The 60,948-nt window shown below is 48.1% G+C and overlaps 1 protein-coding gene across 5 annotated transcripts; it reads right to left on the reverse strand.

Moving 5' to 3' along the window:
• Window positions 1-7,764: 7,764 nt before the first annotated feature.
• plekhn1 (pleckstrin homology domain containing, family N member 1) lies at window positions 7,765-60,479 on the reverse strand. Of its 5 annotated transcripts, none has more exons than XM_038773272.1 (18): window positions 60,259-60,478; window positions 56,082-56,184; window positions 49,461-49,607; window positions 47,057-47,137; window positions 45,065-45,152; window positions 41,325-41,464; window positions 37,134-37,283; window positions 34,754-34,834; window positions 33,994-34,072; window positions 32,940-33,094; window positions 31,435-31,662; window positions 29,628-29,822; window positions 27,777-27,995; window positions 25,997-26,236; window positions 21,150-21,377; window positions 18,094-18,142; window positions 13,083-13,136; window positions 7,765-8,199 (listed from the first exon to the last, which is right to left on the reverse strand). In XM_038773272.1, the coding sequence occupies exons 1-18, from the start codon at window positions 60,333-60,335 to the stop codon at window positions 7,973-7,975; spliced, it is 2,541 nt and encodes an 846-aa protein (XP_038629200.1). In that variant the 5' UTR covers window positions 60,336-60,478; the 3' UTR covers window positions 7,765-7,972. The 5 variants fall into 5 exon arrangements, with proteins under 5 accessions (XP_038629200.1, XP_038629201.1, XP_038629203.1 ...); XM_038773273.1 differs by having other exon boundaries at window positions 37,134-37,280; window positions 60,259-60,476; XM_038773275.1 differs by lacking the exon at window positions 21,150-21,377 and having other exon boundaries at window positions 60,259-60,479.
• Window positions 60,480-60,948: the final 469 nt, after the last annotated feature.

Consider the following 60,948-nt stretch of genomic DNA (forward strand, 5'->3'; position numbering starts at 1 on the left):
TTAGTGTCCACAGATGTGCAGGTTAGGTGGGGTTATGGGGATAGGGTGGGGGAGTGGGCCTAGGTAGAATGCTCTTCCAAAGGGTCGGTGCAGACTCGATGGGCTGAATGGCCTCCTTCTGAACTGTAGGGATTCTATGTAAATCACTGGAAATCATCAGGAATTGAATATCCCAGGGCAGCACAGTGGCGCAGTGGATAGCACTGCTGCCTCATGGCGCCGAGGTCCCAGGTTCGATCCCGGCTCTGGGTCACAGTCCATGTGGAGTTTGCACATTCTCCATGTGTCTAAATTTTAAAAATAAAAAATTTAAAAAGGAATTAAATATTCCAATGCTTCTCCACTCGAAATCTCTGTGATTTTAGGGGTCAAATTCACCATTGTTATTTGGTGGAATAAATGCAGCAAGCATTGGACAGATATCTTTTTTTTTACAATGATTTCGGGAAATGCACATAAGGACTTTTGTAGAATTTGAAATCTTTGCTGCCTCACGGCACTGAGGACCCGGATTTGATCCTGGCCCCCAGAATTTTAAACCTTATACAACAGAAGGAGACCATCATGCCTCTGGCAATTCTTTGAAGGAGCTATAGATAGACGCACTCTTTCAACATTGGCCCTCTGCATTTTTTTTTGTCTATGCTTCCCATTTGTTTTAAATAATTTATTCTTTCATAGAATAGGGACATTGGTGTTATGCCAGCAATTGTCACCAATCCCTGATTGTCTTTAAGAAGCAGGTATTCTCCCACGTTCCTGAACTACTGAAGTTCAAGAGGTGTAGGTACACCTACAGTGCTCTTAGGAAGGGAGTTTGGTGGACCAGTACGGGCTGCGGGCTACATACCCGCACTTGGACAATGTCACCATCTGCGGCCATGACCAGCAGGACCACGATGCCAACCTTAAGAAGTTCCTCCAAACCGCCCAATCCCTCAACCTCACAAAACGTAGGGAGAAGTGTGTTTTCCGCACAACCTGGCTGGCCATACTCGGCTATATCATGGAAAACGGAATCCTGGGGCCCAAACCCGATCACATGCGCCCCCTCATGGAACTTCCCCTTCCCCACAGCCTCAAGGCCCTCAAATGGTCCCTGGGGCTTTTCTCATACTACGCCCAGTGGGTCCCCAACTACGCGGACAGAGCCTACCACTTATGAAGACCACTACGTTTCCCCTGACGGCTGAGGCCCGCTTGCCCTTCAGCCGCATCAAGGCCGATATCACAAAGGCCGCCATGCATGCGCTGGACGGGTTTATCCCTTTTCAGGTAGAGAGCGATGTGTCAGACGTCGCCCTGGCTGCTACCCTCAACCAGGCGGGCAGGCCCGAAGCCTTCGTTCACTTGTTCATCTGGTCTCGCTGTGAATTGATGGTATATCAATTTATTGCACAAAGAACTCGCCTGCCAGTGACTTCTGTACAAATGAGCGCCACCCACTGGGTGCAGGACTATATACCGTCCCGGGGGGGGGCGGGGGGGGGGGGGGGGGGGGGAGCCAGAGGCGGAGCCCACGGGGGTTCCAGCTCAATCCTTAAAGGTTAAAGTTTACACCGGCACCACATCTCCTGGTGAACACATTTACCAGAGGTCTGGAATTTTGACCCAGTGACAGTGAAGGAATGGCCGATATATTTTTACGACAGCGCAGCACCACAGTGGTTAGCACAGTTGCTTCACAGCTCCAGGGTTCCAGGTTCGATTTCCGCCTTGGGTCACCGTCTGTGTGGAGTTTGCACATTCTCACCGTGAATTGGCCATGCTAAATTGCCCCTTAGTGTCCAAAAAGGGGTGGGGTTACTGGGTTCGGGGATAGGGTGGAGGTGTCAGCTTAGGTAGGGTGCTCATTCCAGGGGCCAGTGCAGACTCAATGGGCCGAATGGCCTCCTTCTGCACTGTTGATTCTATGATCCCATTATTCTAAGTCAGGATTGTGTGTGGCTTGGAATGGAATTTGCAGGCGGTGGTGTTCCCATACATCTGCTGCCGTTGTGCTTCTAAATGATAGAGGTCACAGGTTTGGAAAGTGCTGTCAAAAGAGACTTAGTGAGTTGCTGCAGTGCATCTTGTAGATGGTACATGGCTGCCACTGTGTGTCGGTGGTGGAGAAGGTGATGGCATAAGTTTTTTTTTAAATTTTAGAGTACCCAATTCATTTTTCCAATTAAGGGGCAATTTAGCGTGGCCAATCCACCTAACCAGCACATCTTTGGGTTGTGGGGGTGAAACCCACGCAGACACGGGGAGAATGTGCAAACTCCACACGGACAGTGACCCAGGGTCGGGATTCGAACGCGGATCCTCAGCGCCGTAGGCAGCAATGCTAACCACTGTGCCACCGTGCTGCCCTGTGATGGCATAAGTTGATGGATAATGTGCCAATCGAGCCCTGGATGGTGTCCTGGATGGTGTCATGCTTTTTGAGTGTTCTTGGAGCTGCATTTATCCGAAGAAATAGCGAGTATTTCATCACACCCTGACTTGTGGTTTGTGGTTGGTGGACAAGTTTTGGGGAACCAGGAACTGAGTTATTTGCTGCAGAATTCCCAGTCTCTGACCTACACTTGGAGCCACAGGATTTATATGGCCAGTCCAGTCCAGTTTCTGATCAATGGTAACTCCCAGGGTGTTGCTGGTGGGAGATCCAGCAATGTTAATGCCATTGAATGCCAAGGGGTGGTGGTTAGATTCTCTCTTGCTGAAGATGGTCATTGCCTGGCACTTGTGTGGAGCAAATTTTACTTCACAATTGTCAGCCCGAGCCTGGATATTGTCGAGGTCTTTCTGCATTTGTACATGGACTGCTTCAGTACCTGAGGAATTACAAATGGTTCTGAACATTTTGCGATCATCAGCGAACATCCCCACTTCTGGCCTTATGATGGAAGGAAGGTCATGAAGCAGCTGAAGATGTTGGACACCACCCTGAAGAACTCCTGCAGTGAGGTCCTGGGACTGAGATCATTGACCTCCAACAACCACACTTTGTGCTGGGTGTAACTCCAACCCGTGGAGAGTTTCTCGCTGATCCCCATTGACTCCAGTTTAGCTAGGGCTCCTTGATGCCATGCTTGGGCCCTGATGCAAGGAGCAGTCATTCTCGCACCACCTCTGGAGTTCAATTCTTTTTTCCATGTTTGAATCAAGGCTGTAATATGGTCAGGAGCTGATGGAACCCAAGGCGAGTGAGCTTGAGCAGATTATTGCTGAGCAAGTGCTGCTTGATAGCACTGCTGATGACCCTATCCATCACTTTGCTAATGATCGAGGGTGGACTGATGGGGTACTGTCTGGCTGAGTTGGATTTGTGGATTTGTCCTTTTATGGACAGGACATACTTGGGCAATTTGCCACATTTCTGGGTAGAAACCAGTGTTGGAGCTGCACTGAAACAGCTTGGCGGAGGGTGCAGCTACTTCTGGAGCACAATCTTCAGAATTATTGCTGGCATGTTGTCAGGCTCCATGCATGAACCCGTGGCTTCACCCATTTCTTGATATCATGCGCAATGAATGGAATTGGAAAAAGACTGCGTGCAGGGAACATCAGGAGGAGATTGAAATGGATCATCCGCTCCACACTTGCTGCTGAAGGTTGTTACAAATGCTTCAGCATTATCTTTTGCCCTGATGTCCTGGGCTGCCCCATCTTTGAGGATGAGAATATTTTTAGAGCTTCCCCCTCCAGTTAGTTATTTAATTGACAACCACCATTCACGACTGGCTGTGGGGCTGTCTATTGGCAAGATGGTGGCTTAGTGTAAATGTCACTGAATTAGCAATCCAGAGGCCCAGGCTAATGTTCGGGGGACCCAGGCCCAAATCCCTCCAAGGCAATTGGTGGAATTTAAAATCAGCTAATAAAATCTGCAATTGAAAACTTGTGGCAGTAATGAAGACAGTAACACCTGGCCTACATGTGGCTCCCGATCCACAGCAATGTCACTGAGCAAAGCAACTCAGTTCAAGGGTATTTAGGGATGGGCAACAAATGCTGACCTTACCAACGACTACAACATCCCATGAAAGAATTAAAGAAAAACAATTGAATGTTGCTTCTGCTGTTTGGCACACAGGTAGTCCTATGATGTAGCTTCACCAGGTTGACACCCCATTTTTAGGTATGTCTGGTGTTGCTCCTGGCAAGCCCTCCCGCATTCTTCATTGAACCAGGGGACATCCAAAGATGTGCAGGTGAGGTGGATTGGCCATTCTAAATTGTCCTGTGGTGTCCAAAGGTTAGGTGGGGTTATAGGCATAGGGTAGGGAGTGGGCCTAGGTAGGGTGCTCTTTAAGAGGGTTGATGTAGACTCGATATGCCGAATGGGCTCCTTCTGCACTGTAGGGATTCTATGATATCCCCTGGCTTGATGACAATGATAGAGTGGGAGATACATCGGACAATGAGGTTACAGATTCTGCTGCTGCTGATGGCCCAGTAAAGTGATGGGAGAGGGTCATCAACGGTACTATCAAGTAGCACTTGTTCAGCAATAGTCTGCCCACGGTTGCTCAGTTTGGGTTCTGCCAGGGCCACTCAGCTTCTGATCCCATTCCAGCCTTTGTTCAAACGTGGACAAAAGAGTTGAATGCCAGAGGTAAGGTGAGAGCGGCTGCCCTTGACATCAAGGCAGCATTTGACCGAGTATGGCATCAAGGAGCCCTTGCTAAACTGGAGTCAGTGGGAGTCAGGAGAAAAACTCTCCACTAGCATACCTAACACAAAGGGAGCTAGTTGTGGTTGTTAGAGGTAAATCATCTCAGCTCCAGGACATCCAGGAGTTCCTCAGGGTAATGTCTGAGGCCCAATCATCATCAGCTGTTTCAGCAATGACCCTCCTTCCAATTAAAAAGAAGCCAGACACCATGCAGGACAAAGCAGCCTGCTTCATCCACCACCTTAAACATTCACCCCCTTCACACTGTGGCAGCAGTGTGTAGCATCTACAAAATGGCCTGCAGCAACTCACCCTGGTTCCTTCGACACCACCTTCCAATTCTGTGATCGCTACCATCTAGAAGGACAAGGGCAACAGACGCATGGGAACACCACCACCTGCGAGTTCCCATTCAAACCACTCATCATCCTGACTTGGAACTATATCACCGTTCCTTCACTATCGCTGGGTCAAAATCCTGGAACTCCCTCCCTAACAGCACTGTGGGTGTACCTACAGTAATGATTTGCAAACTTTTACGATCCGAGCAACCGTCAGGACCCACAGGAGCCAACCTTCACATCACCTATCTTTCATGCAAAAGGAGAACCTGTTTGGTCCTCACAATCTCACTCTTCCGCCAGTTCCTTTGTGCCCTCTTCACCTTTACAAGAACAAAAAAATGCAACATGTAGGTTGTCGTGAAAGGCAACGGCAACAAAATGCTGGTTTTACTCAGCACTGGATATTCCTGGGGGCTGCTACTCCAGAATGCTGACAGCCTCATGGGCTTTTGGTGAGTTGTTAATGTGCGATCACAGGTCAGGTACCACAGCTTAAGATTTTTATTTTGGAGTCAGTTGCAAGTTAATGACTGTAAGTTAATGTCCGACTCTGGGGTCTCAACATCCAAAGGACCTTTTGTCCCACCACTTCTCTTTCAAAATCTGAAACTTCTCCTCTCATTTGCCAGTACTTCCCTGCATGCAACACACATGGGCTTTGCATCCTCATTTGCAATTGACAAAATTATACCTCAACAAATCATCTTTAGACGGTTTGGTTCCTGAGTTAAGTTTCTTCTTTGTAGGCTGTTCACCAGAAGCCCTGGAGCTTTGTACAGAGCTAACACTAGCACTGCTCTGTCCTGCTGTGGACTCTCCTGTGCAGCTCTCCCCACCAGATTCAGGTGTGAGATCCTATCCAGTAGGTTCTCTGTCTATTTGTGTCTCTGGCCGTCTCTTTCTTGTAAGAAAATTTCATAGAATTTACAGTGCAGAAGGAGGCCATTCAGCCCATCGAGTCTGCACCGGCTCTTGGAAAGAGCACCCTACCCAAGGTCAACAACTCCACCCCATCCCCATAACCCAGTAACCCCACCCAACACTAAGGGCAATTTTGGACACTAAGGGTAATTTATCATGGCCAATCCACCTAACCGGCACATCTTTGGACTGTGGGAGGAAACCGGAGCACCCGGAGGAAACCCACGCACACACGGGGAGGATGTGCAGACTTCGGAGCTGTGAAGCGATTGTGCTATCCACAATGCTACCGTGCTGCCCCTCTGTGAGACTTTAAAATGATTCATCTTCACAGTCCTCTTGCCTTGCTTGCCAGCAGCTAGAAAACGGAAGAAGCTCCCCTCTGTGATTTGGTGCCAAAAACACAATAAAAGCTTGACATGCCGGGCGGGTGACCTTCTCACTGCTGCCACCTCTGGCTGGAGGACTGCACCCCCCCACCTTTCCTTCTTAATTAAAAGATGGCAGTGGCCGCCATTCTCAATCAAAATGTCGGTCGCAGCCGTTGTGCGCTTCTCCCGCGACCGGGAACACCGTGGGAATGCCGCGACCGATCGCTGCTCGCCCTTCCCTGACCTACACCACATGGTTGTTAGGTGAATTGAACGTTCTGAATTCTCCCTCAGTGTACCCGCACAGGCGCCGGTGTGTGGCGACCAGGGGATTTTTACAGTCACTTCATTGCAGTGTTAATGTCAGCCTACTTGTGACACTAATAAAGATTATTATTATTGTGGACTGCAGCAGTTCAAGAAGGCGGCTCACCACCACCTTCCTGAAGACAATTAGGGATGAGTAACAAATGCTGGCCCAGCCAGCGACGCCCACACCTCATGAAGCAATAAAAAAAATTGAAGCCTTTACCGAATACAAAGATTTGCAAACAGCACGACACTTTAGACAAGCTGAACGTTTTGGTTAACTATTTAGTTTACAATGTATAACACACCTTAAATGATCAGAGTAATTTCTCCAAGACAAAGTCTCATTAACAATGTCAGGGCCGGGGGTTTGGGACCTGCTTGAAACTCATTTTGTGTTCGAAAACAGAATTCTCCTCTGCAAGGGAAGCACGGTAGCGCAGTGGTTAGCTCTGCAGTCTCACGGGTGCCAGGTTCGATCCCGGCTCTGGGTCACTGTCTGTGTGGAGTTTGCACACTTTCCCCATGTCTGTGTGGGTCTCACCCACACAACCCAAAAAGATGTGCAGGGTAGATGGATTGGCCATGCTAAATTGCCCCTTAATTGGAAAAAAAGAATTGATACTCTAAATTTAAAAAGAAACAATTCTCCCCTGCCAAGGCTTTATGCGCGAAAATGAGAAATGACACAAATAATAACACCACAGGAAGCTTTATTAAAATGGTTCAGCATTATAAAAAAATTGCATAATAATTATACATAATTTGTTACGAACACACAATTTCAGGCAAGTTATTAGAATAAAGTTTAGTCAGGGTTATCACAGTGCCCTTTTACCTGTCGTTACATTTAATGCATTGAACAATATTTTAACAAAGCAAATAGAAATATTATTAAAAATATGAACATTAACAATATTAACACAAGAGAATGACATAAGACCGGCTCACATCATGAATTATTTCACAAATATTGTAATTGTTTTGCGCCTTAATCGAGCCCAGAGTTACAGGCCGCAAAGTAAACACTCTGCCTCAGTGCGCTGGAGGCTGAAGGTGGAACGAATACTCCATCCAGGTGGCCAAAAGCTGTCTCTCCCTCCAGGTCGTGTTTTCTCAACTCTCAAATATCTTTGGGGGGGGGGGGGGGGGGGGGGGGGGGGGCGGGAAGCAAAGAAGACATTTCGAAGGTTCTCTGAATTTCTCTTTCAAGCAGGGCAGCATTGGCATTGACCGGAGAGCTCAACAGAAAGGAGAAACCCAGGCAGGTTCTCGCCCAGGGATACCTGCGTACGTATTGGCGCATTCCACTCCTGGGGCAGTCTTCCAAAAAAAATGGTCAAGCAAGAGTTCCTAGAAGGTGTTCATGACCATCTGTGCACCCTTCCCTGTAGCCGCGAATCATTGATCCCTCGCTGACGTAGCTTCATAAGGGTCGGAGCAGAAAGATGCGGAATGTCTTGTTGTTTGATGTCAAATTCCCAAAACTCATAGTCGGAGTCATCTGGGACACTTTCCAGTTCTGCGTATGTGTGTTCAGACGATGTCATCGAGAACCTGCTATCATCACTGTACCAACTTATGCCCCTTCCTGCAGAGGTAAGGTTCACGGAGTTAACCTTGTGGTTTGCTACACATTCCTTTTCACAGAAACTTTCTCACACTTAATTTAAAATGTCACTTTAGATTTTATTTACATCAATGTGCTCTAATATGGATACTTCATTGCAGTTTTCAAACCAGTTTTGACCTTGTCCAGGAATAAACATTTCTCGCAGGAGACGTCGGTAAAGGTGACTGATGTTTCCAGTATTGGGACCTTCAGAAAGATCCTCTCCCCTCCTCCCAGCACACAGTACTTCCTTTCTGTCTTCTTAAGGAAAATATCTTCTACATTTTTATTCCCTTCTCGCCCGGGGATAACCTGCGTAATTTATATCTTCACCCAGATTAATCATATATGTGTCTTCCAGCAGAGGTCACAAGGTGTAACTCAAGAGTGGGAGTCTTAGGCTGGTTTTTCTTTTGCTTAACTAGGGAAATCAAAAGATGTGCAGACAGGGCAGGAAAGTGGGGTGAATTGAATGAAGGAGGAAGGCTCAAGAGCTGCACAGCCAACTCTTTCTCCTATTTCTTTTAAAAAAAATAAATTTAGAGTACCCAATTCATTTTTTCCAATTAAGGGGCAATGTAGCATGGTCAATCCACCAAGCCTGCACATAGATATCATAGAATTTACAGTGCAGAAGGAGGCCATTCGGCCCATCGAGTCTGCACCGGCTCTTGGAAAGAGCACCCTACCCAAGGTCAACACCTCCACCCTATCCCCATAACCCCACCCAACACTAAGGGCAATTTTGGACACTAAGGGCAATTTATCATGGCCAATCCACCTAACCTGCACATCTTTGGACTGTGGGAGGAAAGCGGAGCACCCGGAGGAAACCGACGCACACATGGGGAGGATGTGCGGACTCCGCACAGACAGTGACCCAAGCCGGAATCGAACCTGGGACCCTGGAGCTGTGAAGCAATTGTGCTATCCACAATGCTGCCGTGCTGCCCGGTACAAAAACATCTTTGGGTTGTGGGGGCGAAACCCACGCAGACACGGGGAGAATGAGCAAACTCCGCACGGACAGATCTTTCTCCTATTTCTTAATCCCCATCTTGATATTCTTATTTCCCATGTCTGACTTCAAACCATCAAGGCCAATGGTCGCTAAGCCCTCAACTGATGTTGTATCTGAGATGAGATAACCCAGCATGGACTGGTAATAAAGAAGGTGCACAGCCATATTTGAAGTCTGGATTGTTGAGTGGAAAATGGGAAGAGATATCGGGGGCAGAATTCTCCGACCCCCCCCCCCCCCGGGCCCCTCGCGGCGGTTCTCCGGCCGCGATGGGCCGAAGCCCCGCCACTGACAGGCCTTTCCCGCCGGTGGGTGTGGTTTAAACCACCTCTGGTGCTGGCGGGACTGGTCGCGTGGGCGGGCCCCTGGGGTCCGGGGGGGGGGGGGGGGGGTGCGGGGCGATCTGACCCCGGGGGGGTGCCCCCACGGTGGCCTGGCCCGCGATCGGGACCCACCGATCAGCGGGCAGGCCTGTGCTGTGGGGACACTCTTTTTCTTGTGAAGGCCATGGCGGGGGTGGAAGTGACCCCCTCCCCTGCACATGCGCCGGTATGACATCAGCAGCCGCTGACGCTCCGGCGCATGCGCGGACTTCCGCACCTTTGGGGAGGCCTGACGCCGGAGTGGTTCACGCCACTCCGGCCCGCCGGGTAGGGGGGAATCCCGGCCCGGATCTTAAATTGACCCGAACAAGTATGGATTCGGCCAAGTCTGTTATTGGTATCTCATTTAGCCAAAATGTGTCAAGTGACTTAATGATAGAAGGAAAACATCCATGAGCTTCAAAACTTTTCTACGTTGCAAAGCTGATATGAACTATGTTGGTTCACATCTATTTGGTTTTATTTGCATTTGCCCACTTTGGGAAAAGTCAAAACATCTACGACCCCACGTCTAGACCTCAATGGGTCCTGCCCTTACTCATTCTTCCTAAATACAATGAGTGCAGTGACATAAACCCCACAAGACTCACTATATAACCCAGTGCACCATTGCGAAAAAAAATGAAGGCCCTATAATTACACGCTGCAACTATTAATGTACAGATGCTTGGCATATTCAGACAGGGTGTGAACTGGTTTCAAATCACTCATGTTGAAAGGAATTCTGGAGTAACTCCTCGCCTCTTTGTATGTTAATATATTTACACAGCAAAATCCCCAGGCCTGAGACTGTTCTTGGGCCCACAGAGGTCAGCTCATTTCCTCACCGAGTTATATTGGTCAGCACTAGTACAGGTTAAACTAGCCTGTTAAAGTGCATGGATTATTGTACTCTGCTGGCAAGAATCTTCATTTTGTCTATGATAAAGTCTCAGTGCTGTTTTGTTCTGTTCCAGAAGATATAGCTACTAAGAACATAGGACCTAGGAGCAGGAGGAGGCCATTCAGCCCTTCATGACTGATCTGATTGTGAGCTCAACTAGGGGCTGGTTTAGCACAGTGGGCTAAGCAGCTGGCTTGTAATGCAGAACAAGGCCAGCAGCGCGGGTTCAATTCCCGTACAGGCCTCCCTGAACAGGTGCCGGAATGTGGCGACTAGGGGCTTTTCACAACTTCATTGAAGCCTACTTGTGACAATAAGCGATTGTTATTATTAACTCCGCTTTCCTGTCTGCCCCGATTTCCCCCGCCCCTCAAAATTCTTGACTGTGCATAGTTTGCACGTTCTCCCCGTGTCTGTGGGTTTCCTCAGGTTCGCCACTTTCTCCCACAGTCCAAAGATGTGCAGGTTAGGTGTACTGGCCTGGCTCCCAATAGTGCCCAAATATGTGCACCTTGGGTGTATTGGCCTTGCTAAACTCCCAATAGTGTGCAAAGATGTGCAGGTCAGGTGGGGTACGGGGATAGGGCAGGGTAGTGGGCATGGGTGGGGTGCTCTTTCAGAGGGCCGGTGTAGACTAGATGGGCCGAGCTATCTCCTTCTGCACTGCAGGACTTCTATGGTTCCATGAATTTTCTAAATATTTCGTGCCTTGTTCAAGTCATTTGGAAATTTTGAAAAGGTGGACTGATATATGGTCTGAAGGTTGCAGCAAGCTGGTTAATCATTGAAAGGAACATAGGACATAATTTTAGCCGTTCAAGTCTGTTCCACCATTCAGGGAGATCATGGCGTAACTGTGATTTAATCTGTCACCTTTGCTCCATTTTGCTTAATACCTTTAGATGACAGAAAACTATTAATCCCAGATTTAAAAGCCACATGTGACACAGCAACGCCTTCCATTTACGGAAGGGAATTCCAAACGTCCAGCACCTTTGTGTGTCGAATGTTTCCTAATTTCACACTCGGGGACAATGTGGCTGATTTTTAGATCCTGCTCCCTAATCCTGAAGTCCCCAACCAGTAGAAATAGTTTCTTGACCTATTCGATCCGTTTCCATCAAGATCTTGAAAACTTTGACCAAATCATCCCTTAACTTTCTTAATCCCAAAGAATACAACCCTAGCTTGTGCAATGAAGATTTGGGTATTGCTGAAAAATAGAGACATGATGCCTAAGGTTCTTGCCGGGACAGATCGGAGGATTACTGCCAGTGAAGGGATCAACAATTTATACTGCATGAGAAGACAGTGCTGATTGGTTGTCAAGTGGACTCTGATTTACAGAGGCATGGCCATGGAGAACGCAGCAGGGAACAGTTAAATGCCAAGTGACTGTTCAAATTGAAACCACGCAGGGTGATTCTGGTCAAGGCATTGCTGTGGGGAATGAACTGGGGAATGGCTGTCTCCCCGATTCTGGTCAAGGCATTGCTGTGGGGAATGAACTGGGGAATGGCTGTCTCCCCGATTCTGGTCAAGGCATTACTGTGGGGAATGAACTGGGGAATGGCTTTTGCTTAGTTGAAAAAGGTGCGATGCATGGACAGGCTCCTTCTGTCCACCAAGTATAGGGCCCTGTGTGTGAATATATGTGGCTTCGAACATGCATAAGTGAGCCACACTGTGAGTCCAACTGATAATAATAATAATAATCTTTATCAGTGTCAGAAGTAGGCTTACATTAACACTGCACTGAAGTTACTGTGAAAAGCCCCCAGTCGCCACACTCCGGCGCCTGTTCGGGTACACAGAGGGAGAATTCAGAATATCTAATTCTCCTAACAGTACGTCTTTCGGGACTTGTGGGAAGAAACCGGAGCACCCGGAGGAAACCCACACAGACACACAATCAGGATTGTTTAGCAAGTGTTCGCCAATCACGGAAACACTTCTAAATGTTGGACTTTTGCCTAATGTCTTGCCCATTTCCTATAGAATATCAGGGAATGTTCTCCACATATCCTCTCCTCATCGTGTAGTTCACTCTGAGGTTCAGCTTCAATCAAGAAGCGACACTTTGTGCTTCAGCATAGGCAGCGAGAATGGGAAGGCTATTTGACATGGTGGGAATCATAGCTTATCCTTATCAAGCCATCAACCGAGAGAAGTGCGTTCATTATTCCCGCCCCCCACCTACCCTACCCTCGAACGCAAAGCCCAGCCGGGTAAACCGTATTCCATAGTAGTACAAGTTGGAAAAAGGCATATGGCATTAGTTCCCCAATTCTCTGGCCCATGCTCCATCAAGCACATCTCCGCACAGCGATTACAGAATCATTCCTAATATTTACCCCTGAACTGGAATCGGGATTGGGGACGCTGAATAGATTTCCCTTCATAAACCTGGGGCTCGGAATCCATTTCCAACACTGGAGCAGAGACCCAATTGAGGCGACCATGGGGTTGAGGGTTAAACATGAGCCTTTTGGTCAATTAAACCTTTGACAACATGACTGAAAGGGACTTTCAAGATAGACATATTAGCTATATGATAATATAGAGAACAAGTCACCTTCTCGATAGCTGTCTAAAAGTTGGATAATTGCATAATATTCAGAGGAGTCATCTGGAGAAAGGAGAGAAAAAACATGCTGAGTGTTTTTTATCCCAAGTTTGAAGCACTAACATCAAAACGTTTCAATTTTAACCACGTATATTCTGATATAATCGCGTCAATTTTTGCACTCTTCCTTGTAACAAGAAGCAGCTGGTATCAATCACTAACTGAAATGTTCTCAGTAAATTGCGCTATCAAGTCTTATCTAACCTGTTGCTCTCAATTTAGGTCGGAGAAATTAAATGACAAAAGGGTTGATGATGCAAAACCAAAGTGAATAGCAATGGGAAAGATAAAGAAACTAAAAGATGGAGGGCGGCACGTGGCACAGTGGTTAGCACTGCAGCCTACAGCGCTGAGGACCCAGGTTCGAATCCCGGCCCTGGGTCACTGTCCGTGTGGAGTTTGCACATTCTCCCCGTGTCTGCGTGGGTCTCACCCCCACAACCCAAAGATGTGTCGGTTAGGTGGATTGGCCACTCTAAATTGCCCCTTAATTGGGAAAAAAAAATAATAATTGCATACTCTGAATTTAAAAAAAAAAGAAACAAAAGATGGGCGGGATTTTCCAGTCCCTGAGATTGGAAATTCCTGCTCGAGGTCAATGACCTTTAAATAGTCCGCAAAATTGTCCGTCCTGTCCTCGATGATTCCCGTGGCAGGCGGGGCAGGAATATATACCTCATGTGTCTCGAGGAAGTGTGAATGGCAGAATCGGGAACATAATCTGCCTTCCCTCCTGCTTTTCTTCCAATCTCAGCCCTTCCCTTTTGCTTTTTCCTCTTCCCATCCTCCTCGTGTCTTTTAACTTGCTTAAAACCTTTTACACCCATAACTATTTCCAGTTCTTTTTAAAAAATTTTTTAGAGTACCCAATTATGTTTTCCAATTAAGGAGCAATTTAGCATGGCCAATTCACCTAGCCTGCACATCTTTTTGGGTTGTGGGGGCGAAACCCACGCAGACACGGGGAGAATGTGCAAACTCCACACGGACAGTGACCCAGGGCCGGGATTCGAACCTGGGACCACTATTTCCAGTTCTGATGGAAGGTCATTGATCTGAAACGTTTATCTCTGTTTCCTTGGGTTCTATCAGCATTTTCCTAATTGATTTCAGGTTTCCAGCTTTAGGAGAACTGCAATATGTTTTAGCTCAGCAGTGGAATAGCTAAACTAAGGTTGTCCAACCTGTGGCTAATTGCAGCTCCTGAACGCTTGGCTCTCGAAGCCCAAAGAAAGCTGCACTGCTGTTGCACCTTGGTTCATCCTGTTGCAGTTCTGCAGGAATGCATGTTCAGGAAGGGCTCTTTCTGGCACTGCTCTCTCTGTTCTGGAGAACTTCGAAACCGGACCCCAAGGGCAGGATTTAGCAGGCCTGTTAGCCGTGGGTGCAAATCCCGTCATGGCCGCTAAATCTTGCAAAGAGGCCAGAACTGGGATCTGCACCACTGAGAGCTCCGATCGCGAACATCTCCAAGGATACGATCGGGTTCACGTCCAAGAAGGGTGCAGACCTGATTTGCACGAAGTTGAATTAATTGTAACAAAACTCAGCGTGTTTTTGTTTTAATAAATTTAGAGTACCGTTTAAATGCAGCTTCATTTAAATGCTCAGATACCCCCGGAAGGGTGAATCAGATGCTTCGCGTTTCAAGCATACCGTTTCTCACGTGGGGAAAATAAATAATTCGAAGTGAAAATTACAGTCCGGATCACTCCACTGGGGTTGGCGGGAATCACACTGATTTCCGCGCCAAAAATTGCAACTGCAATTTTTTCGGAAAATTCCACCCCAAGATGTTGTTGGTATCAACAATTTGCATTGTACGCACATTGATGGCAATGTGGAATAAAACTTTATATGTGGCCTGTTTGCATGTTCTCTCCATGTCTGCGTGGGTTTCCTCCGGGTGCTCCAGTTTCCTCCCACAGTCCAAAGATGTGCAGGTTAGATGGATTGGCCATGATCAATTATAAAAGTCCAAAAGAATGCATAATCTTGTCACCCGTTTGTTGAGGGGGAAAGGTTGCCCGAGGTGAACACTTGGTTCTTCCTTGCGCAGTGGAAAGGATCTTTTGCATTCCCCTGAACAGGTAGTTGGGGTCTCAGTTGAACACCTCACTCATGGGACAGCCTCTGCAAACAGGGCAGCACTCCTTCAGTCAACCTCAGGGAGGCGTAGTGGGATGGTGATGTTACTGGACTAATAACCCAAAGGATGGATAATGCTTCGGAGACATGGGTTCAAATCCCACACTGGCAGCTGGGTAAACTTAAATTAATTTAATAAATCTGGAACAGAATGCTAGTCTCATTAATGATAGAATTCACAGTGCAGGAGGCCATTCGGCCCATCGAGTCTGCACCGGCTCTTGGAAAGAGCACCCTACTTAAGCCCCACACCTCCACCCTATCTCTAACCCAGTAACCCCACCTAACCTTAATGGACACTAAGGGCAATTTATCATGGCCAATCCACCTAACCCGCACATCTTTGGACTGTGGGAGGAAATTGGAGCATCCGGAGGAAACCCACGCACACACAGGGAGGATGTGCAGAATCCGCACAGCCAGTGACCCAAGCTGGGAATCGAACCTGGGACCCTGGAGCTGTGAAGCAACTGTGGTTAGCACAGTTAATAATGATCATAAATCTACCTGACTATCATACAAGCCCACCTGGTTCAGTAATATTCTTTGGGAATATTCTTTCGGGAAGGAAATTTGCCGTCCTTACCTGGTCTGGCCTACATGTGACTCCAGATCTATAACAATATGGTTTACTCTCAACTGTCCCCTCTGCAGTAGCCTCGCGAGACGCTCATTTGTACCAAACTATGACAGGAAAGGGTATGGCGGGGGTCATGGTTCAAGAAGGTGGCTCACCACCAGCTTCCCAAGGGCAATTAGGGATGTGCAATAAATGTTAGCCTCAGCAGTAATGCTCACATCCTGAGCACAAATTTTTAAAAATGGCACATTCCAGAGGGGAAATCTGGCTCGAGTTGTGAGGTGTGGATCTGGGCTAAACGGTCAAGAAGGGGTGTGGGGGAGGGGTCAGAACAGGAGGACAAGGACAAGTACGAATTAAGTTGATTTTCCTGTTCAGGGGCAGTTGTTTTATGCTTTAGAGTTAAGGTCGCCATTCCTGTCTGTTTCTATACAGTTGACATTCTGACCGTGAGTCATGCCACACCTTCAGGATGAGGAAACCACAGCTGGAAATGTGCTGTCACCCTGCTCCACACAGCCATTGTGCCAACATCATTCACTAAATTGGTTGATCTACCTTCAACTATAAATTCCAAAAAACAATAATTGAAGGTGCCTTTTTTTTGTGTATCGATAAGCCACAGCAGCAATGGCAAAAGGCTTTTTTTTCTAAAAAAAATTTAGAGTACCCAATTCATTTTTTTCAATTAAGGGGCAATTTAGCCTGGCCAATCCACCTAGCCTGCACATCTTTGGGTTGTGGGGGCGAAACCCACGCAGACACGGGGAGAATGTGCAAACTCCACACGGACAGTGACCCAGAGCCGGGGTCGAACCTGGGACCTCGGCGCCGTGAGGCAGCCGGGCTAACCCACTGCGCCACCGTGCTGCCCGGCAAAAGACAACTTAACGCCTTTTTGTTGGGTTGACTTGAATCAGGAAGATATTTTACCACGAATTGCCCTGCCAATTCACATCAATTCTTCTAGCCCGACTGTGTCCCTCACAGGAGGACAGCAAGTTGGTTAGCACTAGTGTTCTCTTAGTGTCCAGAGATGATTAAAGGGATAGCGCAGGGTGGGCGAGTGGATCTGGGTGCAGTGCCCTTTCAGAGAGTGGGTGCACACTCGATGGGCCAAATGGCCTCCTTCTACACTGTAGGAATTCTATGATTCCATGAGGCGTTTACATAAACAGCTAAATTAATGCCCCGAAACTGCCACATAGATGAGGTTATGGTCAAACTTGTTTTTTCTTCATTTAAAATATAAGGGAAGGAGACCCTGCAGATAGCTGGTCTTTGCTGCCACTGAGCGCTGGATTCAAATCTTTCAGTAGATGGTTCTTGGGTTATCGCTGCCCATGCTGAATGTGGCCCCCCCCGATCTCATTATCCCTCACTTCTTGCCACATGGTTAATCAGTCTCAAGAGCTTCTAAGTTAACAAAGGCTTTCGGGCCAATGATCTTTTGGCTGGCTGCGTTGACCCTGATCATACAGAAATCCCCGACCTCTTGGAAATTGCAGCTCCAGTTTGTTAATTGTCCCTGGGACGTAGGCATTGCTGGCATTTGTTGCCCTGGCAACTGAATGGCTCCCTCGGCCATTGCGGGGTGGGGGTGGGGGTGGGGGGGCAGTTAAGAGTCAACCACATTGCTGTGGGTCATTTAGGCCAGACGGATAAAGATGGCAGATGTCCTTCCCTAGGGGGCGTCAGTGAGCCAGATCAGTTCTTACAACAATTGATAATAGTTGTAACGGTCGCCATTACTGAGACTAGCTTCCAATTTCACATTAATTGAATTTAAATTCCACCAGTTGCCGTCATCCACGTCCCCAGAGCATTAGCCTGGGCCGATTGATTACTATGTAACATTACTACCATCTCCCAGCCCGGCCTATTAGACATAGGCAGAGCGGGCAACATGGTGGCGCAGTGGGTAGCACTGCTGCCTCACGGCGCCGAGGTCCCAGGTTCGATCCCGGCTCTGGGTCACTGCCCGTGTGGAGTTTGCACATTCTCCCCGTGTTTGTGCAGGTTTCACCCCCACAACCCAAAGATGTGCAGGGTAGGTGGATTGGCCATGCTAAATTGCCCCTTAATTGGAAAAAATGAATTGGGTACTCTAAATTATTAAAAAAATAGGACATAGGCAGAGCACCTAACCACCTGAATACCTCCATCCTATTGGAGCGTCAGCCACCCCCGGGACAAAACTATTCTTTTTTTTAAAAACGGCGTTGTGTGTACCTTTTAAGCATTGGACAGAAAAATCAGTACTTCCTCTCGGCGATCCTTCCTGCAAAAGAGGAAGGACAGTTCAGACCAGCAACACTGCACGGGTTGAAAACAAAGGTACTTTAAGCCATGACGCACGATCAATTACACAAAGACGAGAGTTGAATGCAATCGAGGCTTTATTACACTAAGATGTGTGGCCTCCTACAGCAGCTGGCGAAGTGGCTGCTGTACAGGGAGCACACATATTTATACTCCGCCTACTGGGCGGAGCCAGCAGGCAGGGAACTACCCCCGTACCTGTAGTACAGGGCCTTACCACAAATCACCTAATATATACATCAGTGGTGACTACCACAAGCCATAAACGAGTAGCCCGCCTGACATTGTTAAATAATTAATTAAGGGTCTATCGTGCTTGATACCAAGCCAATTAACCTGGATAATACGCTGCCACAAGCATGTAGCCATGGGCAAACTGCTTAAAAGGCATGCTAGAAGAAGGTGACATCTTTCACAGGGGTGCCCCGTATGTATCAGGGACACCCCAGCAAGCTGATACAGCCCCCCTCTTGCTACTCCCCACCTGACCTCCAAAACCCACTCACTTTGTTCCCCTCCCACCCCACCCACGAACCCCTCTAGGTTGCCAGATCCCTTCCTGTCCTAAAAGCTCAGGGCTTACCTCACTCCGAACACCATGGCTCTTCCTCTTGGGCCTACCCACAGTCCCAGCAGTGCCCACAACTGTTCTGGCTGTGCTGGGACTGCTCGAGCTAAGGGCCAAATTATTGATGGCGGGACATCCTGTCACTAAGGTCCCATTTCCTGCTTGTTTAGCCCATCCGGAGCACATTGCAGCGGGGCCAGCTTCTGCGAAGTGCATCTACTGCTGGCCCACTCTTGCAATGGGTGCGAGAAACCCCCCCCCCCCCCCCCCCCCCCATGATTCTCTCACTTCTGTTCCTATGTTCCTCGCATTGCTTCTTTAAGAGTGAATAATAATGGGAATGAATTTGATCACAAGTCAAAGATTTGTGAAGGAACAATAATTGATAGAATATATTAGACTTTCCTCGACAGAGGCAATATCTGGGCAGAAAACCATTATTTTCACAGTCATGCACTTTATTTTGCCATTGATAAGCTTAAACATAGAACATAGAACAATACAGCACAGAACAGGCCCTTCGGCCCACGATGTTGTGCCAAACTTCTGTCCCAGATAAGAACAAATTAGTCTACACCCCATCATTCTACCGTAATCCATGTACCTATCCAATAGCCGCTTGAAAGTCCCGAATGTTTCTGACTCAACTACTACCACAGGCAGTGCATTCCTTGCCCCTACTACTCTCTGGGTACAGAACCTACCTCTGACATCCCCCCTGTATCTTCCACCATTCACCTTAAATTTATGTCCCCCTGTAATGGTTTGTTCCACCCGGGGAAAAAGTCTCTGACTGTCTACTCTATCTATTCCCCTGATCATCTTATAAAGCTCTATCAAGTCGCCCCTCATCCTTCTCCGTTCTAATGAGAACAGGCCAAGCACCCTGAACCTTTCCTCGTAAGACCTACTCTCCATTCCAGGCAACATCCTGGTAAATCTCCTTTGCACCTTTTCCAAAGCTTCCACATCCTTCCTAAAATGAGGCGACCAGAACTGCACACAGTGCTCCAAATGTGGACTGGTGGTGATTTAACCTGAGGATCACCACACCTCAGACCAGGGTCAAAGGTGAGAAGGGGCCTTCATGAATAACCTCAGCTGGTAGGGGAATTGCACCCACACTGCTGGCCTCGCTCTGCATCACGAACCAATTGTCTAGCCCACTGAACTAAACCAGCCCCCAAGCAAACAATATGACTTAGTATCAGTCTATTTTCAGAAAGGGTATTTTTTTCTATGAACTTTCTATGATGGGTACAGAGTCCAGCTGACATTTTCGATGTCAAATTTAGTCAGGATTCCTTGACATAGAACAACCTCATTAACCAACATGGAGGACAAGCAAAATCCACTTGTACATAAAATCCACCCAGCCTCCTAGCCCTTCGAGAATTCCACCATTTCAAAGCACTATACGACTTTTCTTTTGCGGTTAAGGGGCATTTAAAAAAAAAAATGGTCCCCTGGTTCTGTGAGGCTGGCACGGTGGCACAGTGGTTAGCACTGCTGCCTCGCAGCGGCAGGGACCTGGGCTCAATTCCGGCCTTGGGTCACTGTCTGAAGTTTGCATGTTCTCCCACTGTCTACGTGGGTTTCATAGAATTTCATAGAATTTACAGTGCAGAAGGAGGCCATTCAGCCCATCGAGTCTGCACCGGCTCTTGGAAAGAGCACCCTACCAAAGGTCAACAACTCCACCCTATCCCCATAACCCAGTAACCCCACCCAACACTAAGGGCAACCTCGGGACACCAAGGGCAATTTATCATGGCCAATCCACCTAACCTGCACATCTTTGGACTGTGGGAGGAAACCGGAGCACCCGGAGGAAACCCACACACACACACGAGGAGGACGTGCAGACTCCGCACAGACAGTGACCCAAGCCGGAATCGAACCTGGGACCCTGGATCTGTGAAGCGATTGTGCTATCCACAATGCTACCGTGCTTTCCTCCGGATGCTCCGGATTCCTCCCACAGTCCAAAGATGTGCAGTTTGGGGATAGGGAGGGGTAGTGGGCGTGGGTGGAGTGCTCTTTCAGAGGGTCGGCGCAGACTCGATGGGCCGAATTGCCTTCTTCGGCACTGTAGGGATTCTATAATTTATGAAGAAGTCTTACAACACCAGGTTAAAGTCCAACAGGTTTGTTTCAAATCACTAGCTTTCGGAGCACTGCTCCTTCCTCAGGTGAAAGAGCAGTGCTTCTTCACCTGAGGAAGGAGCAGTGCTCCGAAAGCTAGTGATTTGAAACAAATCTGTTGGGACTTTAACCTGGTGTTGTAAGACTTCTTACTGTGCTCACCCCAGTCCAACGCCGGCATCTCCACATAATTTCTAAAACTCTTGTTCCAGTGATTGCATTAGTAGTTTGTACACTCCAGCACAATGCTTACTTTGGTCATCCAGAAATGGTCAGCGGGGAACATTGACTGAGGAAGATATGGTTCAGCGTATGGTGGGGACAGAGGGTTTGTCAAGGGGTTTTCCTCCAGGTATGAACAGGAGCTGCTGCCTGACAGAGAACTTGATGGCAGAGAAGAACGGGGTAAACGTTCCAGTCCCAATATGTGCATGTTACTCCATTGGTCTTTTACTAATGAACCATTTTGTTTGCTTGCAAGCTGAAAAAAAAATAGAGATAAAGATTTTCATTTGGCTTTTAACAATTTTTTTTCCACAATTCATAATTTTTTTCCGGAGCAGGTCAACGCTAGGGAATGAAATCCTCAATTTCAGACTTCCCTCCCAGAGAAAGATTAGGTGCAGAACTCTTCTACACTGCCTCAACAATGAACAGGATGTGGAGATGCCGGCGTTGGACTGGGGTGGGCACAGCAAGAAGTCTTACAGCACCAGGTTAAAGCCCAACATGTTTGCTTCAAACACGAGCTTTTGGAGCACAGCACATTCACCCGAGGAAGGAGCTGTGCTCCGAAAGCTAGTGTTTGAAGCAAACATGTTGGACATTAACCTGCTGTTGTAAGATTTCTTACTCAACAATGAATCTCAGAGCTAACCTCAGAAGAGCAGCACAGACTGAATGAGGCTGCCATTTTCTGAGGCCCAAGCCAATAATCACTTCCCGATCATCTGGCCATTGCTGTTTGTGGGATCTTGCTGTGTACAAATGGCTGCTATGTTTCCTGCAATGAACATTCGAATGGTATTATTCATTGGCTGTGCAGCTTTTTTTTTGCGGGGCGGGGGGGGGGGGGGGGGGGTGTGGAAAAGAGACCTGTGGTCAGGCGCTATACAAAGGTAAGTTCTTTCTTTCACTCCATAACCTCTCCAGGTGTGATTACTGTCTTTATGATGGATTGAATTTGGAATAGGTCCAATTTGGCAAGGAACTGGGTGACTCTGTGGGGAAAACTCAGAACGGTTAGGCAGGGGGGGATTATCATCAAATCAAATGGAATTGCATTTGAACTCCACACCAGAGCCTATTTTCTAATTTTTACTCAAAGGCTTATGCACAAATGCATCATCAGGTTAATAGTTTGGTGACACATTGTTTGTCATGCCTTTTCCCTCTGAGAGACGGTGAGAGACTTAACTGTTACACTGAAGCACCTGCTAATTGTAGCATGACACTACGGTAGTTTATACTTGTGCTGCGTCAACAACACTTTGCAATGTTTGCACATAATCAAACCACTTCCTGTTGTCCTTTGGTCAAAGGTGTTCACAGTATTACTGAGCTCTTTTCAGGGCTGGGACGGGAATGTTTGCATTCTTTATATTCATCCACAGGATGTGGATGCCGCTGGCAAGGCCCATCCCTAATTGCCCAGCTGAGGCGGCACAGTGGTTAGCACTGCTACCTCACAGCACCGGGGTCCCAGGTTCGATTCCAGCCTCGGGTGACTGTCTGTGTGGACTTTGCACGTTCTCCCCGTGTCTGTGTGGGTTTCCTCCGGGTGCTCCGGTTTCTTCCCACAGTCCAAAGATGTGCAGGTTAGGTGGATTTGGTGATTTTTTGGGGGAAATTGCCCCAAAAAGGTTAGATGAGGTTATGGGGCTAGGAGTGGGGGATTGGGTCTATCTTATAGATAGGTTCTTGATTAATAAGGGGACCAGGAGTTATGGGGAGAAGGCAGGAGAATGGGGATGAGAAAATATCAGCCATGATTGAACAGCGGAGCAGACTCGATGGGCCGAGCCTAGTTCTGCTCTTATGTCTTATGGGCCAATGTAGCGTGCTCTATCAGAGCATGGGCCGTTGCAGACACGATGGGCCGAATGGCTTCTTTCTGCACTGTAGGAATTCTATGAGTGGCTCGCTAGGCCATTTCAGAGTGCATTTAAGAGTCAACCCCAAAGAGTTATCGGACTCGAAACGTTAGCTCTTTTCTCTCCCTACAGATGCTGCCAGACTTGCTGAGATTTTCCAGCATTTTCTCTTTCGTTTCAGATTCCAGCATCCGCAGTAATTTGCTTTTATTAAGAGTCAACCACATTGCTTTGGTCTGGAATCACATGTAGGCCTGGCCAGGAAAGGACAGCAGATTTTCTTTCCCAAATGGCATTAGCGGGCTATTTGTTGTTTTTTATGGCAATCCAGTCATCTCAAAGTGATCATTTTTTTTAAACAGACTGAATTTAGTTGTTGTGGTGGGTTTATAACTCAGGTTTCTGGAAGCACACACTCATTATCTCGCTCCACCCGTGCCGACTCAACCCGTCTCAAAGCATTCCTTTTCACCCAGTTTCATTTAATCTTTCGTACACACTGCTTCCCTTTGTTCAGCCATTAACACGTTCTGATCTCGGTGCCATTATCAGCACCCTTCTTAGCTATTTACATTCCTTTTGTCTTTCTGTCCACAACATCTCTGTCCCCATCGCTCCACAACAGTACAAGTCTGACCCTATTTCCAGTATCTCCAGCTTTGACAAAGAGCCATCCAGACTCGAAACCTTAACTCCCTTCTCTCTCCACAGCTGCCGTCAGATTGTCCAGTTTTGAAAAAAATCAGATTTTGAAAAAATCCGCAGAAATTTGCTTCTCTCGTGTGGATTACGGGCAGGTTGTAACACGCGCACGTTGCGTACGCAGTGTGCGCGCCAGTGGAAAGAAAACAGCAGCATCCATCTGAAGTTAAATTAATTTTAAAATAAATTTAGAGTACCCAATTCTTTTTTTCCCCCCCAATTTAGCGTGGCCAATCCACCTACCCTGCACATCTTTGGGGGAGAATGTGAAAACTTCACACGGACAGCGACCCGGGACCGGGATCGAACCTGGGACCTCAGCGCCGTGAGGCGGCAGGGCCACCGAGCTGCCCTTAAGTTATTTGCTTGTAAATAGACACTGGCCGGAATTCTCCGGCCATGCCTATGTTGGCACTTTGTCCCATTACTCTACTGTTTCCCCCATAGCCCTGAAAACTTTACCCCAAAGTACTTCCTAACCAATCAGCTATTTTGAACTGTGGTCACTGGTTAAGGAAGCACAGCTTTCAATTCGCACTCAGCTGGTACCTGTAATCAGCAATGAGATAAATGATCGGCCAATCTATTTTGGTCCTTCCACAGGCTGGGTGGTGTCGGCCAGGGCACCAGGGGAGCTCCCTGTTCATCAAACAGCTTCATGGGCTTTACGCCCACCTGAACGTGCAGGTGGCCCCTCAGCTTAAAGACTCATCGGGGAGGCGACCCTTTCAGTAATTGAGCGTTCCCCCACTGCTGCACAGGAATTTCAGCCTCGATTGCGTCTTCGAGTGAGGCGGCTTCAACCCACTCAAGGTCACAAGCACTTCATCTGCGCTGACACTTCAGTGCCGTAGCGAGAGATTTAGATCACCAGTGTGGCATTGAGCTCAACCAAGCAGCAAATATTTGTGTTCTGTGTCAACGGATCTCTCTGGCTGCAAAAGGTGGGTGTGCACGCTTGGCTGCGTGTGCGTGTGTGTGTGTGTATGCATGCGTGGTTGTCTGCATATGTGTGCATGTTTGCATGCACTTGTGCACACATCTATTTCTGCGTATGTATGTGTGTTTGTGTATGCACACATGTTTGTCTGTGTATGTGTGCACACATGTTTCTGTGTATGTGTGCGTGCATATGCATGTGTCTGTCTCAGCATCCGGTATCACAGGAGTGAAGGATTGGCCTCCGTATTTTTTAATAAATTTAGAGTACCCAATTTTTTTTTCCAATTAAGGGGCAATTTAGCGTAGCCAATCCACCTAACCTGCACATCTTTAGGTTGTGGGGGCGAAACCCACGCAGACACGGGGAGAATGTGCAAACTCCACACGGACAGTGACCCAGGGCCGGGATTCGAACCCGGGTCCTCAGCACCGTAGGCATCAATGCTAACCACTGCGCCACCGTGCTGCCCGATTGGCCTCCATTTTGATGGTCAGCCTTCACTCTGTGGCCTCACGAGGGCAACGTTTAAAAAAATAAATTTTGAGTACCCAATTCATTTCTTACCAATTAAGGGGCAATTTAGCGTGGCCAATCCACCCACCCTGCACATCTTTGGGTTGTGGGGGCGAAACAAACGCAAACACGGGGGAAGAATGTGCAAACTCCGCGCGGACAGTGACCCAGAGCCGGGATCGAACGTGGGACCTCGGCGCCGTGAGGCTGCAGGGCTAACCCACTGCGCCACCGTGCTGCCCCTCACGAGGGCAAAGTTGCCAACCCTCCAGAACCGACTCAGGGCTTCAGAATTTACCGTGGGGTCAGGGTTCTTTAAATTGTGCATCCTCCTTAGAACACGTCTATGTAATCATTATAAGGATTTCAGAGCTTAGCAGAAAAAAGGCTATTTGGTTGGAGATAGAATATCATGCGACGAAACCTCCAGGAATACACCCAACTAGAATTGGCAACAGCGCACAAGGATGTTGGGGCCCATTCGAGGTGGTGGGAGAGACGATGGAGATGAGAATGAGCAAGATGTACAATAATCTACCCCAGACCAGCTACCCTTGTCAAAATGTGTGCAGGTTGCTGCTGATCTCTGTCCGTCGGCAGGGAGCATTGCAAACAGTTAAAATAAACCACAATAAACGTGGCATCAAAATACTGGAAGTTTGAAATAAAAGCAGAAAATGCTCAGCAGGGCAGGCAGCATCCATGTGGGGAAACAGAATTAATGTTTTATCAGATATTGTAAACTCTGTTTCTCTCTCCCACAGATGCCACCTGACCTACGGAACATTTTCCAGCCTGGTCTGTTTTTAATACAATGAATATATATGTGTGTATTTTAATTGTACTTACGCCTGCAGCAGAGAGACTGACGGTAGGCGGGGCTAGCTGCCTCCTGGCAACTTTAAAGGGCTGAGCGTATAGCGGCGACAACGGGACATCGCGGTGACGGGCCGTGAATGAGTTGAGATCCTTTCCAAAGCCACAATTGGGTTTGGCTGGTGACTGTGGCAAGGCAAGGGTCTCACGGAGTGGTACATTCCGATCCCCCCCTCTGTGTGGTAATGATGAAGAATTGGGTCTGGACATGGACTAAAAGGCAATGAAATTATTTATCCTCCATATCTTATAAGGATTTTGCAAACTGTGCCATAACCGGAACTGAGTTTATTAAAAAAGAAAATCACTTAATACAGCCGGTGTTTAGCACAAAAATCTGATTCATATCTGGTAAAGAATGTTCTGCTATCTAAATAATAATAACATTTATTATTGTCACAAATAGGCTTACATTAACACTGTAATGATATTACTGTGAAAAGCCCCTGGTCACCACACTCCGGCGCCTGTTCGGGTACACCGAGGGAGAATTCAGAATGTCCAATTCACCAAACAAGCACATTTTCCAGGACTTTGTGGGAGGAAACCGGAGCACCCGGAGGAAACCCACACAGACACGGGGAGAACGCGCAGACTCCACACAGACAGTGACCAAAGTCGGGAATCAAACCTGGGACTCTGGCACTGTGAAGCAACAATGCTCACCACTGTGCTGCCGTGCTGCACATGGTATTTTTTCTATCTCCCAATCATGCAACATGGTCAGTTGGCACCATAGCAAAGAGTGATAATTCCATTGATTTCCGCACCCACAAATCTTTGGCATCAATTCATATGTAAACCTTTGCCATGTCAGGATTCTGTTGCTAGTTTTGGTTTTTGCAATTCTCCCTCGTGCTCTTTCCGAAGATGCTGATGCATCTGGTTCCTTGGACGCTAACTCAACCCCTTTACTTAGAGAGGGGGTGGCCTGCAGGCTGTTCAACTGTAGTGAGCATCACAGCTGAGCCTGTGTCCTGGCCTCTCTCGGGGATCCACTGACGTGTCAGCCTGGATTATATGCACAGGAATTTAGAACAGTACAGCACAGAACAGGCCCTTCGGCCCTCGATGTTGTGCCGAGCAATGATCACCCTACTCAAACTCACGTATCCACCCTATACCCGTAACCCAACAACTCCCCCTTAACCTTACTTTTTAGGACACTACGGGCAATTTAGCATGGCCAATCCACCTAACCCGCACATCTTTGGACTGTGGGAGGAAACCGGAGCACCCGGAGGAAACCCACGCACACACGGGGAGGACGTGCAGACTCCGCACAGACAGTGACCCAGCCGGGAACGAAACCTGGGACCCTGGAGCTGTGAAGCATTGATGCTAACCACTATGCTACCGTGCTGCCCATTGAGTGGGCAGAGTGGGACTTGAACCCGCCACCTCTTGACACAACCGGAGCGCTGCCAACTGAACTAACAGTGTCTATTGCCTGGTGGAAGAAATGAGTAATAAATATGTTCACACATTCACAGACGTGCTATAACCACTTAGCTCAAATTAACAGAGGAATTTAATATGAGCAAATTAACATGCTTATGGCTAATATTGTACAATGCTTTTCCAATGTATAATATTACAGCAGAGCTGGTTTCAATATTCTAGCACTTTTCTAATATTAATATATTTAATAACACACTCAAGGTGTCTGATGTCTCCTTGATCCCAGTCGTCAAGTGCCAAGCATTGTATTTCTGACCCAGTTCTGTTCTTGGTCTGGCAAAGTATTGCTTACCTCTCTAAGCCAAACAGGTTTTGCAGGAGGGGCTGGTCGTAACTTAAACGGGACATAAGGCACAGCATACGTTGGAGATAGGAGGTTGTTCAAATTCTTATCAAGAGGTGAACAATAGTTGTTTGTGTTGTTGCAAGGCTGCATTGAAATAGGAGATAATCTGGAGATGTTGGATCCTGATATAGGATGTTTTTTGGATGAATCTTGGCTGTTTACCATCTGAAATAAGTGAAATAAATATTTGTGGCAACTCATCTGACCAACACAGTTACGATATTTCAGTGCAACGCAACTCAGCTCAAGATGCTCAAAAGCCAAACTCAAAACACAGTAACAAAGAGAATTTAGTTGTTTAAAATAACCTTTCCTGAATAAACAGGCTCATATCTTTGTGTTTTTTATAAATGACTTGGATGAGGAAGTGGAAGGGTGGGTTAGTAAGTTTGCCGATGACACGAAGCTTGGGGGTGTTATAGATAGTGTTGAGGGTTGTTGCAGGCAGCGCCGGCCCTAGGGATGCTGGCGCCACGGGCAAGCTGAACTTTGGCGCCCTTGGGGGGGGGGGGGGGGGGGGGCCGAGGAGGGGGGGCCGAGGAGGGGGGGGGGGGGGGGAGAGGAGGGGGGCCAAGGAGGGGCGGACCCGAGGAGGGGGCGCGGGGGGGGGGGCGGACCTGAGGAGGGGGCGGACCCAAGGAGGGGGCGGGGGGGGGGGCGGACCCGAGGAGGGGGCGGACCCGAGGGGGGGGCGGGGGCGGCGGACCGAGCGGGGGGGCTGCCCTGGGGGAGGGCGGCCACCGCGCATGCGCTGGTTGGCACCGGCCCAACTGCGCATGCGCGGGACCAGAGTCTGGCGCCCCCTAGCACATGGCGCCCCGGGCGACTGCCCGAGTTGCCGGTGCCTTGAGCCGGCCCTGGTTGCAGGTTACAACAGGACATTGACAGGATGCAGAGCTGGGCTAAGAAATGGCAGATGGAGTTCAACCTTGATAAATGTGAAGTGATTCATTTTGGAAGATCGAATTTGAATGCTGAATACAGGGTTAAAGGCAGGATTCTTGGAAGTGTGGAGGAACAGAGGGATCTTGGGGTCCACGTACTTAGATCCCTCAAAGTTGTCACCCAAGTTGATAGGGTTGTTAAGAAGGCGTATTTCATTAACAGGGGGATTGAGTTTAAGAGCCACGAGGTTTTGCTGCAGCTTTATAAAATCCTAGTTAGAACACATTTGGAATATTGTGTCCAGTTCTGGTCGCCTCATTATAGGAAGGATGTGGATGCTTTACCAGGATGCTGCCTGGACCGGAGGACATGTCTTATGAAGAAAGGTTGAGGGAGTTGGGGCTTTTCTCACTGGAGCGAAGAAGGGAGAGAGGTGACTTGATAGAGGTGCACAAGGTAATGAGAGGCATGGATAGAGTGGATCGCCAAAGACTTTTCCCCAGGGCGGAAATGGCTGTCACAAGGGGACATAATTTTATGGTGATTGGAGGAAGGTATAGGGGAGATGTCAGGGGTAGGTTCTTTACACAGAGAGTGGTGGGTGTGTGGAATGCTCTGCCAGCAGAGGTGGTGGAGTCAGAGTCATTAGGGACATTTAAGCGACTCTTGGACAGGCACATGGACATCAGTAAATTGAAGAGGTGTAGGTTAGGTTGATCTTAGATTAGTATAAATGGTCGGCACAACATCGTGGGCCGAAGGGCCTGTACTGTTCTATGTTCTATATCATGCATTAATGTCAGTCGAAATCATTCAGGCCTAATAGCCTGTTTCTGAGCCATTGACTCGATGTAGTTCCTGGTATACCATAAAAATGAAACATTTCTGCACAAGATTTATACCCACACTTACATCTCTGTGAGAGGATCCGTTCCCAGGAGACAGTGGCTGCATTCTCCGTGCTGTAAAGGGTTCCGCATAAGCTGGTGACCAGCAACGTTCTGAAGGTAGAGGTGGAGGCTGGGACAGGGTAAACGCTCTGCGGTCTGAGAATCTCATACTGCTTCCACGGATTGGCAAGGGTGAAGAATTGTGCTTGTATGCAGACTGAAACGGATACAGGTCATTCATGTAACTTAGTCTTCAGCATCTAACAGTATAAATATTACGCTCAACATTACATCCTCTTCTGTCACAGTTGATGTCACTGATCATTTAGTAAATGGAATGAGAGAGTCTTCACCCAAATATATCTCATTTTAACGTATGTCAGACTGGAGCAGGCACACCTCAAACAGGTCAGGGGTCAAAGGGGAACCTTTGACTAACAGGTCAAACTCACCCCAACAGCACCAGAACTCTTGCAACCCTGCAATCAGTTGTCCTTTACAATTCCCTAATGTCTTTATCTCTTAAACATGAGAGGCATTGTTTTTACAGCCTGATGTAAACTTTTTGAGTCACAACCCACTTTTTAATGCCCACATCGCTGGAGTACGTCACTTTCTAATCATAGAATCACGACAGTGCAGAAGGAGTCTGCACCGACGCTCTGAAAGAACACACTACCTCGGCCCATTTGCCTGCCCTATCCCCATAACCCCACCGAACCAGCACATCACAGACAATAAGGGCCAATTTTATCATGGCCAATCCACTTAACCTGCACATCTATGGACTATGGGAGGAAACCGGAGCATCCGGAGGAAACCCACACAGACAGATAGAACATGCAAACGCCACACAGTGACCCAAGGCTGGATTCGAACCCTGGTTCATGGGGCTGTGAGGCAGCAGTGTTAACCACTGTGCTACCATGCCACCCACTTGCCCAGGGTGAGATGTTGAAATATGGTCTGTTTCTACCTGTCAATGACATGCACGGTAGCACAGTGGTTAACACAGTTGCTTCACAGCTCCAGAGTCCCAGGTTCGATTCCCGGCTTGGGTCACTGTCTGTGCAGACAGTGGAAGCACCCAGAGGAAACCCACACAGACACAGGGAGGACGTGGAAACTCCTCACACACAGTGCCCCAAGATTGGAATCGAACCCGGGACCCTGGCGCTGTGAGGCAGCGATGCTAACCACTGTGCCACCATGCTGCCCATGTACGTATACTTTTTTCAATTCTCCTTTTTCATGATAATGAGCAGCTTCTATCTCCTGGCAATGGAAATGAAGTGGCAGTGTGGGTTTCCTCTGGGCGCTCCAGTTTCCTCCCACAAGTCCCGAAAGACGTGCTGTAGGTAATTTGGACATTCTGAATTCTCCCCGTGTGCACCTGAACAGGGGCCGGAGTGTGGCGACTAGGGGCTTTTCACAGTAACTTCATTGCCATGTTAATCCTACGTGTCATTTAAAAAGAAAATGTTTTGGATGGGCCGAGAAATATCCTAATATCTTAATTAACATTCCACCTTCAAAAAGAACCATCTAAAGTGTTGATTTCATTGTTGTTCACAGATCTTGCAACTGTAATGCAAATTGGCTGCCATACCTGTTTACACTTTAACAGTCCATAAACTTCAAAACAATTAATTGTGTACAAAACATTTCAGTGTGCGTCCGAGAGAGATGATGTATGTTGCACAGCTGCAAATCTCACTCTCCTTTCTAATTGACAATCTCCTTAATTTTAACAAAAAATACTCTCGGTGGTGCACCGACAGAACTGTCGAATAATCTCACAATATTTTAGCGAATAAAACATCACTTACTGAATTCTGTTTTAAAGGTTCAGCTGGTGCTAAGAATGTTCGGGGAGGAGGTGTGTAAGGCTCAGCATAGTCAGGAGAGGTGAGTGGACCCAGCGCATTGTCAGTAACCGGCGTGGGCAGATCTTCAGACACAGAAATCATTTCGACAGGTTTCTGGGGGAACGTGAATATACCGTACACTGTCGGGCTGCTGTGTGGTTCCAGTGAAGGTCTGTGCTTATCTGCAAGCTAGAGTTAATGAATGTTTTAATCGCCAAGAAACAGAACTGAAACAGATTTTGTCAATGGTTCGGGTTGGATCACGGACACATGCCTTTGGCAGGACCACTCCTGTCCCATCGGTACGTAACACTGCTATCTTACGTAACATATACAGTCTACTCCTTATCATTCAAAGTCAATTCTGTGCACAGAAAAAATTGATCCAATCAATTGAATCTCACAATGGAGGGATGGAACTCAATGCTAAATTGAATTAAAATACCTTGAATTGATTGGAACGTAATGCATAGAATCCCTACAGTGCAGAAGGAGGCCATTCAGCCCATCAAGTCTACACTGATCCTCCGAAAGAACACTCCATCCAGGCTTACTCCCCCGTAACCCCATGCATCAATAATTAAAAAAAATAAAAATTAGAGTACTCAATTCATTTTTTCCAACAAAGGGGCAATTTAGCGAGGCCAATCCACCTACTCCGCACATCTTTGGGTTGTGGGGGCGAAACCCACGCAATCACGGGGGGGGGAATGTTCAAACTCCACACGGACAGTGACCCAGAGCCGGGATGGAACCTGGAACCTCGGTGCCGTGAGGCTGCAGGGCTAACCCACTGCGCCACCGTGCTGCCCTATCGTGCATCAATAATGACCAATCCACCTAACCTGCACATCTTTGAGTTGTGGGAGGAAAACAAGCACCCAGAGGAACCCCACGCAGACACAGGGAGGACGTGGAAACTCCTCACACACAGTGCCCCAAGATCGGAATCGAACCCGGGACCCTGGCGCTGTGAGGCAGCGATGCTAACCACTGTGCCACCATGCTGCCCATGTACGTATACTTTTTTCAATTCTCCTTTTTCATGATAATGAGCAGCTTCTATCTCCTGGCAATGGAAATGAAGTGGCAGATTGGGGAAAGTGGCAGACAGATGATCACTGCATGTTTATTTGTCTGCCATTGAGCTGATGGGTTAACCCCGTTAGTATAAAGGGGCTAATGCTTCTGTCAAAAGTATGGAGAAAACAATTTCATCCAGATCCCTCAACATCCTCTGACAAGAGTGGAGGAAAATCACAAGGAAATAATTAATACATTCTGGTGTGATTTACATAAAGGTGAGAAAATGCATAAGTGCAGGAACACGGATACATCACACAATTTCACAAAAAAGATGGAAGAAAACCTCTGATTTTCTTTTCATAAAACTGCCCTTGATGTTTTGCAGTCTTTCCCACTGTTGGATATTGCAGTTATTTGTACATATTGTGAATTGTATCTACCTGAGCTCTGCATTCTGGAGAGCGTTTGCAATCACGTCCTTTGTTGACCTGGGAAGCTTTTTGAACTCTGACCCCTGCAGAATCCAGGTGATGTATTATGTTTTGGTGAGCTGTTCTATTCTTGGACGTCACCATGATGTGGTTGATCATTTTACCTGGAATATAAAGGATTAGAAACATAGTGAACATGGACAAATTACCCGTCATATGGTCATCTAGAGAATATGCAATGCCCGGGAAGAGGCTGTGAGCTGATTGATGTGTTCAGCTTGCGACTGTTAGATATCAAATAGGCCAAAGGAGGAGGGATGGTAGCTGCCATCTGTAAAGCCAGACAGAGCTCAACAGTGTAGGGGACGTATCACCGGGCAGGAGATTTACTCATCGAGAACCAGGATATTTCTCTTAGGGAACGATATGGGTGGGGCATAAACCAAGGTTAGCAAATCTCCATCCTCTCCTATTCCAGCAGCAACCTTCTGTCTCTCCCTTCTTACAAATTACAACAGTCACACACCCACAAATCCCAGACATTCCACATCCACCACTTGCCCCCTTGCACTGCCTCCCCATGTTTGTACCAAGACAGGTATTTTAATATTTGCAGCCATATACAAAATCAATCATTGGAATTTGTTTTGTGCTGAATTCTCAGCCTAGTTTTCAAATCCTACCATTCGCCCACTTCCTGTTACCGTAACATTCTCCAGTCCCACAATCCTCTGAGATATCAGTGTTTTCCCCAATCCCTATTTCCCTGCTCCACCATTGGTGGCGCTTTTAGGTGTCTGGATTATTAGCTCTGGTATTTCTTCCAAAAACCTTTCCACCTCTCTCCCCTCTCCAAACCAATCCACCTATCTCCCCAAATAAAAGGTGCCCCCTAAACTATAGCCTTTTGAGAAAGCGGTTGATCTTCTGAGCTATCCTACGTGGCTAAGTATCAAATTTGGTTTGCTAACACTTCTGTGAAAGGTTTTGGGATATTTAGTTACATTAAGCATGCTATTTATAGGCACGTTGTCACTGGATGGCCTATTTGCTCTGCACTCACCTACTATCAGGAATGTGTATGGATCGTTGTCAGATTCATCCTCTTCAAATATTGTTATAGAGTTAAGTGGGAGCTCACCCTGTTAGTAAACATGAATAAAACACAATAAATTAGACAGACTGAGCTACGCCTGCATATTTAAACTCCTCTGCACTGTTCCGATAGGTACAGTATCTTGTCAATGTTACAACACTGTCATTTTCAAATGCAACTTCTTCTCTGACCCCCTGTTGGATTTCTTTGAGTTAGCAAGGTAAAGGGGCTGATTTAGCTCACTGGGCTAAATCACTGGCTTTTAAAGCAGGCCAACAGCACGGTTCGATTCCCGTATCAGCCTACCCGGACAGGAGCCAGCATGTGGCGACTAGGGGCTTTTCACAGTAACTTCATTGAAGCCTACTCGTGACAATAAGCGATTTTCATTTTTTTCAATTGAGAAATCTCGGGTAATTCAAGGAGCGGGAACGAATCACGGAGGAAGGGAATTACTGTGGGAAGTAGTCCCAGAGTTTTAAAAGTACTTGGGATCCCGCACAGAAAGAAGAAAAACAAATCAATTTGTCTCCGACGGTTCACAAAGTATTTTCTTCGAGTAAAACTGATGGCAGACATTCAACACAGAGCAAAACATATTTTCCACACTGAGAGTAACCCAGAGCCGGGATCGAACCTGGGTCCTCAGTGCCATGAGGAAGCTGTGCTAACCCACTAGGCCACCGTGCTGCCTGAGGTGATTATACTTGCTGTGAGCAACATTTACCTTATAATGTAGCACCTGGTGTTCTTCAGACAAAATGAGAAGGGTTGTTGAGAAGAGAATCAAAAGACAATCATGTTGGTCCTGTGGAGACAGGTGCATACCAAATGGTTAATTTAGGAAACAAATATGTCCAAAGATGTACAGATTAGGTGGATTGGCCATGCTACGTGCCCAGGGATGTGCAGGTTAGATTGAAGGAGTGGGTGGGGAGGGACCTGGGTAGACGGCTCTTTCGGAGGGTCGGTGCAGACCCGATGAGCCGAATGGCCTCCTTCTGCGCTGTATGGGTTCTATGAAAAACAGAAGTAGGCCATTCAGCCTCCTTGTTCCTCAAGTGTCCTGGGAGATTGATCTTCAATTTCTCGAGACTCCGGGCCAATCCTGGAGGGTTGGCAACCCAAGCCTCAGCTTCAGAGGAGGGCACTATGGTACGAGGGTGGCACCTTCCCATTTCATACCACTGCTGTCCTTTAACCTTTGGCGGGATATTGACGACCTAGTGCCAATTCATGTTTTCTGTTTTTATAAATTTAGTGTATCCAATTAATTTTTTTTCCAATGAAGGGGCAATTTAGCGTGGCCAATCCACCTAGCCGGCACATCTTTGGGTTGCGGGGGCGAAACCCATACCATCACGGGGAGAATGTGCAAACTCCACACGGACAGTGACCCAGAGCCGGGATCGAACCTGGGACCTCGGCGCCGTGAGGCAGCAGGGCTAACCCACTGCGCCACCGTCCTGCCCTCCTCGTGTGAATTAATGTTGACGCATCAGCATTTCTGCCTTGCGGTCGGATTGTGCTGGAAGTGTTTAAACCCATCGGAGATAAGAAATTAACGGTCAACCAAAAAATAAAAGACCTTTGGCCAACAAAGCTGTATCTGGCTGTAAATCCAAGATCGCAGAGGTACAAGGACATTGTGCTAATCCTCAGCAAACAATAGCAACGAGCCGTTACTTAGTGCCTTTAGTGTAGTCAAATGCCTCATGCCCCTTCACAGGAACATTATCAAACCAAATTTGACACAGAATTTCCCAAGGGGATATTGAAATCTTGGTCAAGGGGGAATGTTTTAAGGAGCGCCTGAAAGCTGGGAAGACTGAGAGCGACATGGAGAGATTGAGAGGGGAAATTCTGAAGCCTCATCTCCAGGTGGCTGAAGGCACAGCCACCAATGGTGAACCATGGGAAATCAGGGATGGGGTGGGGAGAGCCAGAATTGGAAAGTGCAGAAGATCCCAGAGGTTTGTAGTGCTGGAAAGGACCATGCAAGAATTTTAGCGAAACTCACAACTGTACTTTTCCGGCCTGTCCCGCTGGCGGGATCCTGCCGCAGGTTTCCCGGTGGTGGACTGTGTGAATCATGGAAAAAGCCAGAGACATGGGAGGGACTGGAAGACCCCTCTGGATAATGGCGAGCCCTCGCCACAGCCACAAAACATGCCATGGCGGTTGTCGAAAATCCAGCTCTGTATTGCTTATCCGTTATTAGAAATGCTGCGATAATGGAAAGTGGGATGGCTGGCTCGTTTATTGGCTGGGATCTTGCTGTGCAGTGCATAGCGTCCCTGCCTCTGAGGCAGAAGCTCGCGGCTCGAGTCCCACTCCAGGACTTGATGGCCAAGGAAGGTGCGTTCATAATGCAGCCAAACAGGCTGAATGTCAACTTGCAAAAATCCTTCCAACACACCAATAGCTGGCGGGAAGAGTGAGAGACACTCCTGGTCAGCTACGCTTGATGTGGTGAGGCGCCCATGAAGTTATAAGCCCATTGTGCCAGACTAGCGACCTGTTCCGGCAATGACTAGATATGGAAACAGATGAAAGTCTGCCTTACAGCACCACAAGGTGGGGGGGGGTAAAGAGAATTGGAATTGGGGACACCCAATGGGCCAAATGGTCTTTTTCTGTGCCGTAAACCTTCTATTGATCATGGAATTATTTCATTCTTTACTATTCAGGTTTGGTAATATGCTCATATGAAAATGGGGCATCTTGTATTAACGAACATTCCTTGCTATGGATTTTGGTGATGTTTATTGGACAAATATCCAGTTAAATAAACAGCTAACCTTGCAATTGGTTATTAAGGCAATTGGACCAACAGAGATTGAACAGTCAAAGTGCAGAAACTGATTAAAGCAGTTGTTCTTAAGACACATTCTCAAGGTGAGGTCCCACAGCACCAATAAGATGTGTTGCCCACGCTCGATAATTGTCCTGCAGTCTCCACACATTAGCGATTAAACCCTTTGATTGGTCAAGGCCATCAGGCTTGGTGGGAGATCTTGTGATGAACCCTCCAGGGCTGTGTCCAACCACAAGCTGACAAGCCCCACTTCAGGATGACATTGTTAATATGGGCCTCGGTACTGTACCTGAGACGGTAAATGCTGCAACTTAGCCTCCGATATCCAGGCAATGCTGCCCAATGAATCAATGCGACCCCTTTCGCCTCCTTGGATTGGTCGGTTCAGAATTAACGTTCTCACATCAACATTTTTAGTGGGTTGTCCCAGGCGATTCTGCTGTGCAAAGCGAAATGACAATTAACTGATGCACCATTATTCTCTTTGGCGTCACACGTGCTGGGGTCTGTTGGACAAGTAGTACGATTGCAATACAGTAGAAAACTACCAAATGGGGTGGCAACATCCTATCCCCAGAAAACAAAATCCTTAGCATCTGGGGTGAATGTTAATATTTAGGTGTCTTTCTGCAATGGGGGTTGTACTGGGGTCTTGGGTGCAACTCAATGGGCCGAATGGCATCGTTCGGCACTGTAAATTTTATGAATCTATAAAATTTGTCACCAGTACAATTTTCTTCACATAACAGACCAAGAATTGTTTAGGCTGCAATTTGAGCAGAATGATCACTTGACTCAGATTTCCAAGGGATACCCTCCTGTCAGTGAGCTGTTTGGATCGGCAGAGCCAGCTCACGACCATTTCCTTCCATTTACATTTCTTATTTCTCTTATAGGCTTCAATACATCACCCAAATGGGACAGGTGAGCCCAGACTGTGAGCCTCAGTAAGTTAATTGATTAAAGTGCTGGGGGGCGTGATTCTCCGACCCCTCGCTGGGTCGGAGAATTCCCGGGGGGGGGGGGGGCACGAATCCGGCCATGAATAGGACCTCTGGCTTCCCTATTCTCCGGCGCCATTTTTTGGGCGGCAGCGGGATTTCCGCCACGCTAGTGGAACTGGCCAAAACTGGACGGCCACTCGGCCCATCGGGGCCCGGAGAAACGCCCGGGGTGGGGGGGGGGGCCGCCGGCGTGGCGGGAATCACGCCGCTGCCCGAAAAGCGGTGCCGGAGAATAGGGCAGCCGGCGTCGGGGCAGGATTCGGCCTTCCCCCGGGGATTCTCCGACCCGGCGGGGGGTCAGAGAATCCTAGCCCTTATCTCTCAATTTGCATTTAGGTGCATATCTTGCATAGTGAAGGAGGTCTTGTGGCACAGTGAGTAGTTGTCCCACCTCTGGGGCGGAGGCTCAGTGTTCAAGGCCAAACACAAACAACAACAACAACTCGCACAGCGATCAGAAACGGGACATTTCCCATTCTGACTGAGGGCAATTGTGGCTTTCTGTTGCCATCCTTTTTTTTTTCTTTTTTAAATTTAGATTACCCAATTATTTTTTCCAATTAAGGGGCAATTTAGCGTGGCCAATCCACCTACTCTGCACATCTTTGGGTTGTGGGGGCGAAACCCACGCAGACATGGGGAGAATGTGCAAACTCCACACGGACAGTGACCCAGAGCCGGGATCGAACCTGGGACCTCAGCGCCGTGAGGCGGTTGTGCTAACCACTAGGCCACCGTGCTGCCCGTTCTGTTGCCATCCTGATAGAAATGGATGTTCAGGGCAACAAAAAGTAGATACAATATTTAACAAGGCAGAAAATAAGAGACCCACCTCTAGAGGTGATAATGGTCAGATAGGAAGGAATTAGCTCTGCATTGAAAGGTTCCAATGACACAATGAACCAGGTGGACAATAGTTGAGATAACATAGAAGATCGATAAACAATCAGTTGTAAACTTATTTGCCAACCATTGGTATCTGTCGGACTCTGGTACCAGTTTGTAGATGGTATAAACCTTTGGGGGTTAATGTGTAATTGATTGAATGTTCTGCTTTAGGAATGCATTGAGTCACACGCTTGCCCAATCTGTCTCTTCTTAAGGTTTAATAGGAAGGTGACTAGGTCATTAGGGGGAAGAATGGAGCAGCTAGTTTGTGCCAGCTTCCTTATATTCAGAATCAAAAGGTTGAGAGTTCAACGCCCACCGCCCTCCCCCCAGTGCAGTGACAGCAGAGTGTGAATTTGATCAAAATGTGCACAAAGAATTGGCGCGCCCATTTCTTCACAGTTTCATGATTCCCAAGCTCATTGATGACAATGAAAGATCATCGAATGGTAACGCACCATTGACAAAACACATTTTTGTTCTTCTCAAATAGCTAACTAATCGTTTAACCAGGATAGCTCATGGAATGTTCGGTAATCCTAGCTGTGAAGGCCCAGCTCTTGTGCTTCAGGGTTCCACAGTAATGTAGAGATACGGTCACTTTGCCCAAAGGGAGCAGTTTTCTGAAAAGGACACCATAGGCTTGGAAGTGCTCAGATTTCCAAACTTCCCATGCCTCAGCGTGTAGTATTCCACTTGACTCATTCACACAGATCAGCACTTTAACATCTTTCTCTGTTTTGAAACCTCTGTTCAGTTTGGACTACTGCAGCTGAATCCAGGGGCGAAATTCTCCGACCCCACGCAGGGTCGGAGAATCGGCCAGCAGCGGCGTTAATCCCGCTCCCGCCGGGTTTTTTATTCTCCGACCGGCCAAAAACCAGCGTTGTGCAAATCCCGCCGGCAGCCTCTGAAAACAGCTGGCGCCGGCAGGATTTCATTATATTTTTCTTTCACCAAATCTCCGGCCCAGATGGGCCGAAGTCCCGCCGACGTGGCCACGGGTCACGTCGGCGAAAAACAGAGTAGCTTTAAAACGGCGTCAACCATTGAGGATGGTTGACGCCGTTCAGTGTCCGAGGGCGAGTGGGGGGGGGTTGCGAGTGGGGGGCGGGGGGTTTGCGGGGGTTGCGGCGTTGGGGGGGGGTTGCGGCGTTGGGGGGGGGGGGGTTGCGGCGTTGGGGAGGGTTGCGGCGTTGGAGGGGGGGGTTGCGGCGTTGGAGGGGGGGGGTCGGGGTGGTGGGGAGGGGGGTAGGTGCGGTGGGGGGGTAGGGGCGTTGGAGGGGGTAGGGGTGGTGGGGGGGTAGGGGCGTTGGAGGGGGTAGGGGTGGTGAGGGGGGGTTGGGGTAGGGGGCAGCGGCGTGCAGAGGGGGCGACGGTGCGTTGGCACCGGCCATCCGTCGCCCCCCCTCTGCACGCCGCTGCCCCCTACCCCAACCCCCCCTCACCACCACTACCCCCTCCAATGCCGTCCCCCCCTCTCTCAACGCCGGTACCCCTCCCCTCTCCTCTCAACGCAGGTAACCCCCCCTCCTCTCCTCTCAACTGAACGCCGCAACCCCCTCCCTCCCTCCTCTCAACTCAATGGCGCAACCCCCTCCCCCCCTCCTCTCAACTCAACATCGTAACCCCCTCCCCCCCCCCCTCCTCTCAACTCAACGCCGTAACCCCCTCACCCCCTCTCCTCTTCTCTCAACGCAGGTAACCCCCTTCTCCCCTCTCCTCTCAACTCAACGCCGCAACCGCCCCCCTCCCTCCCTCCCTCCCCCCAACGCCGGGTCTCTCTTCCTCCTCCCCCACCCCCCAAATCTAGGTCTCTCTTCCTCCTCCTCCCCCCCCCCAACGCCGGGTCTCTCTTCCTCCCCCTCCCCCCCCCCCCCCCAACAACGCCGGGTCTCTCTTCCTCCCCCCCCCCCCCCCCCCCAACAACGCCGGGTCTCTCTCTCCCCACCACACAAACGCCGGGACTCGCCACTTCCGCAGCTGGTGAAACTGACGCATATCGCGTCAGTCCGCTGCTGGCCCTTTCGGGAACGGAGATTACCGGCTTAAAAGAAGGCCCGGACGCCGGAGTCATCCGCACCGCTTTTCCCCACCGGAAAGGGGCGTCACGTCGGTCCTCGGAGAATTTCGTCCCAGATCTTCAAATATATATTTTTTAAATTTAGAATACCCAATTATTTTTTTCCAATTAAGGGGCAATTTAGCATGGCCAATCCACCTACCCTGCACATCTTTGGGTTGTGGAGGTGAAACCCACGCAGACACGGGGAGAATGTGCAAACTCCACACGGACAGTGACCCAGAGCCGGCATCGAACCGGGTCCTCAACGCCGTGAGGCAGCAGTGCTAACTACTGCGGCACCATGCCACCTGTTCTTATGCCGCATCTTCCAAACCCACGACCACTACCATCTAGAAGGACATCCCGTTATAGCCTGGGCGCGACCGGAATAATGTTTGTCAGCGGAGGAAGAAAGGTTCATTGCGGCTTCTTCTCCTGTTGACTCACATCCACGTTTTCTCTCAGCCTAACCCCCAGAGGAGAATATCGCCCCTGTGTTGACCAAAAGGTAATGTAAACTTACATCGAGCGCTCTGCATGCTTGTGTTCGAGGTGCATCTACAACCTTGCTGTTCACTTGTCTTTGCTTGCTGAGATGATAAAGCCACTCCTTCACTTGCTCCTCAGTGGAACAGTAGACTGTGAAGGGATGTATTAGTGGTCCTGCAGACAGATGAAGCAAATGTTTAAATGCATATCATTTGTAAGCTCCGTAATCCTGAAGTTCTCCAAGAGCATGGCACACCTCAGGTTTCTTGCACATCCCCGATTCCCATCGCTTCACCATAAGCAGCAGCACCTTCAGCAATCTAGGCTCTAAGCTCCGAAATTCTCTCCCTAAACTTCCCCACCTCCCCACATCTCTCTCCTCCTTCAAGGCATTCCTTAAAACCTGCCTCTTTAATCAAGCTTTTTGCCCTCGTATCTCCTTGAGGGGGGTCTGCGTCTGGTGACACACCTGAAGCACCTTAAAAGCTGTGTTAACAGTGCGATACAAAAGCAGCTTGTTGTATTGATGTTTGCAAGCCTTTTCTTGAACAGGGCTATTTTGCCTGCCTTTTAGAACGAGGTGTAGAGATTTGTAAGATTTTTCATGGTCTATTTAAACGATGAGTTTTATATTTGACCCACAGCAGTTTCGAAAAGGACCTGGGAGTCACTGAGAACAGATGTGCAACCATCTCCAGAAGGGATTTCACGCTGCCGGAGTTACACGCTGGCTGCGGTATAACTCCAATCTCATTCAGACTCATACTTTAGCGGTTTAAAAGATTGCCTGGGAAATGAATGTTGAACCTTTTAAGATCAGCAGAGAGCCAACAGTCTCGTCTCGCCTGGAAAAAGAATCCTCCTCAACTCCCCTCTAATCCATCAACCAATTACTTCAAATCTATGCCACCTGATTATTGAGCTCTCCACTAAATGGAAATAAGTCCTTCCCATCCATTCAATTTAGCTACCTCATAATTTTATACACCCTCAATTAAATCCCCCCTTGATCTCTGATATTAATATGAATGTAAATATTCTGATTATTGGCATAGGCGTTCATGTTGAACACTCAATGCAATCAATACATCATCAGAAACTCACTGAAGGAGCAATGATTTTGATGTAAAGATGGAAAATGCATTGACTGATAAGTTTTTTTTAAAATTTAGAGTGCCCAATTAATTTTTTCCAATTAAGGGGCAATTTAGCATGGCCAATCCACCTACTCTGCACATCTTTGGGTTGTGGGGGTGAGACCCACGCAAACACGGGGAGAATGTGCAAACTCCACACAGACAGTGACCCAAGCCGGGATCGAACCTGGGACCTCGGCGCCGTGAGGCAACAGGGCATTGACTGATAAGTTGTCCTTGATTACCAAATATGGTACAGTCAGTCTACTTTGTGCATTTGATAATTAAAACATTTTTAAAAAAAGAGTACCCAATTAACTTTTTCCAATTAAGGGGCAATTTAGCGAGGCCCATCCACCTACCCTGCACATCTTTGGGTTGTGGGGGTGAAACGCACGCAGACACGGGGAGAACGTGCAAACTCCACACGGACAGTGACCCAGAGCCGGGATCGCACCTGGGACCTCGGCTCCTTGAGGCAACAATGCTAACCACTGCGCCACCGTGCCGCCCCTCATTTGATCATTTTTGATAAGGATATTACAGCACAGTGGCAGGTTGCTTGGCTCAAGCAGTCTCTAATTATTTTGTTAAACGGCAATCATTTAATTTCCTAACTTTTTCCAATTAACTTTGCATGAAACAAAATAGCCTCTTCACGGTACACCGCAGCTACAGTTTATAATATCAGAATGTCACTGGCTTTGGGAATGTAGTGAGCATCAGAGTTACTAATTGCAGTGAAACCAGTTTATAGTATCCCTTGGGATAGTCACTTTAGTAACCTGAGGAAGCTAGTGGTAAGGGAACAGAGGTTTATTTAACTATACACAATATTCTGCTAAAGGCAGTAACTCGTTCCCAGTACAGTCCTTGCTGGGAGAATAAACCACACCAGATCCTGCTTTGGGCCGGCTTTTACATTCATTTGTAACAAGCTACAGCTGGGTGGGCTCTGCCCCCCATCTGGGAAGCTCATACACCACGAGTCGTACAATGAAAGTCAAGGCCACAAATTTCTGCTTTCGATGGCAAACTGTGCAATTTGTTCCCCAAAGTCCCATAAAAGAAAAATGGATGTTGGCTCCCTTGGTCAGTGGCTCTGCACATGGTCCATTAACTATAACTTTCCGTGTTAAAATAGAGCAATTTTTAGAAATCATATTTAAAGTTTCAGGAACTTAAGAATTTGCCAATGAGTTAAAAATCGATCTTTTTTGAAATGTGTAAAAAAAAAAAATTAAATTTAGAGTACCCAATTATCCACCTACCCTGCACATCTTTGGGTTGTGGGGGTGAAACCCACGCAGACACGGGGCCTCACGGTAGCGTGGTGGTTAGCATCAATGCTTCACAGCTCCAGGGTCCCAGGTTCGATTCCCGGCTGCGTCACTGTCTGTGTGGAGTCTGCACGTCCTCCCCGTGTGTGCGTGGGTTTCCTCCGGGTGCTCCGGTTTCCTCCCACAATCCAAAGATGTGCGGGTTAGGTGGATTGGCCATGCTAAATTGCCCGTAGTGTAAGGTTAATGGGGGGATTGTTGGGTACGGGTATACGGGTTACGTGGGTTTAAGTAGGGTGATCATTGCTCGGCACAACATCGAGGGCCGAAGGGCCTGTTCTGTGCTGTACTGTTCTATGTTCTATGTTCTAATGTGCAAACTCCACACGGACAGTGACCCAGGGCCGGGATCGAACCTTGGCGCCGTGAGACTGCAGTGCTAACCCACTGTGTCACCGTGCTGCCTGGGGGAGGGGGGGGCTGTGAGAGGGGAAGTTGAGAGGGGAGGGGGTGGGCAGAGAATGGGAGAGGGAAAGGGGAGAGAAAGAGCTGAGGGGGAGGGTAGCACGCAGCTTATGGCGCTGGGGACCTGGGTTCAAATCCCTTCCTGGGTCACTGTCTGTGTGGAGTTTGCACATGAAATGAAAATGAAATGAAATGAAAAATTGCTTATTGTCACAAGTATGCTTCAAATGAAGTTACTGTGAAGAGCACCTAGTCGCCACATTCCGGCGCCTGTTCGGGGAGGCTGGTACGGGAATTGAACCGTGCTACTGGCCTGCCTTGGTCTGCTTTAAAAGCCAGCGATTTAGCCCTGTGCTAAACCAGCCCCTTTCTCCCCGTGTCTGCGTGGGTTTCACCCCCATAACCCAAAGATGTGTAGGGTAGGTGGATTGGCCGCGCTAAATTGCCCCTTAATTGGAAAAAAATAATTGGGTACTCTAAATTAATATTTTTTTTAAAAGAGCTGAGGGGGGAATGGCTGAGGAAAGTGGGGGATGAGGGAGGGGAAGGAAAGGAGAGGGTGAAATGGAGAGGGGAAGGAAAGGGGGAAGAAGAGAAGGAAAAAGAGAGAAGAGATGGAGAAGGTGGAGGGGAGAGGGGGAAGGCCGAGAGGAAGAATAAAACTGGAAAAGCATACATGCTCCGTGAATAGAAATTCAGAAAGGGAGAATTAAGGACAACACGGGTAAAGAATCCATTTGCTCATTAAACAGAAACTTGTTACATAAATCTTGTGCCAATTGTAATCTTCAATAATGACCCTTCAACATTAAAGGATTTTTGGCCGTAAAAGGTAATTAAACAGAAATGACATATAATTGGACCATTTAGCACCTAAATTGTTTGCTACATACCTGTAATTTGAAATGCGTGGTTCTGCTCTGAAGTGCTGTTGGTATTCTCCATGCTATTCCCCATAATCCCTGCTAAAGCCAGCATGCCCTAGACACAGATCATCGGAAGATGGGGTTACATACAATGCATATTACTGCGTTTGTGAATCACCCAATTCATAATTAAAGATCCTTCCACCGTGAAATAGCATAATGAGTGTACAAAAGGTTAGCGCACTTGTTTGAAACTCCTTTGTGCACTATTCGGCATTAACCCATTCATTAATTGATAACACACATGCCAATGTCACGGTCTATTCCAGTGATGAGCGATCTATTTTTAAAAAATAAATTTAGAATACCCAATTTTTTTTCCCCAATTTAGGATCACTTTAGCATGGCCAATGCACCTAGCCTGTACATCTTTGGGTTGTGGGGGTGAGACCCACACAGACATGGGGAGAATGTGCAAACTGCACACGGACAGTGACCCAGGACCGGGATTCAAACCCGGGTCCTCAGCGCCGTAGTCCCAGTGCTAACCACTGCGCCACGTGCCGCGCATGATGAGCAAGCAAGGCTAGTGAGTGGGCCACATGAGTGTCCCACCTTCATCTCACTGGGCCGCAAGATTGAAATGCGGCTTGTTCACCAACCACGACCCCATGAATAAGATTAAACACACACTGAATAATTCATAACAAGTTAGAGAAAATGCTTCATCATTTATATATTAGTAGAACTGCCATCAACTTCAAACGGTAAAAACAAAAGCAATATTTACACTTCGGACACGCTTTACCTACGAATCACTTCAGTCATACTGGCAGGAAAAAAAAACGACATTGAAGGAAACCAGCAGAATTTGGTGACCCTGTGTGGGCTCAACAGTCAACAAAATGTCTCGTGGGCCACATTCTGACCCCAGATGGGCCGTATGTGGTCCTGGGCCGCAGGTTATCCACCATGGTCGATTCCATCAGGATTTGCGCTTGAGGGACAAGTTGTCCAAAGATGGAGGGGTTAGTTTGGAGGGGACAGGGGAGATTTAATTCCAATTCGGATCACATATTGGAAAATTATACGTTCCCAACTCAGGATTTCATCCCCATCCAAAGGAATGAATCACAGGCCAAAGGGAAAACTGTCTTTTGACATAAGCAGCCAGTATTGAAGTGGAAGATCTTCTCCTCCTTCCTCCGGTGCCAGGAAACTCAAGGGGGAAGTGGATAAATATTTGGAAGAGGGAGTGGCTGAGGGGTCATGGCATTTTTTGAACTTTGCGATGAGTTGAATGAACCTCAATGAGGTCCCTGCCTCTTTTGCATCTACTTATCTTTGGGAACAGTAACTGACTCAATCTGATGGATGCACGGAAATTGAAACCCAGTGAAAAATAAATAATTCATGTCTTAATCCTTTGGACCTCCATGTCCACAGATTGGGATAAAATCAGAAACTGCTGGAAAAACTCCGCCTGCCATCTATGGAGAGCAAAACAGAGTTTAAAAATAAAAAATTTAGAGTACCCAATTCATTTTTCCAATTAAGGGGCAATTTAGCGCAGCCAATCCACCTACCCTGCACATCTTTGGGTTGTGGGGGCGAAACCCACGCAAACACGGGGAGAATGTGCAAACTCCACACGGACAGTGACCCAGAGCCGGGATCGAACCTGGGACCTCGGCGCCGTGAGGCAGCAGTGCTAACCACTGCACCACCGTGCTGCCCCGCAAAACAGAGTTAACGGTTCGAGTCCAATTGACTCATTTTCAGACAAAAGCAACATACTGCGGATGCTGGAATCTGAAACAGAAATAAAAAAATGCTGGGCCATCTCAGCAGGTCTGACACATCTGTGGAGAGAGGAGGGTGCTGACGTTTCGAGCCTGGGTGGCTCTCTGTCAAAGCTTTAGTGTTATCCAGGCTCTAGACGTCAACTCCCTTCTGCCTCTACCTCAGTATGGGTCTGTGTTCTGGCTATGCAGCTTGATGGGTTCAAGTTAGAGTTACCTGGTAGCTGAAGCCACGGAAATCCTCAGAGAGAATAATCAGGTGGTTCTGGAATAATGCCAAGCATCTGTCATTGATATCCTATAATAAGAGACACAAATTTCTTTACTAGAAGGACTCCAGTAAGACTATATCAGACCCTAAGCAGTGAATAAATATTGATGCACATAAATAGACGTAACACACAATGGTTTGATGCCCCATTTTTAACAGAAATCGAGAGAAGATGTTCCTCTGGAATTAATGGCCTAAACTTAACTAATTCCGACGTTTCGTTAGTGAATCATTAACTAGAGCAAGGAGTCGGATATATGAACAGATATATGAACAAAATGTAGACGGCACAGTGGTTAGCACAGTTGCTTCACAGCTCCAGGATCTCAGGTTCGATTCCTGGCTTGGGTCACTCTGTGCGGAGTCAGCACGTTCTTCCCGTGTCTGTGTGGGTTTCCTCCCACAGTCCAGAGATGTGCAGGTTAGGTGGATTGGCTGTGCTGAATTGACCCTTAGTGTTCAAAGATGTGCAGGTTAGGTGTGGTGGCGCGATGGGGTGGGGCAGTGGGCCTAGGGGTAGAGTCCTCTCTCAGAGTGGCATGTGAGGGAGAAATTCCTGGTCAGGCATGTGCTGGAAATTAAGTTGGAGTCTCTACCATCATTGTCCATAACTCTAGATTTCAAGATGCATGAACAAAGAACATGTTGGCACAGCAACCCAGATTCCCTGAGCAAACCACCACCATATCAATAATTGGAGACATAGGGTGCAATTTCACAGAAAGAAATAGACTCCCATTTTAGTTGTGAATCGAGGGGATCTCGAAGACTGCAGCGCTAATAATGATCCCGCCATCAAACAGGAACGCCCCTCCGAGACCCCACTTACCTCACTTCCAGGACTGACGAGCCCTTCTTAAATGCTGCCCTGATCTTTCAGCCCCCCTCAGCCACCCCACCATGGCGCCTGGACCCCTCCAACATACCTCTTAGGGGGTCCTTGAGCACAGGCAACCTGGCACTCAGGCACCTTGGCACGGCCAGGGTGCCCAGGTGGCACTGCCAGGGTGTCCAGGTGCCAGCAAGTGTGCCAGGGTACCAACCTGCCCAGAGCCGACCACCCAGTGGGAGGGCCTCCGATAGCATGGGAGACCCCCATAGATGGCGTTACGCCTGGTCCACGTTTGTGTAGATCAGTACTAAACGGCACCATGGTGATGTCTCCCAGGAGCAGGTGTCTAATCCCAGGCCTTGGGAAAATCAGGTGCAGACATATTTAAAAGCGCCAAATGGTGATGAGGTGTTCCAAGCATCGCAAATCTCACAAGAGGCCTTTTGCAAGATTTAACGGCCGCGTTGCTTCACCGATTCGGGGGCTAATGTGCTAAGTGTCATATGGTTGGGTAGAACAGGTGACTTTGGGCAATTCTTCATCACTGGGGGTTTTCCTCACCTCATGTCTGGGACTGTTGTTGAGTAATAGATAGAGTCTGATTGTGGTGATTAGTCATCAACATTATGTCATGCGACTCGCCAGGATGGCTGGGGCAAACTGGAGGTCCCTGGGGATTTTTTTCCCCATCCAGCGACTCCAATGTTCCCAAATCCTGGGATGGGACTGAAACCACAACCTTCTGAGTCAGGAAAGAGTTCCGTCCACCCAGTCTAACTGGTAACGTAACATGGCTGGAATCCTCCTGCCGTTCGCTGGCAGCTCGGGTCCCACCGGCAGTGCACCTGCCACCCGCGGGTTTCCTGTCGGCGTGGGGGAGGGGGGGAACGAGTTCTTCAAAAGGAAATCCCGTTAACAGTGGGGGGAACAGAGAGTCCCACCACCAGCAGATGGCGTGCCACCTCCAATAGCCGAGAAATACGCAGCTGGGGGAACTGGAGAACCCGTGACTGGAATAGTGTGCCTTTGTCAGATTAACCTCTTCTTTTGCTTCTTTCCCCCTCGATTCCCTGAGACACTGAAAAAGGCCCTGGCCACCTCAGCCTTAAATATATTCAACAATAGTTCATCCCCAAACCTCCGGGATGGAGAATTCCAATGATTCACACACCCTTTGAGGGAAGACGTTTCTCCTCACCTCAGATATAAATGATTGGCCCCATACCCCGCGACTCTGCCCCCTCTCCCCATGCTTTCGATTCCCCAGTCAAGGAAACAACCCCTCAATGTTTACCCTGTCCGGCCCTTTCAGAATCATGTATGTTTCATGGCGAGCACCTCTCCTTTTTGTAAACTCCACACAATGTTGACCCAATTTACTCCACCTCTCTTCAGAGGACAATTAACCTCTTCCTCCCAGGAACCAATCTGCTGGCCATTCACTTGCCGCTTCCAATGCAAGCATGCCCTTCCTTAGACACATATCTGAAATCCATAAGTAATTATAGAATTCCTTACCTTGCAGGGTTGATGGCAGATTTTAACCCTGGAATAATGAATCATTTTCCCCAGGTCCTCCAGCTTCACCCCACTTTCCTTCCATCCTATGATGGGGTAGTTGAGTAGTCTAGATTCTATATCCACTTTATCATTTTGCTTTGGTTCCTAAATTAAATACATAAATGAGTCAAGATTTATCATGGAGTCGGCAATGGGAATTAATCACAAATGAAATGAAATGAAAATCGCTTATTGTCACGAGTAGGCTTCAATGAAGTTACTGTGAAAAGCCCCTAGTCGCCACATTACGGCGCCTGTCCGGGGAGGCTGGTACGGGAATTAAAGACACATTGAGGGAATAATTTTAACCCCCAAATATGAGCGGATTTGGGCGGGGTGGGCTATTAAAATGTTTTTTAAAAATCAAAGCCACGTCTCGTGCGTCTTCTCCACCCGCACACAAAAGCACGATTCGATCGAAGTCTTCAAGCCATCAACAGGAAAAGACAGGTTAGATAAAGATAAACTGTTTCCATGAGTTGGAAATTCTAGAACTAGGGGAGCATACTCTAAAAATTAGGGTCAGACCATTCAGGAGAGATGTTAGGGAGTAGTTCTACACACAAAGGGTGGTCGGGGTTTGGAGCTCTCTACTACAAACGACAATTGATGCTAGATCAGTTGTTAATTTTATATCCGAGATGGATAGGTTTTCGTTCAAACAAAGATATTAAGGGATATGGGACAAAGGCAGGTATATGGAGTTGGACCACAGATCAAGCATGATTTCATTGAATCATTGGAATTCTCAAGGGGCTGATTGTCCTGTTCCTATGTAACACGGACGTGTGGGCGGTCAACCCATTCCGAGGAGATGGGTGGCACATTTATTTTAATGAGACTGCGAGCCTCACATCATTCCTTCATTTTAGGGTTAACCCTGGCTGGCCATGTTTTCTGAGCCCCTGGAAACCAGGCAGCTAAAGGGAGGCGAAGACTCCTGGACCCAGAAGGTAAGTTCCATTCCAGCATCACTTGTGGACCAGGAGGAGAAATGCTTCCACTGACCCAGCCCTCCAAAGCTTCCTTGGAAACCACACCCACAATCATCCAACCCCTGCCCCAAAACCTGCTTAATTGGAGCAATCCACTTGCTTCTGAGCCAAGGTAACCTCCCTGACCCGGGTCCTCGGCACCGTGAGGCAGTAGCGCTGACCACTGCGCCACCATGCCACCCACTGTTGAATTCCACCCCCACCCCACACCCCAGTATAATAGAGCCCACCACCTGTCATCAATGTCACCCTCATTCTTTAAAATGACCTTGATGAATCAGAAACCCCTGTAATCTCCCTTCTCTAGGATTAAGGCATGTCTTTCGGTTGAAGTCATGCTGCATAATATTGGTAACTCACATATTAGTGCGGTCTGTGAAACTGGTTTGTCCTCTATTTTAAACTGTATTAAAAGGATTAGCACCTTTGTAAAAAAATTACAATGGATGCAGGTCTTTCATTCCAGCAGCCTAAAGCATTTGTTATTGATACTGAAAAACACCATTTCCTCCCGCAAAACTGCTAAAAATATCAATCACACTGCGCTGTTATCGAAGATATGTGTTCGCTTCTTTTTAGTGGAGCTCCTAACCGTTCAGGAACAGAGGAGGAGTGAAGGTTGAGTGTGAAACATCTTTTGAATCAAACTGGTGCTGGTGTGTAAGGACTGCCAGGCGAGCTTTCAGTAAACCTGGGCTTACTCTCTCCCCATGGTTGTAGCCACAAGCTTCGGGAGCCCAGGCCTGGAACTGTTAGTGAGTTCAAACAAAACAAAAACTGCTAATGCTGGAAGTTTAAGAAGAGAAGGAACCTATATTGCTACAGCATCTTTCACAACCTCAGCACGCCCCAGAGCAATTTTCAACCGAGTATTTCTTGACGTGTTGGAATGTAGGAAATGTGTCAGCCAACCTGTGCACAGCAAGCTCCCACAAACAGCGAAGGGGCAAGTGACCAAATAATCGTATTCAAGGATGTTGGCTGAGGGTTTAATATTGGCCAGGACATTGGGGAGAACTTCCCTGCTTTCTTCAAAATGGGACTTGTGTTTTTATAACAAGATGCAGGCACCAATCCCCCATAGGTGAGTTCAAAGGGCAGCACGGTGGCGCAGTGGGTTTCGCCCCCACAACCCAAAAGATATGCAGGTTAGGTGATTGGCTACGCTAAACTGCTGCTTAATTGGAAAAAAATGAATTGGGTACTCTAAATAAGTGAGTTCAAAGCAGACAGGGGACTTCGGTTCTGCAGCTCTGCCAAATATTTCCTGCTGGTGGGATCTTCCTGCCCTGGGTTCCCCGGTGGTGGAGGGCACGAACAACGGGAAACCCCCATTGACAGTGGCAGGACTGTAAGAGCCCACCTTGTATCTTAGAAAGAAAGCTAGGGCAGCATGTGGCGCAGTGGTTAGCACTAGGATTGCCCGCGCTGAGGACCCGAGTTCGAATCCCGGCTCTGGGTCACTGTCCATGTGGATTTTGCCCAGGACTCTGACCCACTCCCCAGGCCCAGGACTCTGACCCACTCCCCAGGCCCAGGACTCTGACCCACTCCAGGCCCAGGACTCGGTCCAGCCCCATGTATGTGTGGGTTTTGTCCCCCACAACCCAAAGATGTGCAGGTTAGGTGGATTGGCCATGCTAAATTGTCCCTTAATTGGGGGGGGGGGGGGAAATTGGGTACTAGAAAGAAAACTAGGTTATAAACTCCACCTAAATTAAATTGACAGGGTGCATATCTGGAATGTCATAACTCACTATTTCTCTTTTAAGGATAGTAAGAAGTCTTACAACACCAGGTTAAAGTCCAACAGGTTTGTTTCAAACACGAGCTTTCAGAGCGCAGCTCCTTCCTCAGGTGAATGGCGAGGTATTTCTGATGGCTGACAAGTTTTGAACATCCAGCCATTGCTGTTAAAGTGTTTGGCAATGCTGCGCATGATTCTGATGTATATTTAGTTTTAAAATGTATTTTATATCCTTACATATGTCCCAATGGGGCACATTCCTAAACCTCTCCCAACTGTTCACGCTGTTAATACCAAACCTGACAGTCAACAGTAACACAAGAATAAGGAAGCCTTGCACTATACCTCGCCATTAATTGGCATTTATTTTGTGCCTTTGATGTGGCTGGGCCCTGTCAGTACATCCTCGAGGCAGGGTGATTGAAAACTTGTTCTGAACCAGCAAAAGAGACATTCAATACCAAACCGCCTATAGCACAAGCACACCTCTGCAGTCAAATCTTAACTTATCACGTTGCATCTCCAGAACTGCACTGTACAAAACACTAATGTTAAATCTATTCACAACACAGTAAGGATGGCTACAGTGGGAGTCACTTGGCTACATTGGATAGCGCTCTTAGCGCTGGGACAGACGATTTGTGGATTCAAGCGTCACTCCAGTTAGGTCCAACCGCCAGCTAACTTCCCGGTGTCATATTGCTGCCATGCTGAACCAGGAGAGGTGCCTCCTTTTGAATGAGACGTTAAAGATCCCTTGGTATGACATTGAAGAGAGGAAGTGAGTTCTTCCTGGTGTGACAGGCAAACAACATCACTGAAACACAATTATCTAGGAATTATCACATCGCTCTTGGTGGGAGCTTGCTGTGCACAAATTGGCTGCCCCCATAGTGGGCCGCTTCCGCCATCGGAAAGCACGCCGCACGGGGCGGGGGGGGGGGGGTAGCGGGTTGGAAAAACCTGGCTAGTGTGACTCCCACTCAGGAGTTGTACCTGGAGTTACATAGAATTTACAGTGCAGAAGGAGGCCGTTCGGCCCATCGAGTCTGCACCGGCTCCTGGAAAGAGCACCCTACCCAAGGTTAACACCTCCACCCTATCCCCATAACCCAGTAACCCCACCCAACACTAAGGGCAATTTTGGACACTAAGGGCAATTTATCACGGCCAATCCACCTAACCTGCACATCTTTGGACTGTGGGAGGAAACCGGAGCACCCGGAGGAAACCCACGCACACACGGGGAGGATGTGCAGACTTCGCACAGACAGTGACTCAAGCCGGAATCGAACCTGGGACCCTGGAGCTGTGAAGTGATTGTGCTAACCACAATGCTACCGTGCTGCCCAGGCGATAGAGTTGTGGGGGTTCAGTGGGTGAATTGAGTAATATGACGAAAAATGATCGATTTAGAGGTAACATGTGATGGTCTCACTGATTCTAACATGTTGAGGAAATTCACGTGTTGAGGAAAGTCATCCAGCAATACTGGTGCCTCAGTTTCCAGGAATATCAGTATCAATGCCGGCTTGCTGTATTTACACTGGTGGTTCCTGTACAGGTGCAGCTTGGGGCTCGGAGGGAGCCGCTTACAGCTGGAATTCGCAGAGAATAAGGGACATGACAGACTCCGCAATAGCTCAGGGAATGACACCATCTATCGCCTGGTAAAACTTGAGCCGGTACAGCGAGAACAAACAGCGGTGTCACCATGTCGGAAAGAGAAGCAAGGTGGACCCATTAAGGATGAGTTGTGAGCTTGTTCCCCAGTGAAACTGTATCTGATCGAGCAGGCACAGCCTCAGGAACAGTCTGCTATCACTGTCTGGCTGGTTATCAATGAGAGCGTTGTGTGTGTGTTGTATTACCAAGTATCCCACTTAATACATTTTTATATATATATATAAAAATGGTAAAAAAAAAGTGTGTGCAGATGCATTTCATTAAAATGTCCCAAAGCACTCATTCCAATGAATTATTCGAGAGTGCGGAGCCGCCATGCGTATTGACAGGCACAGCAACCACTGACCCAGCAATGCCTCCGAAGCAGCAATGTGATGAATGACCAGTTCACCAGTCATTGTTGAGGGGTGCAGATTGGCCAGATCACCCAGGGGAATCATGCAGCACAGAAGTAGACCATTCATAGCCTGAGCTGGCTATCCAACTAGCCCCAAGTCCCCACTGCCTTGCACTTATTCCCCGTTCAAATATTTCTCCAATTCCAAAGCCAGGATCGAATCTGCCTTCAGCGTCATTTCGGGCAGCGCATTCCAGATCGTAACAGCAGGGCGAGTTAAACAAAAAACTCATCTGCAACTTCTCTCAGTTGCCAATTAACCTATATGTCCACTCATTATCCACCCTGCTTCCCCCAATTTTCTCTGTCAAATCCCCCCCTGCTCTTCTTGCAATGGTGCCAGGAAATCTTCAATTTCTTGACATTCAGACAGGTCCGTTGTTTAAGGTCTAATCCAAAGGACAGCGCCATTGACAATGCAGCCCCCCCTGGGCTCTGCACTAAAGTACTAGCCTATATAATGAAATCAAATGCCAAGTGTGAGCTCAAGTTTTCACTTCTATGGTATAACATGGCTACGCTTTAGCACTGTGGCTTCACAGCGCCAGGGTCCCAGGTTCGATTCCCCGCTGGGTCACTGTCTGTGTGGAGTCTGCACGTTCTTCCCGTGTTTGCGTGGGTTCCCTCCGGGTGCTCCGGTTTCCTCCCACAGTCCAAAGACGTGCTTGTTAGGTGAATTGGACATTCTGAATTCTCCCTCTGTGTACCCGAACAGGCGCTGGAATGTGGCGACTCGGGGATTTTTGCAGTAACTTTATTGCAATGTTAATGTCAGCCTACTTGTGACACTAATAAAGATGATTATTATTAGAAGTACTTTGTTGGTTGTAAAATGCTTTGCCTTAAAGTCATGAAAGGCGCTATACAAGTCCACACAAGGGGTGAAATTCTCCGACCCCCAGCAGGGTCAGAGAATCGCCTGGGGCCGCCGAAAATCCCACCCCCGCCGTGGCAGAGATTCTCCGCCACCCGGGGAAGTGGCGGGAATCACGCCACTCCGATCGGCGATGCCCCTGCAGCGATTCTCCGGCCCACGATGGGCCGAAGTCCCGCCGCTGGGAGGTCTCTCCCGCCGCCGAGGTTTGAACCACCTCTGGTGGCGGCGGGATCGGTGGTGCGACCGGGCCCCCGGGGCCCTGGGGGGGGGGGGGCGCAGGGCGATCGGACCCTGGGTGGTGCCCCCACGGTGGCCAGGCCCGCGATCGGGGCCCCCCCGCTCAGACTCCGAGCCAGTGCCCTGGGTGCAATCTTTCTCCCTCCGCCGCCGCCACGGCCTCCGCCATGGCGGAAGCGGAAGAGAAACCCACATCGCGCACGCGCCGGTGGTGACATCAGCGACAGCTGGCCGCTGACGTCACCGCCGGCGCATGCGCCGACCGACGAAAGCCTTTCGGCCAGCCCCGCTGCCGGGCGGCGGGCCTGAAAGGCCGCTGGCACCAGTTTTTTGCGCCAGTCTTCTGGTGCCAACCGCTCCGGCGTGGGGCTAGCCTCCAAAGGTGCGGAGAATTCCCCACCTTTGGGGAGGCCCGATCCCGGAGTGGTTGGCGCCACTCCCCTACGCCGGGACCCCCCGTCACGCCGGGTAGGGGAGAATCCCGCCCATGTTTACTGAAAACACATTGGTACTGAATGGATTAAGTGAGGACAATGTAACATAGCAACGGGGCCTCTAATTCTGCATTGTTTCTTAGTGTCACAGACATTTTAAATTTTCATGTGATGGTTTTTAAAGATTTGAACGAACGGCATCTTACCTTCGCTGGGCGTGTTTGTGCCTGCGGGGTGGAATCAGGTTGATTCTGATTAGTTGCTGGCTTCTTTTTCACCTCGGCATAAATATCCGGCCGTTCTTGATCCCTGATTAAGAGACAGCAATCATAGTACAATTGTTTTTGAGGGGTTACTGTACTGTAATACATTTCAGCATGCAAGTACTCTGTAACATTCGGAAGCATGATGAAGTTGGACTTGTGCTACATGATATTAAGCAATACTTTTAACCGACAATCCCTTTGCTATTTTAACAAAGGAATTTGTGTATATTCTGCGCTTATCAAGGTGAGGGATCTTTATGCTGGTGCATAGACACTCGACTGTAAAGTAAAGTTGGCTCTGAAGGTGCGGTATATCTTCCTATGCTTGTGAAATTTGTTGAAAGAGTTAGCGTGAGTTTAAACCAGGAATTATGCCCAAAGTTGGCCAGGTCTGAGGTCCTCCCTCGCAGTTTCGATGTGACATCTTTTCCTTTCACACATCGACTCCATCATTGGCTGTCCAGTTGCAACATGGTCTGTCAATCCTGTGTTTACAGCACAGAATGAAGTTGTGTGCCAGCGTTGACTCATTCCTTTCATCCTGGTTCTCTGCACTTATCATAGATTATCATAGAATGTACAGTGCAGAAGGAGGCCATTCGGCCCATCGAGTCTGCACCGGCTCTTGGAAAGAGCACCCGACCCAAGGTCAACACTTCCACCCTATCCCCATAACCCAGTAACCCCACCCAACACTAAGGGCAATTTTGGACACCAAGGGCAATTTATCATGGCCAATCCACCTAACCTGCACATCTTTGGATAGTGGGAGGAAACCGGAGCACCTGGAGGAAACCCACGCACACACGGGGAGGATGTGCAGGCTCCGCACAGACAGTGACCCAAGCCGGAATCGAACCTGGGACCCTGGAGCTGTGAAGCAATTGCGCTATCCACAATGCTACCGTGCTGCCCTTCAAAATATAAATTTAAGAGTACCCAATTCATTTTTTCCAATTAAGGGGCAATTTAACATGGCCAATCTACCTACTCTGCACATCTTTTGGGTTGTGGGGGTCGAAACCCACGCAGACACGGGGAGAATGTGCAAACTCCACAAGGACAGTGACCCAGAGCCGGGATCGAATCTGGGGCTTCGGCGCCGTGAGGCAGCAATGCTAACCACTGCGCCACCATGCTGCCCCTCCTAAGCATTCATTCTGGGGAATAATACAAGATTGTCCTTGGCCACCATCACAACAGTCCACCAAATGGGGTCATGTAGAAAAAGAAGCTGCAAGATCCTATTTTGTAGCCTATATAGTGGAGGCAGTGACACAGTGGTATTGCCACTGGACTAGTAATCCAGAGACCCAGGGAGAAGTTCATTGTGTAAAATTATGAGGGGAATAGATAGAGTAGACAGGAAGAAAGTTCCCCCTTGTTGGAGGGATCAAGGACCAGTGGGCTAAGATTTAAGGTGAGGGGCAGAAGGTTTCGAGGGGATGTGAGAAACAACTTTTTCACCCAAAGGGTGGTGGGAGCCTGGAACCCGCTGCCTGAAAGGGTGGTGGAGGCATAGACCTTCATAACATTTAAGAAGAATTTAGATGTGCACTTGCGATTCCAAGGAAGACAAGGCTATGGGCCAAGTACTGGAAATGGGATAAGAATGGGTGGTTGTTTTTGACCGGCGCAGATGCAATGGGCTGAAGGGCCTTTCCTGTGCTGTAGACCTCGATGACTCTATGGTAATTGCCAATTGTGGTCATTTTTTAAAAATCCAATTAAGGGGCAATTTAGCATGGCCAATCCTGCACATCTTGTGCGCTGTGGGGGTAAGACATACACAGACACGGGGAGACTGTGCAAACTCCATACAGACAGTGACCCGCGATCAGAATCGAACTTGGGTCCTCGGCGTCGCGTGGCAGCAGTGCCGAAGCACAGCGCCACCGTGTTGCCCATCCACGGTCAATTGCGGGCAGTGATGCCAATGGGAATAACGGTATGCCCACCACAACCATTTCAATCTGCAGCCAGCAGACAATACAATATCTTTTTTTTTTTTTTTTTTTAATTTTTTTATTGGAATTTTTTGCAGAAAATATAACAAAAAGTATAGCAAAAAGCAGTAATATGCAACTAACAGCCCCATAACACCCACAATTCCCCCCATACCGTAACATCACATGTATCACATTCCCCCACCCCAGACAATACAATATCACATAAGTAGTAGGGAAATATCAGAAAAAAAGGGACCGTCATTTTTGACAACAATATTGAGGGCTTTTGATGGGACAAATAATAGTTTTTTTCCCCTGGTTGGTGCATCAGTATGTAGAATATCTAAATTTAGAATATTCACCATTAGGTTGAAAGGCAAGGATCTGTGGACATTCTATTTTTAAATAAGGCAGTTGTCAGGAGACAGAATACCTTCAGACAAAGCGGTGAACACAGAATCCACGAAAGCTATTGCAAGGGATGTGGGGAAATATTTTTAGAATGAAAAATGTTAAAGGTTATGCATTAGCTATGAGGAGCGGGTGAATAAACTCGGTTTGTTCTCACTGGAACGACGGAGGTTGAGGGGCGACCTGATAGAGGTCTACAGAATTATGAGGGGCATAGACAGGGTGGATAGTCAGAGGCTTTTTCCCAGGTTTAGAGGGGTCAATTGCTAGGGGGCATAGGATTAAGGTGCGAGGGGCAAGGTTTAGAGGAGATGTATGAGGCAAGTTTTTTTTTTTTTACACAGAGGGTAGTGGGTGCCTGGAACTCGCTGCCGGAGGAGGTGGTGGAAGCAGGGACGATAGTGACGTTTAAGGGGCATCTTGACAAATACATGAATAGGATGGGAATAGAGGGATACGGATCCCGGAAGTGTAGAAGATTTTAGTTTAGACGGGCAGCATGGTCAGCACAGGCTTGGAGGGCCGAAGGGCCTGTTCCTGTGCTGTACTTTTCTTTGTTCGTTTTTTGTTATGGAGAATTTCTGATTGAACGGTAAACTCCTTATGTCAATTCCACGAACAGGAAAACTTTAAACAGGAACTAAAACAGACAGTACTTTTGCTCTATTAGATAATAAATGAAAACTGTGATTATGCCAAAAGAAATAATATGCACTAACTGCTCTGTAATCATACATCAGAGTGCCTTCTTTGATGAGAACATCATCTCTCTCTCACACTGTATTTTTTTTAATTTAGAGTACACAATTTATTTTTTCCAATTAAGGGGCAATTTAGTGTGGCCAATCCACCTACCCTGCACATCTTTGGGTTGTGGGGGTGAAACCCACGCAAACACGGGGAGAATGTGCAAACTCCACACGGACAGTGACCCAGGGCCGGGATCGAACCTGGGACCTCGGCGCCATGAGGCAGCAATGCTAACCACTGTGCCACCGTGCTGCCCCTCACATTGTATTCTACAGAAGGGACAAGACAATGTACCTCGTGGTGTCTAAAAACTCTGAGTTTGAGCCTTCACCAACCAAACAGAAAGGGGAATGCAATTGAAAAATCAGAGTGAGGGGAGATTTCGACAGCTTTAAGTTCTTTTTGGCAACGCACTGGTTAACCAGTTCCGCCAAATGCCTTTTTGAGTATTATTTTCGCACCCTCGTTAGTCCCCATTGAAAATAAAGTGGGACTCGCAGCGAATGAACCAAGGGGACATTCAATCTCGTTCAGTCCAAAAAGGAATTGGGACTAATGTCCAGGTTCACATATCAATCACTCCAGCTGCGCTGTCTAGCTGGATCTGTGATTAGGTTACAGTCTTGTCACTCACTCCCATCCTGAATAACTTTGCACCTTCTACGGGTTATCTCGAATTCACTTATCGCTGTGTTTTACTTTGCAATCGGAGTGCCAGTTTTAAAATCCCTGTGCTGCTTTAACTACGTCAAGAAGTTAGAATCTAAACTGAGTTTTGGGAACTTTGGGTCGGTATTAACTATTGCCCACTGCTGCTAAGAAATCATCCCTATCAGACAAATCTCTCTGGGGGACATTGAAACATTTTGTACGTTCACAGTGTCCCGTTTGGAACTTGGTGTTTGACACTGACACAGCTCAGTTTCTGGCTGTGCCACTTAAAAGGTGCCTGATGTTAAATAATCTGCTGCTGCTCACACTGATGAACAGATTTTAGGTCTACATACCATTCATTCCTCGGTGTTTTTGCCCTCTTCCTTGGGCGTTGCCTCCTCTTTGGAATACAAGAGAGCTTGTTGCCCATTCTACTGGCGAGGCCTGGCTTACAACCTCCAAATCCCCCAGTGTCAAACACAAACTGGCGGTGGTGTGCTGACTGCTTGCTTGCTTGCTTGCTCGCTACTAATGTGTTCAACTCAGCCCCTCTGTTTCCGGTTTGAAGTGAATGACTCCAGTGGGTGGGGACGTGGGGTGTCAACCTGAGTCAAACCTGACAGGTGGGTCAAAGGTCTTATTTTTCCCAGATGAACGTGACACCAAAATGCCTCACAGGTAAATGAACCCTGAAAGGGTCGTTCTCTGGTGGGAAGATTTTTTTGTGTGTGCCTGTGTTATGGCTGGCTTGATTGTACAAGTCTGCTGTGTGTGCAGTCCCTGCTCAATACCACCAGCTTTACCTACAAGCAGAAAGCCTGTTTATAATTGAATTGGCTTGTTTATTTGAGCTACTTAGGAGTACATTACCTCCCAGTTACTAATTTGGCTGAAAAATACTCCAGAGTGTCAAGTAACATTAATTGCTTTGTAACCGCTGTGTGGGGCACATGTCGGAGCCTATCATTTCACTGGGTGCTATTGTCAGTGTGTTGGTTAGCTGATAAGGAAAAGGACTACCTGGCTATTCCGAGCCCAGCACA

The sequence above is a fragment of the Scyliorhinus canicula genome, chromosome 16, assembly GCF_902713615.1.
Source record: "Scyliorhinus canicula chromosome 16, sScyCan1.1, whole genome shotgun sequence".
Classification (NCBI taxonomy): Eukaryota; Metazoa; Chordata; class Chondrichthyes; order Carcharhiniformes; family Scyliorhinidae; genus Scyliorhinus; species Scyliorhinus canicula.

What these genes read in the sequence shown, in the direction of transcription:
- plekhn1 (XM_038773272.1), bottom strand. Translation starts at nt 60,335, where the DNA reads ATGGGCAACAAGCTCTCTTGTATTCCAAAGAGGAGGCAACGCCCAAGG. An exon ending in ATACACATTCCTGATAGTAG is followed by an intron (nt 33,095 to 33,993) that starts GTGAGTGCAGAG and finishes TTTATATTCCAG; the next exon opens with GTAAAATGATCAACCACATC. An exon ending in AACCTTTAAAACAGAATTCA is followed by an intron (nt 29,823 to 31,434) that starts GTAAGTGATGTT and finishes TATCCGTTTCAG; the next exon opens with TCTGCATACAAGCACAATTC.